A 65,104-nucleotide genomic window follows, 5' to 3' on the forward strand; every position below is an offset into this window, starting at 1 on the left:
TTTCATGAAAGATTCTGAGTCTATCACTGATTTCTTCACAAGAGTTTCTTCTATTGTAAATCAAATTAGATCTCTGGGTGAAAATTTAAGAGAACAAACAGTGATAGAAAAAATTTTGAGAAGTCTGACTACAAAATTTGATATTGTTGCTACTGCTATTGAAGAGTCTAAAGATTTAAGTACCTTGTCTATGAATGAATTAATGGGCTCGCTTTTGGTTCATGAACAAAGAATTAACAGATCTTCAGGTGAAATATTAGAACATGCTTTACAAATGAGGACAGAGCAGAAAAAAGAACAACCAAAAATTCAAGAGAACCGATCTCATGGCAGAGGTCAAAATGGCGGCAGAGGCCGTGGTCGATTCGGCACTCGAGGAAGGGGTCGAGGCCGATCAAATGACAGCCAGAGGAATTTCAATGAAGGTAACAAAGAAACTAGACAATGTTTTCTTTGCAAAAAGGTTGGACACATTGAAAAAGACTGTTGGTACAAAAATAAAAATCCCAATGTTCCTTTCTGCTCTCACTGTAAAAAATATGGTCATCTTGATAAAAATTGCTGGCACAAAAATCAAGCTAATTACCATGAAGAGAGTAGCAGTGAAAAGAAAGATGAGGAAAATATTTTTTTCTTGGCCTCTGCTGATGATTGTTCAAGTTGTGTTTGGTTTTTGGATAGTGGATGCAGTAACCATATGACAGGTGACAGAAAGATATTTCAACAGATTGATACTTCAGTCAGATCCACAGTTCGGATGGGGAATAATAGTGAAGTGGAGGTGCAAGGAAAAGGAACAGTTGCTGTAGACACAAAGAATGGTAAAAAACTTATTCATGATGTGATGTTTATTCCTGGTTTAAAACAAAATCTTATTAGTGTTGGACAACTAATGAGAAAAGGTTATTCTGCTATTTTTGATGATGACAAATGTGAGGTTTATGACAAGAAAACTGGAAAAATGGTAGTTGAAGTAAAAATAACAAAAAATAAAATGTTTCCTTTACAGTTTTCTGAATTATCCTTGCACGCATTAACTGTTACAGCCTCCGATGAATCTTCCTTATGGCATAAAAGATATGGTCATTTGAATTATGGAGGATTAGAACTGATGAGTCAAAAAAACATGGTAGTTGGCTTACCAAAAATTCAAAATGATGGCAGTATTTGTGAATCCTGTGTGTTTGGAAAACATCATAGGAATTCTTTTCAGACAGGGAATTCTTGGAGAGCCCAAGAGCGCCTAGCACTTGTACATGCAGATATTTGTGGGCCTATGCAGACAACCTCACAGGGTGGTAGCAAATATTTTTTACTGTTTACAGATGACTGCACAAGGATGATGTGGGTGCATTTTTTAAAAGCAAAGTCTGACACATTTTCTGTTTTCAAAACTTTCAAAGCTTTTGTGGAAAAGGAGAGTGGATGCTTTATTAAAACTCTACGTACTGATAGAGGGGGTGAATTCACTTCCAAAGAATTCACTATTTTTTGCAGAAATGCAGGTATCCATAGAGAATTAACTGCAAGTTACACTCCCCAACAAAATGGAGTAGCAGAGCGGAAAAATCGAGTTGTGGTTGAGATAGCCAGATGTATGCTAAAAGAAAAGGCTGTACCAAAGGTGTTCTGGGCAGAAGCTGTGGCTACTACAGTTCATTTGCTGAACCGTTTTCCCACCAAAGCAGTACAAGGTAAAACACCTTATGAAGCATGGTATGGAAGAAAGCCTAATGTGAGTTATTTGAAAATATTTGGCTGTGTTGCATATGCTCATGTTCCAACTGAAAAAAGAAGCAAACTAGATGACAAAAGTATTAAATGCATATTTGTGGGGTATAGTAATGAAACAAAAGGTTATCGACTATATGATCCTGTAACTAAAAAATTGATCATTAGTCGTGATGTGATTTTTGATGAAAACAGAACTTGGAATTTTAATGTGGCTGAAATTCCTATAGTTCTAATGGAAGAAGGTAATAAAGTTTTGCCTGATGTCAACACCCCGCCCGCATTGTTTGATGAAAATACCTCACTTACATCTCCTAGTCTGCATAACATACCTAGTGATTCTGATATGCATACAAGTGATTCTGATGATTCAGATGCATATGAAAGATGTGATTCTGACTCACCTCCACCAAAATTTCGAAGGATTTCAGATATTTACCGATCTGTTGATTTTGCATGTTTTATGTTTGAGCCTACTTGTTTTGAAGATGCAGTACAGAAAACAGAATGGGTTCAGGCTATGAAAGAAGAAATGCAAGCCATTGAAAAAAATAAGACGTGGAAGCTAGTTGATCTACCCCCAGAAAAAGAAGCAATTGGACTCAAGTGGATCTACAAGTCCAAGTTCAATGCTGATGGTACACTGCAAAAGCATAAAGCTCGGTTAGTTGCCAAAGATTATGCTCAGATTCCAGGTATTGATTTCTCAGAAATTTTTTCTCCTGTTGCTAGAATTGATACTATCAGAACAGTTTTAGCCCTGGCAGCTCAGAAAAAATGGCAGGTTTTTCAATTTGATGTGAAATCCGCTTTTCTTAATGGAAAATTGCAAGAGGAGGTATATGTAAAACAACCTCAAGGATTTGAAGTAAAAGACCAAGAAGAAAAAGTTTACAAATTGGAGAAAGCTTTGTATGGACTGAAACAAGCTCCAAGGGCTTGGTACAGTAGAATTAATAACTATTTTCTTCAACACAATTTTCAAAAAAGTGCAAGTGAGCCCACTCTATATATAAAGACCCAAGGTATGGAAATTATCATTGTTTGTCTATATGTGGATGATATGATTTATACCGGAAATTCTATGAGTTTGCTTAAAGAGTTTAAAAAATGCATGATGTCAGAATTTGAAATGACAGATTTGGGACTTTTGCATTATTTTTTAGGGATGGAAATTATTCAAGATTCTAATGGAATTTTTCTGTGTCAAGAAAAATATGCCAAAGATTTATTGAAAAGATTTCATATGTCTGCTTGTAAGCCGGTAAACATTCCGATGAATTCCAATGATAAGCTTGTTTTAGATGATGGTGTTGAAAAAACAGATGAAAAGCAATACAGAAGTTTAATTGGAGGATTAATTTATCTGACTCATTCTAGGCCAGATATTATGTTTTCAGTTAGTCTGTTGTCCAGATTCATGCACAATCCAAGCAAGCATCACTATGGAGCAGCAAAAAGAGTTCTTAGATATATCAAAGGGACTCTTAGTTATGGTATTCGCTATGGACAGGTGGATGTTTTTAAATTATATTCTTATACTGATAGTGATTGGGCTGGTTGTGCTGATAGCAGGAAAAGCACTTCTGGATTTGTGCACAGTCTTGGCTCTGGAGTAATATCTTGGGCGACAAAGAAGCAGGAATCTGTTACTCTTTCAAGTTCAGAAGCAGAATACATAGCAGCTACAAGTGCAGCATGTCAAACAATTTGGCTTCGGCGAATTCTAGCAGATCTCCAAGAAAGGCAAGATGGAGCAACCCAAATCTACTGCGACAACAAATCCACCATTGCAATGACAAAAAATCCTGTGTTCCATGGTCGCACCAAGCATATCGAAGTTCGGCACCATTTCATCCGAGAGCTGGTGGACAAAGGAGAAATTCAAATGGAGTACTGCAGCACCAATGATCAATTGGCAGATATTTTCACTAAAGCTCTGGGAAAAAATTTTTTTTGCAACTTTCGAAGACAACTTGGAGTTTCACTAATTTAAATTAAGGGGGTGTGATAAAAAGTAGGGTGTAATTTAAATTTCAAATCCAAGCTGTTACCGGATCTTTTGCTTGAACGGGTAGATAGTTGCGTAGTTACAATCTTTGGCAGAAACTTCTGCCGTGATTTCATCCTTCTAGTTATTTTTTTAAAAGCCTTGTAGACCTTTTTTTTTTTCAATATAAATAGAGGAGGTGACTACAGTCTTAGGTGGCTGAGTACCTTCGAGAGAAAAGTATTGCCATCATTCGTCTCTCTTCTCTTACTCTGTTTCTTCTCTTCCTCTGTCAATCCAAGGTGCTGTGAATCCATTTCTAACAAATAAGAAGGTAGAAGAGTTGCGAAGGACTTAGATGATAATAGTGAGATTCACATAATTTAGATCGATTTTTTTTCTTCTAATTTTAATATTTTTTTTAAAAATAAGATATTTTTAGTAGAAATAAATTTGAAAAAATTAAAATTTTTAATAAAATGGATCTCAACTTTTATATCAACTCTGTCTTCTATCGCTATGCTTGATTTTTCTCAAAACGAGAGATATGCCCAGCAAAATCTTATCCAAAGAAAATATTTTGATTTGTTCATTTCAAACCACATACAGTATAATTTAGGCTGGTTCGCTAAAGACACAGGTCTTTAAAGGATATTATGTCATATAGTAGATTTCGAAAAATTATCTAATTAAAAAAATCATCTCAATATTCTAGAATATTGTATTACTAAGTTATAGCTTCCAAAAGTGTCTGTCTGTGACCTGGAGTGATGTATATGGAGTCTTGGGATTCTTCTGGATTAGCCTTCCTCTCGGGCCGGTCTGAGGCGGTGCCAATAGTGGTGGTGTTTTGGCGGCGAAACGAACGGTAGCGGCCGCATGATGACGGAGTCATCCGACGAGGAGAGGGTGAACATCAGGGTGCTACGGCGAGTGGTGTTGAAGAAAAGATTCTGCATGAGGTTCGTAGTGGAACAAAAAGAAGATTTAATTTTTCTCCCTGGTTTTCTTGCATTGCCGTTCTCCGGCTCCAGTGCACCTTCGTCCCTCTATGTGCCATCGGTGTCCTCCCCAGCCCCCCTCTCCGCCCGACCCTGGGCAGATCTACCAGCGTCCTCCGCCTCTGTGCACCGCCCTCTCCTTGGTTAGCTCTGGAGCATTTCTCTAGAGACGGAGGTGCTGAAAGTGTACTCGTTGACGGAGGGGAAGAGCATGGAGGTGGCAGGGCGGCCGGAGAGGCTAAGGAGATTGGGGGAGGCGATGATGGAGCACCCAGAGATGGAGGTGCAGATCAGCATGGCCACGGTGTTGGAGGCGGCGACGGTAGGGGCAGGTGGTGGTTGCTGGGTGGCGGCAACGATGGTGGGGTGGATAGGGGAGCGGAGCGCGAGGATGCAGAGCGGGTGCTGGCGATCTTGAGGCTACTGTTTTTGACGGACGATGGAGTTTTTTTTTTTTTTAATATGTTATATTTGCCTTTTTCATAATATTTTTCTCTTTGAAGCAGCAGTCAAGCAATCTCCCTCACATGACAATCAAAGGGAAGGGGGAAGCCATAATTGCTGAGGAGCAGATTATTCCCTGCCATGGGCCACTATGTTTTTGATGCAGGAGTCGCATGTCACACCTCAATGACGCCCCTCCCAACACACCAAATCCCATACCTAATCATCCCCACTTTTGTAAAATCAATCAACTTTGATACAAACAACGATAAATAATTCAACCGCTCTCTCCTTGCCTAGTCTCCCCAAAACTCACGGCTAATCATCCCCCAGATCATTCTAAAAAGGAAAACTGATCCACACACGCACACACACACAGAGAGAGAGAGAGAGAGAGAGAGAGAGAGAGAGAGAGCTTTTTCTACCATTCCCAAGGTATAGTTCTCTCTCTCTCGCTCAAAAAAGGAAAAGAAAAGAAATACGGAAGACATGCACAGAAACAAGATAAAATAAGAAAGCATATACCAGCAACGAAATAAGCTATGGAACCAGGCAGCGTTGGTTAAGGAACACGCTTGAGCTCGCAAATTTTGTATGGAAGCATCTGTACCATAGGCTAATCCATGGTCCATAATGCACACTGTGATTTTTTTTAAATGAGAAGAGTGTACCACAAGATTGATTTCTTCGTTTATTTTATTAGTTTGATTGGTTGCTGCGAAGATATAGTTGCTGCTCCTGCTGTTGTTTATTCGGTGGAGTGCATTCTAGGGAAACTTTCATGTGGAGCAGTTGGAAGTCTCTAAAGGAGATGTTTCCCTTCATGGCCCTTTAACTTTATGGCTGCGAGGTACTCCTAAATTTTTTAACATTTTGGCGGCTAACGATTCCCCAAATATCGCCGCCAATCACTCCCATCCCATGAACCAAAGGTGTAGAAATACTCAATATTTTGTAGCCCAAGAACAAGAGCTTATTGCAAAGTACACACTAGAACAGTGTCCAAAGAGCACACCCACAAAGCTTCTCTCTTCTCCTCCCCCACCTTCTGCAGTAGCTATAGCAACGATGTCCCAAAAACACCACTCCCCTCCCTCCTTACTTGAACTACTCTAAGCGGAACAATGTCCAGAGTGATGGCATCCACAAAGAAACAAGGGATATGGGATGCGCTTCAAACAAAGATGAGGGCATGAGGAAGCCCACCAAAACTGTTATCAAACGAGTCTTTAAAGGTTGTATAATGATAAGATCTCACAAGAGAAGCCCTATTTACATACAAATAAAAGAAGAGAATAAAAAGAAGGGAGTGGTGCATACTAAAAAGTACTAGCCATAGCTCCAATAAGTAAGCTAGAGCTTTCTTTTCCTCCTTCCTCTTTGCCTACATCTATATATGTATCCCTGTATCTCCTAATCAGAAGAACAAATCCAGGAGTCAACCATACCTTCACCCCGCGCCGCCACGCCCTCGGACCCGGTCTCCGCATGAAACTCGGACGAGCCCGGCGCCGAGTAGTTCAGCTTGCAGCTGCTGACCCTTTGCTGCGCACCATTGTAGTTCGCTCCAACCGCCGGCCTCACTTGCGCGTGCTCGCCGCCATCCGGCCCCGACGCACGAGCCCAGCCCGAGCGCACGCCCTCCAACCCGATAAGCCCCGGCGGGAGCCCGAGCTCGCCCGAAGCAAACTCCGCCGATGGAATAACGGCCTGCGGCCTCGGGGCGAAGGCCGGCATGGTGGGGAGAGTGTCCTTGTGGGTGAGGAGGGACTGGAAGTTGACAACGGGGCCTTGGCTTTGGAGGTTGAAGAGAGTCTGGCTTTGGCTGCCGAGTCCAAAATCAGGTGAAGGCAGTTGGCGGTTATTATTAGTGGGAGTAGAATTCGAAGTAGTACAAGTAGCAGCAGTGGCTATCGGAATGGAGCTGGTGGCATTGGCATTTGAAATGGTATTGCAAGTAGAAGCAAGAGCATCAATAATAGCAGTGCTGGTAGTAGAAGATGAAGGGTTGAGAGAGGGAAAGGTGGGAGGTTTCTGGGCGAAAGGGCGGAGACGGAGATAAGGTGGGGGGAGGGAGGAGGCGGGGGAGGAGGAGGAGGAATAGAAGAGGTCGAAGCGGGAACGGGAGAAGGGGGAGAGGGGGGAGGAGGCGGCGGCGCTGAAGGGAGGGGAGGGGATGCCGGTGAATTCTTGGACCATGGCGCGGAAGTTGGATGTGTCGGTGGTGAGGACGGTGGTCGGGGCGCGGCGCGAGGCCCGGGAACGCTTCTTGGAGCTCCGCGGCTGGGCGACGGTGGGGGTGGGATTGTCGGGCAGTTGTTGCACCGGAGATTGTGCAATTTGTGGGCCACGAGGGAGGGAGGAGGTGGAGGCGATGGGAGGAGGGAGGGAGGGGAAGTCGGAGGTGGGAGTGAGGGAGGGGCGGAGGGCGCGGGGAGGACAGGGGGAGGAGGAGGAGGAGGCGATGGGGAGGAGGTGGGAGTGGTCGAGGAAGGCGAGGGAGTTGAAGTAGAAGGAGTTGGGGTGGGCGGAGGAGAAAGCGGGAGTGGGGAGGGAGGTGGCGGCGGCAGAGGAGGAGGAGGAGGAGGAGGGTGGGCGGAAGAGGGCGGAGATAGAGTCGGCACGGGAGTCGTACTCCTCATCGCCGCCGCTGGAGGACTGGATGCTGCCGCTGTTTGTGGAGTCCATGAAGGCGGCGGGGGGGAGAGAGAAAGAGAGGAAAAAGGGAGCAGAGAGATAGATTCCTTCGAGGGAGGGAGTAATTAAGAGGGAAATGGAATGATCATTCTAGAAGAGGGGTTTGCAGAAAGTACCATCTCTTTAAAGAGTGGATCTCAGCACATGGTGTTTGGGGGGGAGGAGGAGAGGAAAGGGAGGGGGAGAGAGAGAGAGAGAGAGTCTTCTGGGTTTTTTTTTTTTTTTGTTTTCTGAGTTAGATCTACTCATAGGATCTGGGAGGAGGCATATTGGGTCATTGACGAGGAGAAGGGGTGGAGGTTCCGGGAGCGGAGAAGAGAGAGAATGAGGCTGTGAGGGGAGAGAAAGTGGGAAAGGAGAGAGGAGAGGAGAAGAGGGTTAGGGAAAAGCAGGGGGTGGTTCTTTCTAGCCAAAAAAAGAGGGCGGCTTCAGCTCACGTTTCCACTTAAAAAAGATCTTCCAGAGATTGCAGAGGGGCTGGGTCCGGCGGAGGCTGGCGATGGGTAGCAGCCGGGCACAGAGAGAGAGAGAGAGAGAGAGAGAGAGAGAGAGAGAGAGAGAGAGAGAGAGAGAGAGAGAGCGATGGTTGTATTGTATGGGAGGACGTGTGAACGGGCATGGAGACTTTAAGAAGGGGGTTGAAGGGTAACACCGGGAACGAGGGTTACTGGGTTAAGATAGAAGGGAGGGGACATGGGAAAGTGTTACAGGGTGAGAGTGTTCCTATAGGGAAAAAGTCTGGGGGAAAGATGCACCACTCACCTCTCTCTCTCTCTCTCTCTCTCTCTCTCTCGTGTACTTGTCGGGCTATAGAAAAGGTAACGAAGGAACAAATTTCTTTAACTAACCTTAGAGAATGAGTTTTGGAGTAATGCTAAGGTTGCTTTAATGCTTTATCATAATCTGAATGCCACCGATCCAAAATGGGTTATGATAGTAGACATACACGTTGGTGGACTTGAGCATAATCAAATCAATTAAGCAAATGATCAGATCGTGAGTACGTTTGGTTAGTTATGCCTGTATGAGAGATCATGTTAAGTTTTGGATTGCTATATGAATTCTTTGATTCCATGTTAGGTCGTGGAGCTAAACTTGGGTGTACATAATCTGTTCTAAAAGCTTATAGGATGAGGTAGATTTATTTATAGGATGAGGTAGATTTATTTATATATTTTATATTTTCTTACACTTTTTCTCACATATGGGCTTGATTTCCTCTGCTCTGATACCATGTTAAAATCACCACTTGTCCTAAAAGCTTAAGCTCATAAGATGAAGTAGATTTATTTATATATTTTATATTTTCTTACACCATGATCTCAATTTAGATTGCAGCAAATGCTACAACTAAAATTAATTTCAAAAAAATTATCAACGAAGAAGAAGATTTATTGCCTGTGGCTCTTTGGTTGTGCATTGGTTATGGAGAAAATAACTTGTTTTTCTTAATTAAAATATATTTGATTCATTATAATTATATATTACTTCTTCATATGTTAATGTCGCATCAGATAGTCATGACTAATGTTCTTGTAATGGTCGAGGGACCTTCCATACACTAGAATCATCATTCAATTTCTTTATCTTTTAATGGAGTTAGCTTAATATATATCGGTGGGTCTGTTTGGTGGAACCATTTACACTATTTGGCTCCAACCTATATTCCTTTTGACCTCTTACTAACTTTAAAGCGATCATTGTGTGCTTATCGTTCATACTTTTACCCTATTTTCATAAAGACAAGTGTTTAACCCCTCCCATGAATTTTTCTCTTCTTAGTTTGGAAGGTCAGATTGGTTGAGCTAAGCACAAGCTTGTTGCGACCTATATGCACATACATACACCATCTATTAAATTCATTTCTTGCAAATAACGCAAGTCATCATAGTCAAGTTCATTTCTAGCGCGATCATCAATCTGGATGGCCACCAAACGCTCGGCTTCAAAACGACAAAGTTCATGCATGGAACTAGGCTCCGACACGTTGCCAAGTATTAATGGATGTATATGTCGGACTATTCACTCATGGACTCAAAACCAAACCAACCTAAGCTCTGGGTTTAGATCCTTGTCTGCAGTTTGATCTCCTGGCTGGTTAACTCGGTTGACCAGTCAAGGTGGGACCTACTTGACATATAGTTTTGCATCTCGTCTGGATCGGATATTGGACACACAACACAAGCCTTGCCAATGAGCTAAGTAGCCACCCCCACATAGCCATTCTATCTTGAAACTGTTCCTTTAGGCTGGCTCGTATTACGTGGCAGGCAGTGGATCGCCCATCACTTATTTGGTAGGTGGAGCCCGCTAGCTATCGACCCCAGAGGAGAGAACAACACACATGGCGATTTCTAGGTATGAGAAGGAAAGCTTGAAGTCGCCATCCCATCCATCTGCTACACTGGAGAAATGGACCATCAACAGTAGTTTGGACCTGTCACCCATCCTGAAGGCTTGACCGATACATCACTTAGGACGTTGGCTCTGCACGTATTATTGGTAAAACCGATCACATACCATGAACTTGCGGAAGACTGTCATCTAGAGTTTGGTGGGATCGAATCGTATAAATTTATGTGTCTATATAAGTTCGGTACATAGATTAACAAAAATCTATAAAAATTTATTTGTTTCTTCTATTCTACGAATCTTGTTCTTTTTCCGTATGGCATCATCCATCATTTTGGCAGCATCTACTAATTTAAAACTTTATTTGAAAGTCGTATTTTGACCAAGATGTTTTCGAAATACCTCTAATAATTAACTAGTATTTTTTCTTGCGTAGTTCCTATTTCAATAGAAACTCGATGAGCCGATATATCGAGAGTTACTCGATGCATTGCTTGACGCAAAATAGATGGTAAATTTGCTTCATGTTCTAATATATTAATGTGCTTGAGATGGTAAGTATTTAGAGGTTGACATGAGGATAAGCTTGACGGAGTCAACTCCCACACGTATGGTTTGCTGTCATTACTTATCAACGCTACAATAACTCATGCTGTCCCTCAGATGATTGTCCCAAACCCTAACAAATACAGCTTACTGCTCTTGATGCATCCCTTCATAGGGTAAAATGTATACAAAAAAGTTATATTGCCGAAAGGTAGAAGTGACGGCACCAATCGCTTCATGGTGTCTCCTTCTTTTGAATAAACCACGTTGCATTACATGCAATGATGGGTACTCGATCTCTATCCTTTGCTGACATCTCGCATTAATATATATTCTTGTGTTAAAAATTCAGTTTCGCGTGTTAAAATGCTTCATTTTAATCTTGATGAATGGATGACAGTATGATATCTCCGAGGAGATGATTGGAGACTCTAATATCATATATAAATATAGCAGCTTAACTAGAACATCAACGATGGATGACACTTTGGATGTCAGTCTATAACTAGCTCAACCAAATTTATCTCGAGACTTGATGCATTTAGTATCCAACTATGTAGTGTCACCCGGCCAAGAACAATAAGTAATCCAATTCCTAACGCTGTAATCTTCAAAGATCTCTCAATCTTTATAGAGGACTCCCCATGTCGAACACGAAACATTAAAAGGAGGGCAAGCTTGCATTATGTGAGAGGTATACGTGCAACTGCCACGTACAGCCAATCCCCACCAAACTTCCATGCCTAAAACTTGTCCCTAGTCCTCGTGTCGCCTTCTTTCTCTTCTATACGTTAAAACTCCACTACTACCACACTGATATGGACCATTTTGGAGTCTCTACCAGTTTTGGATGCGTAAGTGGGTAGGGGCAGTCAAAAGAACGTACGTTTATGGTGTCTTTAGAATGATGGAAACTCACCTTCACCGCTAAAGCCTGGCTTCTTTTGTTTTTTTGCTTGTTGTAACTAGTTTTGGGGGCCTTACAAGCTGCAAGTAGTTGTGGCTCATTGTAATTCTGTGTTGCAACTCTAGGTTCAGGCTTAGGTTGGTTCAGGTGGTATAATTATGTGTAACAAAATAGTAAGGTGAAGCGGAGTTAGCTTTTCTTTCAAAAAGAGTAAAATTTCACATGCAGTGCCTTAAAACATCTAGATGGATGATGAAAGTAGGAAAAGTACGGGATCATCATTTACTAAAATTTTCAATGTGTAATAAATTATAATGTTCTTCTTAAAATTTATAACTTATATTTACTTATCAACTAGCATTCGCTCTAACAATTGGTGACTGACATTCACTTGGCGAATGCCTGCAGATGTCCCAAGCAGCGGGTGCTGATCGTCACTGCTATGCTAGCCTCGAATTTAGTTGATCGCCATGATCGAGTTACCTTCAACATAGATATTGTCCACACCCAGAACTAACCTCGCATGGACGATGCCCTCCCATGCAGCTCTGCTCCGATAACAGACTTGTTGAAGGTGGGCCGACCTCCAGCTGCAACAAGTTTGGAGTCATGGTTTCTAATCACAAAGCTTACTCCTCATCTGCTTCCATTCTTGGTAACACTGCCATCAAAGTTGACTTTAAGGAAGCTGGGGGTGGAGGTCCTAGAAGATAAGAACCGTCCTGGTCGCTACACAAGCTGAATGAAAACTCTAAGTATCTCTAGCCGAACCAGGTAAAACCGCAGTGGTGGTACTGGTGACCTCAGTAGCGTGAAGTAATTCTCTGTTCACCAATGTCTTTGGGTGAACTCTTTTATCCTCAAAGATCCAGGCATTTCTATTCATCCAAATGTAATAGGTCACATAGGCACATCTAATGCCCTAATCCACAGTACTGGGCCTTCGCAAGGACCGCTTCAAAAGGCTTAAGAAGTCCTCAGTCGAGAATGTAACCTGCAATGAAACCATAGTGCACCTCCAGATCTGAGCTTCACGAAGGCATCCAAAAAGAACATGACTAATAGATTCCTCCACGTCAAGGCACCCCTCGCATACCGAGGATGCACATCCACCCTCGTGTTGCCTTATTTACTCGTTTGGTTCATGGAAAAAATTTCTCATCACTAAAAGAAATCTTAATCTCTGCTGATCTATGTATAATGTATAACGCTGGGAAGGCAAGTCCAGGAAACTGGTTCACTATATCTATGGATTATAATACTATGGGCCATAGGCTTCTTTCTTTAGTAAGGAATTATTTCAAGGTCAGTGTCTGGCCGAATTGGGCCGATGGGTCTTAAATTTCTTGTTCGACTTGCACCCAATCCAGTCTGATGACAGTTTATGGGCCTGAATAATAGTTTACCCTAAACTTGGATAGGACACCAGATGTGTTGACTGGATCTATCCCAAAATATTTTTACTGATGTAGGCTGAAGTACTCCTAGTTCTAGATTCATGCAAAGACCAAAGAAGCAACACTGAATCACCCTGGACAATCACCAGGGAGCCTACATTGATGGCCAAAAGAATGAATATGTGGATGCACTAGACTCACAAGGGCCCAAGAAAATTAAATGTTTCTAGTACTACGAGGTGTTTCACAAATAGAAATATCTTTGAAAATTTACCAAAAATTGCACAGATATAATTTTGGCGTGTAACCGTCGTAGCCAAGATTGGATAAGCTTTCCCATACAAGTTGAATTGTATCAACTGAAGGTCAAAGAAGAAAATTATGGTGGAAAATAGAACATGTGTTGGTGGAGTTCGAGTCAAAGGTTCTGACATTAGAACCCTACCGCCATAATACATCTAGCAATAGTAAGATCATCATCTTGGGAGCACTAAGATGGCAGTTGGTATGTCATCGATCATATCCAACTGCAAATAGATCATCGTCTGATGGTCGTTAGCATCTGAAAGCACCTTTAAGGTGCCAGATTATTTCTACAAAACTATGTTTTAGTTATTTCTCAAGTCCTAATCAAGTTTTAAGGGTTCTTACAAGTCTTTATCAATGTAAGAGCTTTAGAATACTACAAATACCTCGTATTCTCTCTTCTTTTGCATCATAGTAAATTGAATTGAAGTTTTGAGTTCTCTTCAGAGAATTCTTGATGGTGTGACTTCATTTTGCTGCAGTGTAACTATATGGAAACTTTTATACATTTTAAAAGCTCGTTTTCTTTTGGTGTGGCTCTAGAAAGCCTTATACGAAGCTAGCATGACAATGATGAAGACGTGAGAAACTCGGAATGATGATTGGTGCAACTCTAGTAAGATCAAGGGATTCAGCTGGTGAGACTCCAGTTAATTATCCTACTTTAGTTAGCCTCAAATTCTCTTTCTTCTTTCTCCTAGTTATTCTATATCAACCTTCTAGTTGAATTATCTTTTTTATTTATTTTATATATTTTTCTTGCTTCTAAAATTACTGTAGCAATCAATAAAATTATTATTAGTTAATTTACTGCAATTCTGAGAAACTCCAATTCCTTTCCAAGATAGGTGAGTTCGCGTCTAGATCCTACAAGGTTTGCCCTACCTATACTACATCTCATCTCAGATTGCTTCTTACTCGCAAGTATACATATTCAATCGCTTCCACAATCCAAATTAGATCAACTTTTGCTTCCGGACATGCACCATGATCTCATGTTGCCAGATCTCCAAGTTAATCTACCAAGCATGGTATCACTTCACGTTTAGTTTTGCCTTGGTTCTGGACTTGCGTTGTCACAGATGGTTAAAATTGAAGGTAGGAGACATGGAACGGGAAGCTCCAAGTCTTTTGGTTCCTTGAGAATTGAGATGAATGCGGAGACAGCGGGCGTAATTTTGAATAAGCGCAATGGTTCGCTCTCCCGCCACTGCGGGACCCGCAGAGATGGAAAAAGTGACTTGATTTCCAACCCACTAGCGGGAGCCAATGGCGGAGCGACCGAGGCCCTGACCTCTTTTTGCCTTTGCAATAAGTGGGCTTAAAAAGTCTAATGGCCCATGGGCTAAAATCGTTGCAGCTTCATGTGGTGTCGGCGTTGCCTTCTGTAGTAGATGGAGTAAAACTCTATGGGCTGTGGGCTAAAATCATTTACGGCCCACACAACCAATATGTCTCCTCCTCTGATCCATACCTGGCTCATGGAATCTCTTCCTTTTTTTTCTTTTTTTTTTTTTTTTTTTGGTACAATGGTAGTTCATATCAACTAGCATGAATACTACGCTCAGCATCTAGAGAAAGAAGACGACATAAAGAAAAGGAAATGGAATCGAGCTCAGTCCAAAGAACCTTTTCTAAGTGGTGGGCAACAAAGGAGGCGACCCAATCTGCAGCTCTGTTCGCCTTCCGAAACACATGGGTAACCTCAATCTCTTCCCTTTCGAAGCATGATTTAAGTTCATGAGTCGAGGTAGTTGATGAGTTCTTGGGGGTCGCATGAGAACGTGCCTATTTAGAGCTCTGGATTCATGCAAGGTGCTCCACACGTGTGCCTAGAATCGATGGTCATTAGAAAACTCCAAGCTCTGGTGGCAGCAGAAATTATTGCAAAGTAGTTGATCTAAACCATGCAATGCTTGGGAGTTGGAAGTTACTTTTCGTCAAGCCTGATGCTGCAAGGAAACAAGTATAATTCTTTTTGCCTCCCACAACCGCTACAGTTGAAAGATTGAATACTCCCTTCCAGATACTTTGTCGATATATACAAGCCAATTCCATAAATGCATCTACTTCATCAAAATGCACCTTTTGAAGATATGAACTCTTAATAGGTCAAGAGAAGCAAATCAAAGATGCCAACTAGCCTAGTGGTAAATTATTTTGTTCGTGCTATTGAAGATCTTGGATCAAATTCTGCCTTCACTAAGATTAATTTAGAGAGGTTATCCTCCAAAATTGCCTGCAAACCTCATCCAACATCCAATATAACGAGAAAAAAAAAAAAAGAAGAAGAGATTCTTCAGGATGGTCATTAAAAACATGTATGGAAGTAGGGGATCATGGGAACATAGTATAGAACAACTAGCTTGCTAGGTGCGCATAATATCCATTTGCTTGAGCTAATGAATGGCATGGCTTGGTTTGTTCACCTCATTATCTCAATGAAGCGGCTGGTTTTCTGACCTCCCATTTTATATTTGGAAAAACAAGAATGAATGGCTTGAGGAAATCACCATAGTGGAGATAATTGGAGTTTAGCAATAGATGGAGTCTTAAAATGGTAACTATTTTGTTTCTCTTTTTGTGAGTTAAGGTTACTGTTTTGTTCCCAAGTGCTAGAGGTAGGAAATTAGATCTATCTTGGGGCTCAACAAGCAGGGAATCTGAGTCATAATCGTGGGCGGCTGGTGACCTAATCCAAATATAGAAATTGCTTTGCAAGTTCCAATCTCCGAGCCATCGTCTCTATGTGATGTTGTCTATCCCTATGAGACCTATGTAGATATATTTTTAGTCCCACATCGAGTACGTACTAGATAGATCTTAGTACCTAAATAGGATTAAAAAAATCAAAATAATACATTCTAGCTAGCTTTTTGGATGAAGCCCTGAATTATTATAATTAGTACCAAAGTGAATCCGGCTCATAATCCATGTAAACTTGAAGACACTGCATAAAAATTTCTGTACATGGCCGGGAATCTTTACTGCAATATGGTAGTACTGCAATTAAAGACCACTTCGAGATTTGGGTTTGCCTAATAGGTCCTAATAAGTATCCCATTTTGTCTCTAGAGGACTTTGGGTTGGCATGCAAATGGACTCGCTTGCATATCCCTCTGTAATTGTTGAATTCAAGAAGTTGCAAATTAGTACTAAGAATTTATAATAAAGTTTTAATTACCAAGCAGACATGTATTTAGTCTTACATCGATTATGCAATAGATAGATTTTGTATACTTATACAAGATCATAAAACTCAAATACTATTTTTTGGCTAACTTTTTTGGGTGAAATCTTAGGTCGTTACAAATGGTATCAGATCAGACCCAATTCATGACCTATGTGGACTAAGGGATACTGCATTACGGGTCCATAGGGCCTGATCATGGATTAATCGTGGTATTTGTAAATGGATTTGAATTGATTTGGACTCATAGACTAGCGAAGATATTAGGGCTTAAATGAAAGGAGTATGAGGACCATGCAAATATGTGTTGAGTGACTTTAGTCTTATATCGGCTATGCTCTAGACAGATTTTGGGTATTTATACAGGGATCAATAAACTTAAATAATAGCTTTCAGTTAATATTTTTGGTGAGGTCCTAGGTCATTACAAAGGCAATATATTTTTATTTGCTAATTGGAGTTATGGGTGCTAATAAATTATGTTCAACCAACTTATATATCATATTTTCTTCTTAAATATTAAGTATAAACTTCACAAGAAGGCTGACCGGCATCTCTACATAACTCAGTAATTTTTTTTCGGCAATGGAACTACTCTTGATCACCTTGTTGCAATATGTATTATTTACGGGGCCTCAAGGTCTGTAACCTTATTACCCCAGATCTGTTTTTATGTCATTATGTAATTCTAAACAATAGTATAGCTAAATCTGCTTTTTGAGCTGCAGCTCTTCTGGCTTTTTCCTTCATATAGCCTCCATATTTTCCCCCCGTTTTTTTACTTCTGGTTTGAGTTTATGAGTTCTTAGCAAAAGATCTCTATTGGTTTGTTATGATTAACTTATATTTTAAGTGATCTTCAATTTGGAGTAATAAACTCACAAAGAATAGGGGCATCTTTCCTCTTTACTTATTCTATCCTATAGCCTTCTTGAAAAAAAATCTCCATATTTCTACCCACATTTTGCAGACTGGGAGAAGATGAGAAGGCAATTCACCGTTACAAGGCATCAGGAAATGAAGTAAGCTCCATAGACTTCTCACATGTGCAAGCTCTCCAAACCCATCTGGCCAATTGTAATGAAGCACATCAGCAAATAGATTAGCTGATCCAATCAAGAGGAAAGAAGATTTTTCTCAACTCGAATCTCTCAAAAGAAAACTAAAAAAAATAAAAGAATTGTAAAAGTAGGGCTGAAGTTCTCTTTTCTTTCGTTGATGATTAAAAAACCGAGATACATAGTTTCCATTTATCATTGTAAGAACTATCCTTAGATTATTTGGATCGAATTTCACTTTCTAATTCTAATAGGACATTTTTTCCTAAAATAAACATCAATAGTATAAATATTCTAAAAAAGCTAAAATTTTTGAGAGGGTATAACTCAACTTCGACATAAATTCTGCCTTCTGTTGCTCCATATGATTCTTTTCAGATAGAGAGTAGTGTCCCATCAAAGTCTTATCCTAAAAGAAAACTTTCAGTTTGACCAGCCCGTTTTAAGGCCCAAGCAATAAAATTTGAGCCCGATCATTAGTAGCACACTTTAACATAATCAAGAATTATTTCCTGGTGATATATATCAAAAGGATATTAAAAAAAAAAAAAGCAGACATGACCTTCAAAAGATTTGAAAGCTAAGGCCAAAGCATAAAGCAACCAAATGAAAACTACAACTTTGACCTTATTTATCAGAAAGATAATTGTCACAACCATAGATATCAGCTTTCACTCACTGCATCTAGTTCTCTGGCGTGTGGACCATAATATTGAATTAAAAGGAGAGTAAAGGAGACCCGTCTTGCATCACTTAAGTTGTTGCTGTTCATAGAAGTCGGCATATGTTTCTGAGCAACCTTGTAGATTTGATGATCTCTTTCTAATCATTTGGGTTGTTTACCAGAGATTGCCACAATATATTTTATAAAATTTTATCTCATTTGTCGTATGTGTTTGATTTAAACTTTATTCATTAGTTATAACTGCCAATGAACAAAGGAAATTACAGTCTATGAAAATTATATTGAGGATGAAGAAAGGTTACGTAGCAGTCATGCCAAGCAGCTCAAACTTATTTATTTATTTCCTAACCTTCTTTGGTGGCTAAACCAGATTTCGAAGACACCTCTATCTTCTCGCTGATATTTTTGCTGAAGTATGTACCTAATGCAGCTTGTCACCATCATCAGTTATCACATATTTGTTCTTCAAAGGTTTCAGAATCAGTGTGTTTTCTTTATCCGTTGTACTATGTCTATATTCAAAGCAAACTGCATTTGAGCCTCAAGATGTTCAGATTGATCAATATCAAAGGACCCTCTGTTTATCCTGAGCCTCCCTTGTCCTGCAATTTGCAAAGTGGATTTGATCTTTTGCTGCTAGAGGTTGTTAAATTATCATATTTAGTTCACGAAAAGAGATTCCTTCTCTAACTAAAGAAATGTGGTAGGACCATACTTTTTCTTTCTTTCTTTCTTTTTTTTTGTTGCATGCAGACAGCCTACTAAATAGTTTACAAGCTTTGTCCTATAAATAACAGTTCACTGGTGTTGGTAATGATGATGGTCGTTAGAGAATCTCGGCTAAATTTTTTATCTAAAATTTAAGTAAACGCTCTAATCTATCAAAAAACTGCTGCATAAATGCAATGTTACAGAAACTTTTGCAATGATGACGGTGTGGAAAAGTAATTTATAGGATGTATGATACTGCAAATCGAGCTTCTAATTAGGTGGGGGAGGTGAGGATTTTAGATGTGCTCGGACATTTTGCAGAAAGAATGGGAGAGAAGGAATATAATTAATTTTGAGAAGGTTTATCAGATATATAGTGCATATAAAACCAAACTCATTATGCAAGGACAACAACAAGGTGCCAAAACACTATAACTTCTGGACACAAGAAATTACTACTTCTTCTCTAAACCCTTCTGTTATATCAACTGAAAGTTCCTTATAGTCATCACAGCGATACTCATGCATGAATTTCTTGTATTCAATAGGTGACTACATCATCTTCTGAAAAGAACAAATTTCACTTTGCACAACCAGATTTAACATCTTCTGAAAATACTTGACCTTAGCAGATGTGTTTCTCCACAGCTTTCTGCTGAAATCATTCAAGTTTCCGACGGCTCCATTTCTCAGTAGGTACAATATTAGTGTCAAGAAAATTTATGAAGCCATATTCACACATATATCTGCTGTGGTCATCTTATGACCATTTATGTTTCTTCCTAACCACCCAACCAAGCACTTAAGAACTAATTTCCAGCTATCCTTTACTTTTACTCACCTGAGAGATCAATCCCCATTCTGTAGAAATTGAAGGACACGGTGTTGCATGTGTTTGTTTCTTTTACTCCTTTCTGAATCAACTACAACTAGACAACTCCATATTTAACCCCAGAGGCCAGGCTGATGCCCCATGACACTGAGGTACATAGAATGCTGATTGGGCCTGCACCTATTTTGTTGTTGCACTCTCAACACTGTAATTGGATGAAGGTTACACCTCCCCTTCCTAAAAGAACATATGTTCAAGATGCACCAGGCCAACTTCTTTCCCCACCATGACCTTAATTAATTAGGACTTCTTCCTTCTATACTAATATATGTGCAAAACACAATTAATCCACGCTTAGTGATACCTTCCCAATAACACTCAGTTTACCCCCCTTCCTGGAAACTTCCCCCCATCAAGTAATAAATCTGTGCGTGTGCATGTGTTTGTGTACATACAGTATCAATACACATTGCATATACGTCTATATAAACACACAAATATGATGCATTTCTATGAGATACGCATGAGAGAGAGAGTAATGAAAGAAGCTATACATTCTATAGAATCAATCCTTCCAACAAAGTAAAAGAGGCAACAAGCATAAAGAGACTATACAAGGTTAATATAATATTCACCTCTGTTTTGTGGATCGATTTCCAGAGGGGGGAAAAAAGGAAAAGCATATCAAAATCGGGAAAGAACATAAACACGCACATACAAGAATTTAGGATCACCCAAAACCAAAAACAAGAAGAGGAGAGATTAATATACCACCAGCACCACAAGCATCATGCGAGAAAATTAGCTATCACCACCGCCACCACCCTTCTATTCTCATCCCTTATCTCTTGCAGCTTATCTCTTCCAGCTCCGATTCCTTGCTAAAGGATCCATGCTCCCAACGATCCAAGTCTCCTTTGCAATATCCGTCGAGATCTTGAAGAAGTCAGGAGCATAGCTCATCAGCACCAACCTCTCTTTCTCTTTCTCCTCCTCCTTGATCAACTTTGCAGTCACCTCCTCTTCCTCTAACCTCCCTTTGGCTGGCGCCGATCGACACCTCATGAGCAAGAGAGCGTTTGGAGGTGGCACAGAATTAGGTGGTGCAACCTCCTCGAACGTACCATCTCTCTCTTCTTCTTCCTTTACTTCCACTACTTCTTTCCCATATCCATGATCTTGGTTCTCTTCTAGAACCATAAACCACTTGGAGAATATATTCCTAGAGCCACTGCTGTCCACTTCCTTCTCCTCCTCTTCGTCCTCATCTTCTTCATCGGTTGTGCAATCGACCGAGCCATGGAACGAGCCGAAGCACCTCATATTGAAGCGGAGCCCGCGGAGGGCTCCGAGGAACTGCATGATTTCCTTCTTGAGGCTAAGGGTCTCACGCCAGTTACTCCTCTTCCGATGCTTGCGGAGCCTCTCTATCTCCTCCACAAGGGAGAGCCAGTCCTTGTCACGGCTGCCTCTGGGCCTGGGCCGGGACCTCACCTTGATCTGCCCGGCGCAGGTGACCTTGGGAGACGTCGGCTCGGCGATCTCCGAGCTCATGTGCTTGGTCTTCGTCCTGAAGAGGGGGCTGGCCTGGCCCCGGCAGCGGGACCTCGACTGGCGGCGTTTGCTGGGCTCTGTGGGCCGAGATGGGCTACAGATGGGCTTTGGCATCAGTGTCAGATGACGTCTGGAGCTGGAGGGGAGGCAGACCAGAGGGTCTGCTGCTGCCCCTCCATTATTCCCTCTTCCTCCACCTCCTCCTACTCTTCCTTTCATGTGTCCTCCTCCTCCTCCTCCTCCTCCTCTCTATCTATCTATCTATCTCTCTCGTTCCCTTAGTTTCCCTCTCTTTTGTTTGTGCTGTTTGGATGGCTACTCTGGCTCTGAGGAAAGGTTAGGTTGGTTTAAAATGGAGGAGTATGCCAGCTTTGCTTTCTTCCTTTGGTTCTTATTATAGTCTTTTTCACCACCTTTTCCCTCTCCGTCTCTCCTCCTTTTGCTTTGGGCTGTCGATCACGGGGGAGGGCTCCTTTGTGGGCCCTAGCTTTTTGCATCTTGAAGTAAAGGTGGATCAGAGATCAACTTAAGAGTAGCGGAAGAACTAGAAAGAGAGCTATGCTGAAGAATTGATTTATTTATAACCTCCACTCTTGAGGAATTCTAATATATGTTCTTGAGTTCACTTGGTAATTAGTAGAAGACTGCAAAGAAATCTTACGGCTTGGGGGTCTATGATGATAGGGAATCACCTTTCCTCTCTCTTTTGGAAGTACATATCTAAACAAATAGAGTGCGGCTAGGGTAACCTTGAAGTTAAAGTATGGTAGCCTTATAAACTTAAATGCTAATTTTAGATTTTTGCTAAATTCCATCTTCGTACAAAATACCTGCAATCAGGGGCGGCTCAATGCATTTGGGGGCCTAAGGCGAACTTTCTAAGAGAGGCCTTTTTTCTAAATAATAATAATAATAATAATAAATTTTAATAAGTGCAAAATATTTTAAAAATTTATTTAAAAATAATCCGTCTAGCTTTTTGAGATGCAAAATTGCTAATCAAACTTTTGTACTCAAGATTCATTAAAATACTATTTTCAATCGATAATATAGCTAATCCATTTAATCTTTCTTGTGACATAGTTGACCGCAAATAAGATTTTATCAACTTTAATTTTGAAAAACTTCTTTCAGCAGAAGCAACTGTTACAGGTATTGTTAACAATATTCTGTAAGCAATGCATGCATTTGGAAAAGAATCTGTTTTTTTAATAAAACTTAAAGTATCAATAGGGGTACAAGTTTCTATTTGTAAAATTTCTTTTAAAACGTTTAACTCTGAAAATAGATCAAGACCATCAATATCAGAATATTCACCATGCTTTAAATAGTTTTCAAGATTAAGACAACACCTTTTCAAATTCTCTTCATTCAAAGATTTTAACTTTCTAAAATTAAACAAAAAACCAAAAAAATCTTCATATATGGTGAATTGTTCAAACCTACTTTGAATTGAAGAAATAGCTTGATCTACTACATATAAAAAGTAATCAATTCTAAAAGATTCTTCAGCTGATCTTATTGTCTCATCATCAGTATTTTCATCAAATTGTTTTTTTCTACGGATCACACATTTTTCACGAAATGTAGGTTCTATTTCCATTTCATTTGCAATTTCTTTAGATGAATTCAAAGCATTCATAAATCCATTTTCTCTATAACTTTTTAAATAAGAAAGAAGACCTTTTAATTGATCTATAGCAACATCAATATGCATGTCTTCAGATTGTAAATTCTTACTAACTGAGTTAACAGCAAACAATATATCGTACCAAATATTCATGCCTAATAAGAATTCAAAATTTTCAATCTCATATGTAGCTAAACATATGGCTTCACTCTTTATTTTAGGATCTTCACTAGTTTCCGCTAATTGAATTAAGGCATCTCTTATTTTAGGAGCTTGATGTTTAATTGCTTTGACACTTTCAATACGACTTTCCCAACGTGTTTGTGATAAAGGTTTAAGAGTTAATGTAGATACATTATCTTGTAAAATTTTCCATCGTTTTGTAGAAGAAGAAAATAAGGTATAAATTCGTTGTATTACTCCAAAAAAAGATATAGCCTTAGGACATGAGTTAGCAGTATCACATAATACTAAATTCAAGTTATGACATCCACATGGTGTGTAAAATGCTCTAGAATTTATATCTAATAATCTTTTTTGTACACCTTGATGTTTTCCTTTCATATTAGATCCATTGTCATACCCTTGTCCTCTTATATCATTAACCTCAAGTTTATGTTTTTCTATTATATTTATAAGTTCATTAAAAAGGCCCTTTCCAGAGGTATCATCTACTTCTAAAAATTCTAAAAAATATTCTTCTACTTTTACTGGACTTGTTGAAGTATCTACACATCTTAAAACTAGGGTCATTTGTTCCTGATGGCTTGCATCAGGAGTGCAATCAAGTATTACAGAAAAGTATTTTGCTTCTTTAATCTTTTTAATTATTATAGCTTTAATTTCAGACGCTAATATTTGAATCAATTCATTTTGAATATTATGACCTAAATAATGATTGTGAATTTCACCATGTTGAATGCGTCGAACATGTTCTTGCATTACTGGATCAAATTCTGCAATCGTTTCAATAAAACTTAGAAAATTTCCGTTATTGCTTTGATAGATCTTTTCATTCTTTCCTCGAAATGCTAAATTATTTTTTGCAAGATTTTTTACAACAGCAATAATTCTCAATAAAACTTTTTTTCCAATGATCCTTCTCTTGGTTTATTTGTTCTTGGAGACTTTTATCAATTGTCTTATTTTTTATCAATCTCACTTCTATATCAATCCACCTATTCATGCTAATGATATGCTCATTAGTTGTTTCATGACTTTTAAGCTTGATACCTAGATTTTTCCAATCCCTACTTCCTTCATTGACTAATTGACTCGTGCTAGACTTTGAATCAAATAATTTACAACAAAAACAATATACCCTATCCAAATCCTTTGAATACACTAACCATCTTCTATCATATTTTTCGCCATTAGGTAACTTACGAATATAATGTATAGTAGAAAAGTGTCTATTATTTTCATCCCTAGGAAAATGAAGATCATAATCTCTAATTGGACCTCTTTCTACTAATAGATCTCTCAACTTTGTATCAATATTTTTCCATTGACCAGGATCATATATATTTATAGAAATAGAACTAGTTTCATTAAATTCTATACTATCCTTATTTATCCTATCTTCATCTAATTTCTTATTGTGTTCTTCACTAGATATTGTTTGGTTGTCAATCTCATTTTGTTTCGTTCTTTTTATATCATCTTCTAACTCTATTTCGTTTTGAGTTGAACTTGATGTAGTGTTTTGTTTATTTGTGACAATAAATCTATCTAAAGCACCTTTTTGAGATTGAATGAGTTTTTCGATTTTTCTTTTCTTTTTGAGTTTTTCATGCCCACATTCAAATTTTCTATTAGACATTTGAATCCAAAAATAATATTATCAAACCAAATAATTAAGACAATCACTACAAACAAATCAAAATAGAATAGAGTTGAAAATGATAAAACCCGAAATGCCAATAGAAGCGGTGCCGGACTCGACGACGAACTCCAGTCCCAACAAGCGGTGCCGGACTCGATGACGAACTCAAATCCCAACAAGCAGTGCCGAACTCAATTTTAATGGAGACCTTAGACATGAAAAACTATTATCAATTTTTAAGAATAGACATAAAATTTATTTTCAAGAATCCGACAATAAAAATTTTGATAGCATTGAAATATAAATAGTAAAGTGAAAATGGGTGCCGGGCTGCCGGCACAGTTCCGGCAGCCGGCACATTCTGCCCAAAAAATAAATCCCCTACCGGCAGCCGGCACATTCTGCCCAAAAAAATAAATCCCCTGCCGGCAGCCGGCACATTCTGCCCAACGGCCAGACCCAGACTGCCAGACACCCAGGGGCGGAGCCGCGGAAACAAAGGGGAAAACAAATAACTGAATAAGAAACAGGGGCGGAGCCGCGGAAACAGGGGCGGAGCTGGAGAAGCCAGAAGGAGAAGTGGAGAACTCACCTGACACAGTGACACCTAGTCGAGGTCCTCGAGGACGGACTGCGGAGCCGCGGAGGGCCGAGAACGAGAAGGAGACCTGGAGAAGAGACGCCGGCGTCAAGTCTCAAGAACCGAGTTATCGAGAATAGGGGCGGAGCTGGAGAAGCCAGAAGGAGAACTCACCTGACACCTAGTCGAGGACGGACTGCGGAGCCGCGGAGGGCCGAGAACGAGAAGGAGACCTGGAGAAGAGACGCCGGCGTCAAGTCTCAACTCTCAAGAACCGATTTATCGAGATTCGAGGAACGGGAAGCCGGGAAGGAAGAGGAAGAACTGTTGAGTGACTTGAGGATTAGGGATTTAAGAACTCAAGGATGAAGAAGAAGACGCCGTCCACTTTGGTTATTTGGGATTTAAGAAGCAAGAAGACGGTGGCGTGCCAGGCGGATGGTTGGATGGAGAAGACGGGCTAGTTGGCTACGCTAGGGCTTGGGCAGCTGGAGAAGACGCGCTACGGACGGGGGATGGGCGGATGGCTAAGATGTCTTGTCCCGTTGCCGTTGGCCTGGATGCCGGTTGCGGACCGTTGGTCGCTGGCTCGCTGCCCGCTGGTCGCTGGCTCGCTGCCCGCTGGTCGCTGGAGCCTGGAGGAGGAGCTCGCTGGGCGGAGGCCGGAGGCGGAGGCCTTCCTTTGGTCCGAGGCCCTAGGCGACCGCCTCGATCGCCTAGGGCTCGGGCCGGCACTGCCTGCAATTTGAAAATTGAACTGACTAACCAAGAGAAAAAGGAAGGGAATAGAAAAATGAGATTCTATAACAAATATATGCTTTTGCTAGAAAAAAAAAAAAGTACCAAACAGAAAAGAAATTCAGAAAAAAAAAATGAGGCAATTCAGATACCTATAACATTTTTTTATGAGAAAAAAAAGAGTATTTGCAGCTAGTGTTCTCGAGCATGTACTTAATTAGTCATTCGAAAGAAGTCTGAGACTAGGATGCGAGTCAAGAATTAAAGTATGGATTGTGATATAAAGCAGTGTCGACCATAACCACTTGATGTACAACAGGGAAATGTCATGAGTGGGATGCCCACCAAACATGGGAACATTCAAGGAGAGAGATATATTCATAAGGTATTCGCTTATTTTTCTCAGAATAAGGACAACATAAGCATGATGTTTGCTTGTGAGAGGCGTTGGATTTCATATTAAGCGCCTTGTTTTTCAATGTATGTAGAGGATAGTCATAAAGCTAAGGCACTCATATTTATAATGTTCACCAGAAAAAAAAAAAAGTGTGCAATTATGAAAGGTGTAATGTGCTTGAGAGCATGGAGAGGGTGCCCCTCCCCACTAATATTCCTATGGTCGATTACTAGCAGCTTTGTTGCGGAACCTTTTCAATTGATACTTTTCGGCCCTTCGAAGATGTAAAGGTTTGGAATGACTATTATATTACTTCTCTACTACAACCTTTTGCTTGTATTTTAATTTGTTTTTCGAATTCGGAGACCGAGATGCATCTAGATTGATCAATAACCGTGGATAGGAAATTAAATGCACCCGGAAGAGTGCAATTGGGCCGAACCGACTCATTGGGGCCAACCTAATGGCGAAATTTGGGCAGGTTTGGGTGATCCTCATCTTAACCCTAACTCATCACCACATTGCCTAGTCTATGCTTTCTGACGGCAAATGTGGCAGTTCAATTTTCTTTAATCATTGCTTTTTTTTTTAATTTATGTTCAACTATGGGCCATCAAATGCCAAAATTATTCAGGTCGATATTTTTGACAAGATAGGATGAGGCAGCCTGAAGGTAAAGGCTAGGGACCTATATGAGCTATACATAATTGACACTAATCATAGACGGGATTGTTCATGGGTCTCGAAACTAGAGGCGCATCCTCAAGATGCCTTGTTTCTTTGGAAGGTAGCGTGGGGCCACCTGCCCACCAGAGAAGTGCTGATCAAATAGGAGATAAATTTTCTCCTAAATTGTGATGTTTACCCTCTTGAGAGGTCGGTGGCTCATGTCCTCTTCTAATGCCCATGGGTGTTTCGGGTGTGGGGGCTTCCTTATGCCTCCTTGATCTTTCTTTGGTCGGCAGCACCTGTTGGTATTTTTCTCTCCTCTTGAGAGATTGTACCAGTAGAGCCCCTATTAGAGGCTAGGTCTGGGTTGCTTATTTGGCATTTCATATTTTGCTTGCAAGGAATGGCTCTGTCTTAGAGATGAGCAGTCAGCCACAAAGATTCATTGTCAAAAGAGCCCTCCCTCAGGCAGTAGAAGTCATCCACTCACCTCCCACGCCTCCCCTTGGAGAACCTATGACAGCTCGAGACACCTGAGACCCTATCTTAGCTCCAGTGGTGATCAGGATGATCTTTCATCACTTGAGAGCCCCTACCCCCAAGTTTTCTCAAGATAAACTTCATCGTTGCCGGTGGGAGTCAGATTTATGACACCTTTGTTCCAGAAGCTACTCGGACTTCATCCATTTGGAGGGCGACTTGGCCACCGTGATCGAATGGATCGGTGGGCAAACCACGAACAAACACCTTTTGCTCCTGGACATTTGGCAGCCTGCGAGAAAATGTACCACCCTTAGGATAAGTCGTATTTACAGTGAGATGAATATATAGAAAGCCATGGACTAAGTTGCATCCTTTGTCGTTGATCATTCTGACGAGATGCTATGAACGGATAGTGCGGCGTTGCCACCCTTTCTTTAGAATATTTTATTTTTTGACTTTTGAAAGTATACTCAAACTAGATTTGTGTGATTCATCCATGATAGCCCAACAAAAAAAAAAAAAAGAGAGAGAGAGAGAAAAGAGAAAAGAAAATATCATGCTGGTATATTGCTAATCTATGCATAGTTTTGGCCCCAGTATTGTTTACTTGCTGCACCAAACCTAACCACATCGGACCAAACCTTGTTGACCTGTGCCATCTAAACCGAGTGCTAACTTGTGCCTCGCTAATCTAGACCCATATCACATACCTCTGGTCAAACCTTGGGACAAACTCCACAGAATTCGAATGGGCCTTTCAAGTCCATGAGGGGTGTAGCCTGGGGCCTGCAATTCAGTAGTTTGGCAGCTCAATCCAGCCAAGACTGCTTGCTTGTTTACTTAAAAAAACAACTGCTTACCCACAATTCTACAAACTATCTTTAAGATGTGTTTAAGTGGATGTAGCTTGACATTCCTCCATACCCTTTCTCCATTGTTCAAACATGGTTGGCCGTCCGAGTTAATAATACATGGATGGTCGAAGTGCATGATATATATTAGCAACGTATAATTATTGCCTCCTTCCTAGTACTGACCTAAATAAAATATAGAGCCAAGCGCATGGCTAAGAGATCTGTTTGATATAGAAGCAACAATAATGTGATACCATAATATCTTTATCCCATATAATTAACATTACTAGAGTTAATTTGATGGTATAGGAATGGAAGGTGGAGGTAAAGTTGGGTGTTTTGGACCGTTAAAATGCATGGATGATACTTTCAATCCTATGGAAGCCACTAAAGGTGAAATAAGAGGAAGGGGCCAAGAAAAGGTGGTAACATCTTTAACCACCCGTGCCAACGTCTTCAGGTCCACCAAAAGGGAGAAGAACAGATCAAGTGAAAAGTGGTGGCGACTAAAGGACCGGAGGGGGTTACAAGGTGCCTGTGGACTGGTAGGTAGTACAGCAACTCGTCTTTGCATTCGATGAATCTAATCATTTTGCCTCCATTTTGGATCATATTGATGGAAATTGGCCCCATTGCATTCCCTAGCACAAGAGCATATGGGAAGTCACGGCCAGGCACTATAACAATCCAGACCTTAGGCCAATAACCGATATAGGATTAAATACACACTCGCACGGATCCTCACATGCTCTCACTGTTCAAGCCTCCATGAACCCATGCTGCAATATTTTCTAGTCCATAAATGCTATGGGCCTAGTTCGCTCTGATACCATTTGTAATAATCTAGGGTCATACCCAAAATGAATAACCGGAAGGTATTTTTAGGCTCCGCAGTCCTATATAAGTATCCAAAATCTAATATGAGACTAGATATATGCTCGCACGGATTCTCACAAGCACTATGTTGGGTTTGGAGGGTCATTAGAGTGCCATAGGTTGATCAGGTTTGTGCTTGTAAATTTAGAATCTATTTGTCATTGGGACATAGGTTAGGCCCACTGGGCTTATTGAGTCCATTCCATTATCAGACAGTTACAGAATCAAAGTTATGCTCTCTTTTTTCTTGGGTGATTTAAGTCCTGCAACTTGGCTGGATGCTGATTTCTAACACTCATATGTGATTCTTCTGCCAGTTTTGTTGAAGAATATATTGAGCCCGGAATAGGGCAGAATGGAGGAACTAAAAAAAGGTGTTAAAATGGTCGGATAATGAAGGATGTCTTTACTGCACCATTTTGCCGGAATACAAATTTATGCTATCTTGAAGGCACAGGTGGGTAAGATGTAGAGCTCTGGATATAGAGACGAGCATCTCTCTTTTTATCTCAGAAATATAAATATAAGGCAGGTCCGGTGCAATTCATGGTGCATCGTGGCATATCCAATATAGGTGATGTGGTAGATATCTTGGGCGGCCCAGATCATTCCTGGCTTTAAACATGACCGATCAACTAATCCTCGAACCCTATCCAACCCCATCCAACGGTCCGCATCACCAGAACGACAACCGTCGCACCAACGGCCCAGATCATCCCTCCAATTAGGAAAAAGAACAATTAAGACAGGAATCACCTCTTAGCCATTTATTTTATCAACCGGCCGGTAAGCAATAATTGACATAATTAAAACCATACAGAACCAGCAAAATGGAGGAGCTCGGCCAACAAAAACCCAGCGAAGGTCTCACGCCACGTGCGTCACATGCCGGCCCATCCGATCGGCGATCTTTGCCTCCTCCTCGGCATGGGAGCAGTAGTCGCGGGCGGCGTAGAGCTGATAGGGCGGAGCGTCGTTGGCGATCCATTGCTCGATGGTGAACAGTTGCTGGGCGCACCCCATGTGGGGACCGGTGGTCGTGACCTCCACGTAGTTGCAGTACCACCCGTGGTGGGATCCGGTGCCATCTGAGGTCAGATTTATCCAGCACGGCGGGGTCTCCAGGCACGGTCCCCGGCCGCTGAAGATGTCGAGGTTGCCCTCTCGAAGTAGTTGTGGCCGGCCTCCATGATGCCCCCCCAAGACTTGATGTCCGTGATGGCGAAGCCCGAGCCGTCGAATCCGGCAAGGGCGAGGCCGATCGCCGCGTTCGTGCCCCCCTTCCAGATGGAACCTGTTCTGATGTACACCGTATACACGCACTGGTTCTCATCATTTTCGCCGCTCACGGGCTGTTAACAAAGAGAAAAGAAAGTGTCAGGAGGGTGGGATAGCAAATGGATGGGAAAGGTTCGTTTGTTGCTAGTTGGATGGCCTTATTTGCCACGCATCACTTTAAAAAAAATTTGAAGAGCCAAGCGGATATTTTTTATTCTGCTTCTGATTTTGTTAGTTGTACTCATACATTATATCATGTCAGTACTTAAAAAAATAAAAAAAATAAAAAAAGAAAAGGGGCTTACTTTTATGGTGATGGGAGTGGTGGAATGGGAGATTATGGCTAAGGAGGAGATGAGGAGGAAGAGAAGGATGGCTCCCTCGTTCGCCATAGGGATCATCTTTGTAACTGGCTTTGGAGAGATGGGTGATGCGATGAAGCCGGGGGGATTAGGGGTGAGAATATATATAGAAAAGGAGGAGATGGAGTCAGTCTGCAGGTATTTAATGTACGATCATACAATTGCTTGTTTTTATTAATAAGGATTTTGAGCAGGAGAGCAGCTGCATAAACGTTCAACCCGTTTGATCAGATTCAACCCCCTTAAAATTTTTAATAAAATAATCAAATTCAGAACTGAATTTCTAACTCATTTTAATAAATTATCTGCATTTGGATTTAGAAATTTTTGATTTATCTTGTATTCGACCCAATCCATACTTAGTTCGACTTGATTCAATTGCCATCCCTAATTTTAGAAGGTTGGTTCTCCACTCCTCCTAAGGGTGAATATTTTAGGCTATCTTCCATCCAAGTATAGTAAGGAGTATTATTTACTTCCATCTACCAAGGCTTAGATATAAAAAGTTAACCTGGTGTTAATTGGCCATATTAGAATGAGATGATGCATGCATCTATATAATACCATCATAATCTCAAAATTATGTCATATAAGGCTAGCTGTTAAAATATTCATGTATACCTGTTTTTCAATTTCTTTATTAATGGTAGAGCTTTAATGCTTTTCCTTTTTTGGGTAAAGTATTTTTATTTGAACAGAGCCACACGTATCAGCAGTTAGAGCCATCCATGCTTCCTTTCTTTTGCATCTTAGATATCAAATACCAAGTATTTTTTAACCAGTACAACACATAATTCCAATGCAGAGTCCACATGGCCATAAGTGAGGTTTTGCATTTTGTCAACATTATATTTTAAAACACATTTTATCAAAGTTATTAGTTAAAGAAGAAGCAATGCGATCATCATACTAATCTTTTGTCTATACTTTTAACATAAATGATCTAATTTTATCAATGAGATGTTATATTCAAAAGAAAAAATAAAAGCAGATATGACGTGCACAAATATATGAATGTTTAAAAAAATTGATACATAATTTTCAAAACATCATATTCACCAGAATACATTATATGGCTAGGTGATACGCACTCAACGACTTCCTAATACATACTACAAGCTTCTTTAATACACAGCCAGCAGTGATCTAATACATATCTCCAGATAGATCAATACACAGTTTCTAAAATATACTTTTTACCAATATACACCATATAGCTAGATGATACACAACAAGCAAATTAATCATCTAGTAAGCCAATACACATCTTCAGATAAATCAATACACAGTTTCCAAAATATAGTGTTCATCACGCCGAGAAAGAAAGAGAATGTCGTGTGCAAGTAGATGCAAAGAGCCTAAAAAATAGAGAGATTTGAAGGAAAAGAAAGAAACTCGGAAAGCAGAAGAAAGATTTCACAGACAAGAGAGACAGCTTGACGAACAAGAGGATGGATAGAGAGGTTTGACGAGGAAGAAAGAGAATGCGGTGTGCAATTTTCTTTCCATCTTTGGGCTTTTTTTTTCAAATCATGAGACTAACAACTTTGTTAGAAGGTGGAGTTCCTCATTTTTGGTTTTTCTTTTAAATACGAATCAGGAGAAACATGGTAAAATACAAAGCCCACCCTATATTTTCTTCTCTAGTGCCTCCTCCATAGGATTTCCGTTCTTTATTCTAGCAAGACAGATATTAGGAATACTTTTGTCATGTAAAATCTCTTCTTTTTGTCATGAATGTTGAGCTCCACTGTCCACACAGGAATCCAACGCCTGAGATAGTGAGATGCCTTCTGATTTGAGTGGGACAGTACTCCCCCCATCACCAACTGTTGAATTCAGGTATGCGTCCGGGTTCAGCTCGCTAAGTGACGATCTCTTGTGCAACAGGTATCATCTGGGTGCTATCTGTCCCATGGTCGGCAATGGAGTAGGTCCTTTTGAATTGCCATTAAGAAGATTACAGGAGACTGGAGAGGATGCAGCTGCTTGACTCCAGGAGATGGTTCTAGAGGAAATAAAATTGTAAAAAAAAAAAAACAAAAGAAAGAAAGAAATAAAGGAGTGACACCCACTATGGATTGACCTCAGGATTAATTACAGATGGAGGATCCCAGCATTTTTAAATTGCTCTATATGACAAGATAAATAGTAAAGATCATATTCATAAAACTAACATGCATTTCAAACAACTCAAAAATGCAATATAAGTTAGTGTAATATCATGCAGAATATTTTCTAGTTACTAAGATCTACAAGTTTATGTGGCCAAATGGAGACTTAATTATTTATTGGTTCTTCACTGAATGACTAAAATTTGAAAAAGATGAGATAGCCATTATATCCTAATTGTATTTGTAACTGTTCATGCTTTCTATATGTAAAATTGAGGGTTCTGTTTGAGAACCCTGCCTCAAAAACCAAGGAATGAAGCAGTACCCTTCGTCAATCAGTTGCACCTAATATACCAGTTAGAGCCCAAAAACAATGTGCACAGAATTTGGAATACAACAAGCATACAACTATAATTTTCTTTGTGGATGTGGTAGTATATTACCTCGAGGACCCTGCCGCTTCAGTGGGAAGCTGGAATGCTTGTATTGAGTATCAATTTGATGTGACTGAAATCATCTTGCCCATGTAATCCGTAAGTTGCAACAATGTTTCACGTAATTTATTCAAGTTCATTTCATGCTGAACTTGCTTGCATGGCCACACATTTATGCCTTTCGAGATAAGTTGCTTGGCTACCAGCAACATCATAGCAGTTGCATCATTCCAATAATTCAACCCAGTGAGGTAGCTGTGTGTAGTAATAAACAGAGCAAAAATATTAGTTGTTCGTAAATAGTCTCATTATACCACATATTTCATTCATAACTTAAATATTAATCCAATGCAAAAAGCGTCAGTGGTGGCTACTACCTGAACTTAAAGATTTTGTAGCCCAACCCAGTAAACTTTCATCAAGGACCTCTGCACCTTGATGAGGTCCTCATAGGAAAGTGACAGTAAATGGAGCAGAGATTAGCAGCGGCCATCATCAGCACAGTTCTGCGCCATAACTTTATGTCAGTCTGATGGTCAAAGCATATGCTAACAGTTTATAAGAGCACAAGATTAGCAGCGAACCAGATTTTGTTGCAAGCACTTTATACATCAAAATTTTAAAATATTTACTCATCACATGAATCCAGAATCATTCTTTTAAGGTTGATCACCTTTCCATCCGGAAATATGATATCAGAAATTACAAAGTCAACCTCTGAAATGACAATGTCAACCAGCTCAGGTTTATTACAATCAGCATAGTTTTCTCCTATTATTAGAAAAATTGTAGGCCTTCTTTTGGTGAATATTTCCAGCTGATTGGCTGGAATTTATACAAGGATAAGAAAAACAAGCCTTACGGAGGACCACTGGTGAAGCTCGTACTTGGTCAATGATATTTTCTTAGAAAATAACCTAGGTTGTGACAATGTAGCATCTTCCTTGCTTTTGGAACTAGAACTACCTGTAAATGAGAATCAGCAAAATGGGAAAGGGCTTGAATTGAATCCAGTGTTCTGACAAATTGTAGTAGTGGGCAGGGGCGTAAATCAGCTGAACTTAAGCAAGCTTAGTTTAGCAATAAATATAGCCAGATTGAGTTCAGCTCATTTAATTTCGGGCCAGCTCAAGCTCTGACTCTCTAAGACTTGATAATCACCTCACTTAAGTAAGTGGCTCCAGGACTCCAGCATGGGGTTGATCACATGGTCTGAAGCCCAGGGCATGTCTCCATCCAGCTGCTTGGTGTCCAGAGCAATAGGAGAGAGAAAAGAGTGAGGGAGACATGGATCATCAAAGGAAGTAAACTCATGGAGATTGAGACTATGGAGAAAAGGAAGAATGGAAAACAGGATTGTCACACCTGTTGGCTCTTCAAAGGAGTTGCAGTGCCCTAATTGGGGCTCAAGAGATCAGATCTCCTGCCACCCATTGTCAGATTTTTGAGAGATTAGATGAAGAGAGACTGAAATTATTGGAAATGGGAGAGGGTTAGAGGGAAGAAATGCTGGCAGCTAGGCTTTTTCTTTTGAGAATGCAGCTTCGCTTTTGTCACTGTTCATCCATCTCATTGTCAAGCCTGAACCCTTTGATCTTATATCTAAGCGCTATCAAATAAGCTAGCAAATTAACATTGCAGCATCCAATGACTGCCATAAGATCTAGCCATCCGATAAGGTAAAATATTCATATAACCCATACTAGATGATAGGACAAGATTTGGCGGCGAGTTCCTGCCTTTAACATTAACGAAATGCAAAATTTTAAACAACTATTTATTGATTTAAAAGCAATGCATATCTTTGTCGTACCTGAATTGGAAAGCTAAAAAGTAAAAGAAGAAGAGATGCACACACATGCATATATAATAATAATAAAAGAATAGAAGTTCAAATAGCATATTTATCACCAAAAACTTATGCAATATATTTGAGACCTTTAGCATATATCTGTTGGACAATATTAATGAAGGAAATCAAAACTTCAATACAGTTTTGCTCTACTAATGGCAAGGCTGATTTAGTCATTTTTCAAATACAAACTGCAAAATGGTTCCACAGATAAATGCTGAATAACTTCAAATTGTTTCCCAATTATAAATGCCAAAATAATTATTTCTGAACTTCCTATCCAAAATCTGTCTAAAGTCATAGTATCCAACTTTACGTTGAAGACTAAAATATGCTGACTTGCAAAGTAATAAAGTCTATGTAATTAGTCAAATCCATTGCATAATATATAATGGACTCTAGAAGGATCCCATATGTTAAAAGCATATGACCAAAGCAAATCATCTGACTGTGATAGCAGAGGTGATTGATTATTCTCTGGATTCTGACAAACTATGTAGGCATTGTTGGCATCATGGAACTTCTTTGCAGAATTATATCTATGCTATGGTAGAAGGCACAAGTTGGGGTCAATGGGTTCGCTATTTTCTCTAATGATGAAAAATAATTAAATAACATGCTGAAACATTACTATATTTAAATTTTTTTTAATGGATATAATTTCAACAAACACTCCCCAATTCTTTTAAATCCAATAACTATAATCCATCCCCCGCCCTCCTGCCGCCGCCCAATCCCACAATTGTTTATTCTCTCCTTTCATGAAATCTAACAAGATCCTGCCACTCCTTCCCTGCTAGAAAAACAAAAGACTCACATAGTAGTATCTTTTCCCTAAAAAATAGATGATTTATATACTTGACAACACCATTAGATGTTATAGCATTGCATTTGTATCCACATCATGGTCTTGAACCATGAAAACAGATATACTCGACAATATCCATAGGTGTTCCAAGTTGTGCGTCTGAGCCATTATCACATATCTTAACCAATCAAACCAACAAAAGTGCAATTCCTAAGTTTCTATTATAATTTACTCAATATACAATTATCACCTGTATATCAGGACAAGCATAGTTCTAACCATGTCTGGAGTTATTTCTTATTGATGGGTTACAGCATGCGCTTTGGGCATAGCATGCAAACAAATTTAGAACAGCAGGGTACAATCCTCAACAGATATGCATGCATATTATAACACAAATTAAATCTAATGGCACATAGCACCACTCTTATTTTAGTAATATAAAGTATGCAGAAGCAAAGTGGGCCAAACTACTGAGGGATACACTTTTTGATCTATTTAATGTTCAAGTGCTAATGAATCAACTTTAAAATGCAAAGAAGTCATGGTAGCAATGCAACATCAAACAAAATAGCCTAAAATTAATGATTTGCATTTTAGGACATAGAGCTAAAAATGAAAAGTGCAAATTCAAAACCTGAGCCTGAGTTTTGGTAGCATTGGATAGAGAAAAAGACTGTCCTCAATCATTGCCCAAGAATGTGCCAGCTGAACCTTCATTTACGAATTCTAAAAGACACTTATTCAAACACCAAATTACAGATGACAGTGTCCTATGATTCTCCATTAGATCTAATTCTAGCCATCAAAAGAACCAAGTTCATCCTTTCACCCACCATTTGGCAGGAGTCCATCCTTGACCATCTCAGTCAGGGCATTGAACACGGCCTCCATGTTGCCATCCTGGTGATTAACTTCAACAAGTACCTTTGAAGTTTCGGCATCTGTAAGCATACAACTTCCCAATAGTTTCTGAATAACATGATTCATCTCCTCATCCATCCCCTCCTCAGAAAGACCTTTAATTAGTGAAATAGTGCTTATTGCATTAGGAACCAAACCAGCCAGCATCATTTCCTTATATAAGTCAAGTGCCTTCTGCACATTTCCTCCTCTACAGTGTCCATGAATCAAGACACTATAAACAACCTCATTAGGCTTCCACTTCCTCTCTAGTATTGATTCAAATACCTTATCGGCTTCATTCATCAAACCTTTCATACAAAAACCCTTTAAAAGGGAGACCACACTCTTGAATTCTCCCTTGTCACAACAATCCATCAGCACATCATATGCAATATTATCTGGAATAGACTCCTCATAATACAGCCTAAAAAGCAGCCTTTTTGCTTCCTTTGTACGAGCTATTTTTCTAAGGCCATTTATGAGCACATTATAGGTCACGACATCAGGAAGGATCCCTTTCTTTGTCATCTCATCATGAAGAAGAAGAGCTTTCTTTATATCTCCTTCTTTGCAATGGGCATCAATCAGTGTTGTGTACGTGAACTCATCAGGATGTAAACCCAAACTCAACATCTTCTCAACAAGCTCATGAGCATTGTCCAGTCTCCTTACCTCACAGAGACCCCTAATGAGCGAAGAGTATGTAATGGCATCAGGCAGCACACCCTTTGCAACCATCTCTCGATTCAACTGAAATGCCATCTCCAACTCCCCATTCTTGCAGTACCCACTTAGTAACGTACTATAAGTGACTACATCAGGCACCAACCCATTTCCCTCCATTTCTCGAATGATCTCCAAGGCTTCATCCATTCTTCCCAAAGTACAATATCCATTAATAAGAGCATTATAACTCACGACAGATGGCAAAATCCCACTTTCTTGCATCTCCTTCATGAGCAAGAGAGCATCATCCAAGAACCCCTTTTTAGCAAAACCATCAATCAAAGTTGTGAAAGTAATCTCATTAAGCTGAAGCCCTCTCTCCCTCATCTGTTTAGCAAACTCCATTGCTCTTGCCAAGTTGCCCGCCTTACACATCGCACTAATTAGAGAAGTATATGTCACGACGTTAGGTGCCACCCCTTTTTGAGCCATCTCGGCATGCAAGACGAGAGCTTTATGAACATCCCCTTTCCGGCAATACCCATTCACCAATGTGTTATAAGTAATAGCATCAGGAGAAAATCCCTCTCGCGCCATTTCATCGACCACCTTGCCCGTCTCCTTCACGCGGCCCTCCCGGCACAACCCATTGATAATCGTGTTATAAGTAACCGCATTTGGCTGCACTCCCTTTTCGTGCATTGTTTTCAGCAGCCCAAACGCATCGTCGGCCTTCCCCGACTTGCAGTGGCCATCAATGAGAGTATTGTACGTGACGACATTTGGCGAACACCCGGCGTGCTCCATCTCGGCGAGCAGAACTAGCCCCCGATCCAATTCGCTCCAAGAGCAAAACCCACGGATCAAAATGTTATAGGAGTAAACATTAAAGGATACCCCTGACCGCGTGATGTCGGCGAGGAACTCTTCGATGGTATTGCGTGGGGTCCGGCTGAAGCGGAACATGGCGTCAAGGATGGAGTTGTAGGAGAGGGTGGCGGGGGCAAAGCCGGCGCCTTTCGTGAGGGAGAGGGCGGACAGAGCATCGGGAACGCGGCCCAGAGAGGCGTAAGACTTGATGAGGAGGTCGAAGGCGGCGGAAGGGGAGGGTGAGGTGCGGAGGAAGGGGATGGCGGCGGCGACGGAGTGGACAACGGGGGGTGGGGGGAAGCGGGAGGCAAGGCGGCGGGCGAGGGACAGGGCGGAGGGCAAGAGGCGGAAGCGGGAGAGGAGAAGGAGGGCAAGGGATTGGGGGTGGAGGGATCCGGAGAAGAAGGGGAGAGGGGAGGCCCAGCGTAGGAAGGCGAGGGTGAGGGAGCGGTTGGGCTGGGCGAGGAGGAGGGCCTCGGCGGCGGCCTCCGGTGTGAAGGCAGCAGCGAGGGCATCGAGGCGGCGGCGGTACTTAAGGAGCGCGAGGGCTTTCTCGGCGAGGAGGCGGTGGTGGGCGGCAGCGGCGGAGGAGGACGGCGGGCGGGTGAGAGGCCGCATGGTGACATTAGAAGGGGACACCACCCACTCCCTCCGATGTAAACGTCGCTCCCCAACAGGGCCCAAAAATACGGACGTCCTCGTATGTTTTCTATGCGGCTTTTCTTCCGCATAGATATTTTATGAGGACACGTCACATATGAAAAATGTGAATTATATCTTAAATCTTGTCCATCCAACCTATTGAATATAAGCATAATGGAGGAATATGAAGTAAATTCTCCTCTTCACATGTAGGAAATGCTTTCAACCTAATATTGGGAATAACATGAAATTACACAAGTTAGATAATTGATCTTTATTAAAAGGCTGAAAAATGGTAATGGTTCCTTCAGTTTCGGGTTAAGGGCATAAAAATTTAGTTTCAAAAAAGCCTCAATGCCTCAACATTAGTATGATTTTCGAAATTTAGTTTGCAATACTGTATTTCATTTGTTAATTAAAGAAAAGAAAGAGTTTCAATGGGCATGGAAATCCACAGACTCTTAAAGAAAACTCAATGAAACTATAGTCGCATCAATTGAACTATAGTAGCATTAACTTTTAATGGCATGGATGGCCACAGACTTGTAAAGAAAACTCAATTAAACAATAGTAGCATTAAATTTCAATGGGCACGGAAATCTACAGACTTTAAAGAAAACTCAATAAAACTATAGCAGCATTATTGAGTGCATATATCAATCTTATAGAATCTTGAAGTTACTAGGTAAAAGAAATTAGGACGACAAGGTCGTGTAATAGGGTGATTTCAACAAGATGCAAAGGGAAATTTAAGCAAACAGCCCCTCCCCCACCAACTAGAAAAAAGGAAAAAGAAAAGGAAAGCGCAAAGGGAAACATCCATGCACGAATACAAACTTTTGTCCCATGACAACAAATATAGATGATAGATATTTGCAATCTGGTATACAAGTCCATAGTTAAGGGAATTCACCACTGCCATCATGAAAGGATTCTTTTAGACAAATGAATTGTCAACATTCATTTAGAAAAACATACCAATATATATATCCACAGGTGGAAATATAGATATCCAATGCACTACATGACTTAGATAATCTTAAAATGATCATGCAAGGTATATAAGCACTTATGGTGACAAATTCTAATGGACCAGGCGGTGTTGTGGACCACTAGGCCACATTTTAAAGCCCAGGCCAACATGACAATCTCCAAAAGATGGACCTAGAAATCTGGACTGGGAAATGGGCCAAGAGGGGGCCCAAACCCATCCATCTACTGTGTTATTTGTGGGGATCCCTTAAATGGGAGAAGCCTGGCCCAGATGTCCATGCTGCTATCACACCATGAGGCCTTTCGCACCACATGAATATTTACAGAATAAACTCCACCTCATAAGCTAAGGACACCCAATTAACAATGGCACATTGCCTCATGGGCATAAATGGGTATTCTGAGACATATTTAGGTTCCATCAGAAATACAAATCTGGTCAATAAATTCTTAAGGTTTTCTAATCTGCTTTCATTGAATCCTAACCGGATAACCTGTAAAATATACTTAAGGTCATTTTAGTTTACTCTTGATATAAATCAATATTAGATTTATAGTTCAGCTTAGATCAATAAAAAGGAAATTCGATTTTCAGTTTCAGAGTATATATCAACTTGTTTTTTTGTTTTTTCTAATTCTCTATTTTTGGTGTCCTTGCAGTGACCGATACTAATAAAAAATAGATGAATATTTATGTCATTTCCATGTTGAGATGCATGTTTATCTTTAAGAAATCTGGCTGACAATAAATTGGGACATTCGAACCTTCAGAGGATGTCCAAAATAAGTGATGCTTCAATAGATACCAGTCATAAATATAGAAATTGTTGCAGACCCACAAGTATCCCATGTTACTAGACAGCATAATGTCATTTAGATTTGGTGCAAGATCACCTTTTAGTTGTTTGTCTTTTAATCATAGTTGTGAAAGCAACATGTTACTGGACTGCATCTTTGTTATCACCTTGAGTTCAGATTATATTATAAATAACAACATTAAAGTTTGTGAAAAGCTAAGATATTGACAAACCAACAACACCATAATTTCCACCACCTAATTAAAAGATGCTACTTAACACAAGACATCTGAACTGCTTCCATGTGCTATTTAATTTAGTTGACAGGCACTCATCATTTGGATCGATATATCATTGATCTTCAGTTAACCTTGGAAAATCGGTAATTATATTGTTATTCATATAATTCATCCAATAAATGTAAGTGATATGGAATTCTTCTCCCTATGAAATTGGTTTTTCGCAAAGCCAAGTTTCCTCAAGTGCAAACCCTTAAAAGCTGATTATATCCCTGGTGCTATGAGTCTTCAATTTAAAGCATAAGGAAGAATTGTAGCGGGAGCATTAAATCACAAATTGGAAGCAAACACTTGAAATTTTGGCTCAAAAGGGAAGAATATACTTCTGCTGTTTTGAAGCTTCGAGTCTTAAACCTTTCTTTCAATGCAAATGATGTTCTCAGGCTCAAGCAAATCCGGCCTTCCAATGTTAAAGCATCATCATTTTTATCGGGAGCTGATAGAAGCAAGGTTTGAGCACTACTCGTTGATAAAATTCTATTTGGTAAAACCATAGCTTTAAAACTAATACTGATCTTTAAACTTCGGAGTCGTGAAATAACCAAAGCAGCCGAACTATGTTTATTATCACATTCACGAAAAAGTTTGTAGTAGTTAAATGACTGTTTCATGACTTCACCCCGGAAAATTCGAAGCACACTCTTTCAGGTGATATTGATCAGTGTAAAACCCTGGTTTTGTCATGCTTCAGATTCTACCACATCCCCATTTTTACAGTCTAGTCGATATGGTTGCATCAAAATGGATTCCATCTTCTCCTCTGGTTTACCAACAGTACAGTAAGTTCTCAACTCTAAACTTCTATGATACCATTAACGATCATATTTAGTCATAACTTAGCGGGCAAAGGGTTCCAAAATGACCTTTCATTCGCCTTTTCGAGCCTGTCATGGAGGAAGGAGAGCACCATCGTTCTCCCCCATCGGCTTTTATTCAGTTCCCATGGCAGAAGGGGGCGCCTCAGGGCACGTGTAGCCCCCTTGTGACAAGAACATGGAAGAACAAGGATGATCCCATTAACCAACACTGTAGAAAAGCTCAACCCAATCAGTGCTTCCCCCACTCCAGCCCTCACCAGATCCCCCTTTGTGCGGGGGGCCCGGTCCTGTAGCCATAGAAATGAGAGAATTCTGTAGAAAAGCTCAACCCAATCAGTGCTTCCCCCACTCCAGCCCTCACTACTAGATCCCCTTTGTGCGGGGGGCCCGGTCCTGTAGCCATAGAGACGAGAGAATTTTATCTGGCATGCTGACTCCACTCAACACGTGGACAGGAGTCCACTCTCTGCCAACTCTTTGCCATAATTACTATATGGTTGTCATTGTAGTTCTTGCACCCGACTCATCTTTTGGATTCAGTTCAGAACTGGCATGTGGATGATTGTATACCTGAAGGGCGACATGCATGAACTATGAAGGCTGGCTAATATTATACCGAAGATTCGAACGTAGCCGTATCTAAATCTTCTCGAAAGCACCTCCTTCCTTGGATTCCTCCTTCATTGCTCATTTATATAACTATCCGAATCTGCAGTTGCTTTTTGGTTAGCAATGCGTTTGATGAGTTGTTGGTTGCTTTCTTTTCCATCAATGTGATGGACACTTTGATGGATTGATGATTAGTAGAGGTTCTAGTGGGTGGTTGCCTTGGAAGAACCTCTCCCCACCAATAATGGGGGCCTCCCATGGCTTAGTTTATTTGAGCTTTGGCACCAATGATGAGTCAAATGGAGTGGGCACCATCTTTAACCATGTCAGAATTGCCTGGAGGCATGTTCCTTGTCCCCATTCGGAGACCAGGTGTGCTCAAAAGCATCAGGGCTGAAGTGGAATCCAACTCCTCTCCAACCATAGATTCTTTTGCACCTAGTGGGTGCCTCCTCTTTCATGCCCTACCTAAAAGTATCTCCCAAGCCCCCACCCATTATTACCAAAACAAAAAGAAATTCAACAGATGGTGCTGAGATTCCACTCCCTCTTTCTAGGTGGGGCTGACTGAGATCCAAGGTGGCCAAAGGTGTGGGAAATGAACCTATGTTTTAGTGAAATGGTGCTTATGTAATCCTCTCTCCCTAAGGACAATAATTCAAGCTTACAGATCCTCTCTTTGGTGTGCTATCACGTTCGTGTGCCCTCTGCGGTTGCCCATGTCCCTTGGTTCAAGATCAATGTCTTCCTCCACGACTTTTGGCGTAAAATATCCCATATATTAATGTTTTCTCCTGCACCCTATAATGGTTGCAGTCCGTATTCTATACGAGAGGACTTTTTCTAACTCATTTGAGTTGGGGATCTCAAGGGAATCTCAATAATATAAGAGCAGCTCTTGATGATTTCTTTCATCCTGGCCTGGGCAGCACAGGATGAATGGGGTTTGTGTGGACGAGAGGGAGCAAAGAAGACAGCATTATTGACTCAAAGCTCCATCAATTTAATGCATCAATAGTACAGTGGCATCTAATGAATCCTGAAATAGTACGTGGATGCAACTTATTATATTGCGACTTCATGTAGGTGGTACTAAATCTCTTTTCTTTCAACCTGAGATTTGAAAGCACAAAACATGACCAGAATCTTGGGGCAAGGCTAGGATGCAGCCATCATGCACAAAGCCAGGTTTCCCTGCACGAAACTGCTCTATTATGTGGCGCCTAAAGAATAGACTTTTAAAACATGGCATCAGAAGCAACCATGACAGCTTACAATGCACAAGGACTTGGCACCTCATCACCAAGACTGAAGAGTCTCTCTGATTCCTTAATTGGTTAAAAGGAACATTGAATCCTTCAGAGCGGCCCAATTCTTTGGAGCTAAATGAAGTTGTGTGAGGGTCAAACCGAGATAGCTAGCTAGTTGGATACTAGCTGGACACCCAAGAAAGGACATGAGACCTCTCTGGCGTTGTCACATTTATCCACCAGGGTCCCAACCTGCCTGGCGGCTCTATCTCAATCCTGTTGTGATTGCTTTATGGGAAGGATGTTGTGGCTGCAGGTAGACTTGATAGAGATGATAAGGTATTCCATTTAGAACGCTGCGGTTGGTGGGCGTTTTCGACTTCGAAGCATCGTTGATTGAGATTGAAAATGGCCATGCCGATCTGATCGAATTCATAAGGTAGAACGACGAAGTCCTCATCCGTCTTCATATAATTAGTGCACGATTACAAGGCTACGTAAGCTGCTAAGCTTAAAGAGCAAATGAGATGATTGTATCAAATTTGGAAAGCCTTAATTCAGTAGGGGATACTTTTCTGATAATGGTGCATTCTCTTGGTTTTGAAGAGCAGCAGCATATGATTGTTGATTGACGGAAAAGGCTCATCTGTATGATTGGGGCATATGCCATTTTTTGAGCTAACTCCTGATTTTCTTCATCATAAAGGTGAAAGAATGAAAATTATGGGACCACTTGAAAAGTTATTTATCTATGACAAGTGACTATTCCCTACTTCTATACCTACCTAGAATGCGTTGGCCGAATATTTGAACCCTTTAAATCAATAGAGTCTAAACTTGAATCGTTAACACTAGTACATCATGATCAGCACGAACAGTCAGCCAACAAGTAGATGCGGGAAGCAAACAATGTCAGATTTTGAGACCTATGTCATTCAGATATTACGGATGCATGATCGAAATAAGTTCGAGTTCAAGGACAATCTACAATGGAATCCTGGCTGATTTAGCCATTGCTGTGCACAGGGCCTGTAAAGCAAAAGCTAAGGTTGGTTAGGAATTTGAGTTTCCTTGTCTTCCTTTTATCTGTCATTTAGCTGAATAATCTAATATGGCACGCGTCAAATCATTTACTCACTCTTTAACTTGTCTGAACTTAAATTGCCATTTGACGAGTCAGATGAGGATCCATGGAACATCTAAAAGCAAGCCATCAAACCACCATCTCAACCAAAGTCGATGCTTCATTTGTTGATAGATTTAGATATGGAAAGTTTAAGCCGAAACAGGCATGCCAAAATCGATCCCTGGACCACTAGAAAGTGTTTGGAGTTCGATACCTACATTGAACTCAAAATAGGTGTCCTCATATTAAGATACATGGCTCCATAAAATAACTTTTCTTCCCAAAGACCAAAAAGTACATCTAACTAAACAATGAACATAATACCGGTGATAACATGCATCTGCATGGGATTAGCGATAACGTGCATTTAAATATAAAGGCTGATGTACTTATATAGTTATATGTCACTCAGCCAGTAAGTTTGATTAAAGAAGACAGAGAGACCTGTCTGTTTGCAGTGAAAATAAATCGAATGAATACTGCTTAACCAACTTCATGTATGTTCTCAAGAATCATATCATTCGTAATCGTACGGACTCCTTAAACTTTTGTGGAAATGATAGTGTGACTCCAGATCCCATTTCCATTCAGATCTCAAGTAAAGATCATCCAAAAGCCAGAGATGGGGTAACACTCCACAAATGTTATAGAAGGAAAATAATCGCTATTTCTTCTTTTCCCATTGTACATCGAACTAATTACAAGGTTTTAGCTTCTTGTGTAAGGGCAGGAAAGCTAATTTTTCATTGCTTCCAACTTCCAAGCCCACGAAAAGACCCAAAAAAGAGGGGAAAGAAAGAGTAGGCTAAAGTACAAAAGGTTACATTTTGCGGATTTTTTTCTTCTTCCTGAACAAGGGAATATGTAGCTCCCCAATTTCATAGAATCCCACAAGTCCAAGTTTTTTTTTCACAGGAGTGGTGGGACACCTTCTTATCCTATTTACACCATTGGCCCAGGTTTCAAAGAGAGGCGCTTCCACTCCACTAGGCGAAGTAAAAAGTCCATGACCTATAAAAGCATTCAAGGAATCAATCATATTAGCAACTTGACACCGAACACAAACACATGAGAAAACTACTTGAGTGTAGCCATCTAAGTCGTCCTAGAGGTGAAAGAATGGAAAGCAGCGGCCATCAGCACTTGCCTCAGAGGGCTCTCGGAGAGAGTAAGAGGCATTTGTCTCCTTCGGAAGCTTGGAAACAAGGATACCAAAGCCTTGTCCCCTATCACGCAAGACCTAGTACACGAGTGCAAAACATATATCATGCTGTTAGTAACACTAGCTAAGGAACTTAAACAAGCAAAGACAGTGCCATCTACAAAAATTTATAGTATCAAATGAATGTTATCCTCTTTAAACAAGAATTATATGAGATACCTTGAAAGCGTCTTCATCGGTGCGATCATCTCCGATGTACACAGGCAACACGTCATTGCAGTCGGCAAATCCTAGAGAGAAACAAGATTATTAAAATAGGTGGCTCCAATCAAAGGCCAAGGAACTGAGGAAGAGCAACAAAATTGGTGGGTTTTGCTTAATATATAGTATGATCGACAAACCAAACTAATGAAAGGGATGTGACGTAATGTGTGTGTGTGTGTTTAGCGGTTTTCAGCTTACCAAGAGACTCCAACAAGAACTCCAAGGCCTTCCCTTTATCCCATTTAATAGTTGGTTTAATCTCCAAGACCTAATGGTCAAGAAGCCGCAAAATCTAAGTCACACTCATGTTATAAAGAACAATAAAAGAGTATGCTCTACAAAGAAATGGCGGCCAATAGAGTTGAACCAGACCAAGGTCACACCTTTCTTCCATGGGTGAGCCGCAATCTGGGGTACTCCTTGAGCACAGACATCACCTCCTCAGCCAATCCACTCCAACTCTGCATAAAGTTAATTTAAAAGTATTATGGATTAATTAATTAAAGAAGATATATTTTTTTACCAAATATGGCAAAAGAATAGGAGGGGGGGCTCAAATATTATATGACTTGTGACCTTTTCATCTACACATCTGAAGTGGACAGACACACAGAACTTGTTATTCTCCACCTTGGCACCAGGGACGGATTTGGTTTTCTCCAACAAAGCCTTATAAACCTAAAAGACATAATAATACATAAAGATCCTTTCATCCAGATATAAATCATAGACTGCTGCTGCTCCAGGCTAGGCTTGCTACAGAGACTTAGAAGGAGAAACCAACCTCATCTATCATGGGCAGGAATTCACTAGCTGGTTGAAACAGAACTGCCTTGGCCTGAACCGCACAAAATGAGACAGAAATAGATCAAAATATGAGAAAAACTCTGAGAAAGGGATGTGACGGACTCGCTATTTCTGATTTTATGAGAAGGAAGGAGAGTGCCAACCTTAGCTTTTTTATATCTGGGGCCCCTGGCGGGGCCTTTGATGTCCATGCCATGGCTGCCAGCGTAGTACAACTCTGCTAGCCCCACGAAGCTATACACCTTAAAAAAAAAGAAAAGAAAAGAGTTAGAAAAAGAGGAAGATAGAAGAAAAGGCCAAGCTTTTGGATGGCGGGGGGGATGGGAATGTACCTTGTCTCGGCACCGCCCGCTGACGATAGCGGTGGGGAAGAACCTCGCGGCGTCCCTCACAGCAGCTCTCATCTAATTCCCACGAGCAAACACAGATCAAAATCACATCTTTAACCATACAATGGAATCAACTGGTGGATTGGACCACGAAAACAGAGGAAAACAGAGCAACTCACCGCGTCGGACATGAAGGCGGAGTCCGGATCGTCGACGATGGGAGAGAGCGTCCCATCGTAGTCCAAGAACATCACAATCTGCTTCCCTTTAGAAGCGCTAATGATTTGTTCAAATTTGCTCAGAGCCGAAGGATGCCGCATCTGATCACCAAAAGGATAACCCAATCCACCATGGTTAGCGCACATCAAAATCGAATCTTTGATTGAAGAAAAAAAAAAGAGAAGCAAGGAGAATATAACTCACAATCCAGGTGGCGTATTCGTCCTGGGCGCCGACGGAGGGGGCGGCCACGAGGGCGGCGGCCGCCTTGGAGTGGGTGGGGGAGGAGGCCTTCATGGACTCCACCCACGTATTGGTCCTCCTCCCGCCGAGGTCTAGCTGGGAGGGATACTTCTTCCTGAGCGCAAACCCGCCTCCTCCCCTTATCGGCGGTGGGTAGGGGAATAGCGGCGGCGGGTTGGCCACGGCCGCCACCGATATGGCCATGGCCTCCGGCATCACCACATTCTGCTTCGTCATGACGAGCCCTCCGAGCTCGAGACACTCTAGTGGCGGACGGCGAGGAGGAATCGGTGGAGAAAACGGGGGAAAAGACACGATTTTTCGCGTCGAGAGGCGGAGGTTCGGCGCGCGGGGGGGCGGGGGTTCAGGAGGTTAGAGCGGTTGGGGAGCTGGCGAGGGAGAAGGGGAAGCGATCGAAGGGGGGGATTTATAACGGATGGAACCCACAAGGAGACGAAGATCGTGGACTCGGCGGTGGCCCACGCGAGAGGCCGCACGCCACTGGCCCTCACGTGGGCCCCAGGGGGTTTCAGGCGATGAATGGACCCATCCGCCGTCCTCTTCATCGTGGGTCCTCGCCAACCGCCAGCTGGCCCTGCTGCACGTGCCAAGCCTCGTGGGCCCCACGTGAGAGTTCCCATCCCTTAACCGCGTAGCCACCCACGGATTCGTCGCAATAATTTTTCCCAAAAAAAAAAAAAAATCACTAACTAATAGCCGATATTGGGTTCGGTTTGGTTCTGCGCTCTCCCCCCTTTACCCAACCGAATTATTTTATTTTATCGGCACTTTTTTGGGCTTCTTCTAGTGAAAGTATATGACGTGGTCCTGGGTCGCTGAGTTTGACGCCCCTGGGAAGCTCTGGAAACAAGCAGCTCCAAGCGGAAGCACAAAATCAGCTGCCCTTTTTTTTCACTAGTTTATTTTATATATATTAACATAATTGACATCATTTTATAATATGTTTTTTATTAACATTATTCCATATCAATCTATATTATTTTTTATTAATATTATTTTATTAGAATAATTTTAAGAGTTACATAACAACTTGTATCAATTAGTAATATTTTTTATTATTAGTGTGATTCTATATTAGCTTATATTATTTTTTTATTGAGTTTGCATAAAGTATATAAAACTTTAAAATGTACCAAATATGATGAAAAAGAAAAAAAAAATTTCCTATGATAATATTATAACAATATAGCTTTATAAACAAATATGGTTTGGTTGTTGAATAACTAGCTAGATAGCGGAGTTCTTTAACTCATGGATGAAAACTTATATGGGATGATGGTGGGATCGATCGATTTCTTTAATCAACAAATTGAGTACACGTGTATGGACATTAATCCATGAACAGTTAGCAGATCAGTTATTGCAAGAATTAAAGAGGATCTAGACTCAAATAATCAACTGTCAAGTTTCTAGAATGCTTGAGGAGTCGGTTTCTTATCAATTTTTTATATCTATAGAGTTACTTTAGCTCATAAATAGGTTGTATGACCGTGACTAACCCGATATAAATTATTTATATTTCGTAATTTTTAATCTGTCCATCTCTCTGACTTTACAAACCTCTAGAGCCCAGATACACAAGCAGAATTCCTAAACAATCTCATGAAATTTGACTGTTCAAGTAGAAAAAGTTACCTATGCTTGTTGTTACTTATGTCGCTGGTGTCCGATTGTTTAGTTTAAATCAAAAAAAATTAAGCATGTATTTAATTTAAGTGCTGTGATAGTAAATTTAACTACAGATTTAACACACCATCAAGGTTGAGCTTGAATTCAGGCAACTAGTCGAAAAAAAGTAAGCGATCATGAGCAAGAATAATTATAGCTTAATGCATGAATCACTAAACTAGGCTTCAAAGAATCACTTGCTAAGCTTCCAACGAGGTAGAACTCCATAAATGAACGAGTCCATTGCAGGTGAGCTTTCCGCACAAAGCCTAAAGCTTGAGCGTTGTATTCGCGTGCAATGAACTGAAAGCAATGTCGAGGACCCCCCCCCCCTGTGAATCTAAAAACACACGTAAGCTAACGTTTTTTCAACTGACAAGTTCCACCGTACGTATGGACGTTGATGTGATGAAGCATAACCCATATGTCAACCAGTAAGAGGGTGAGGATTTTGACATTTTTAGAGGTGAGTAAGTGAGGCATTTCTTTTCATATAAATATTTAACTTCCTAGGAATCAGAGACCCCAAGGTCACAATCCACCATTGCAATCCCTACATATGGATGTTGATATATATATAACTCACGTCCCTTAATGAGTAGCTAAAGTCATATGAGAGCTCCTCTTAGAAAAAGAAAAAATCGCGTTAATTATGCGTTAAAAACGTAGTGGTCCAACTTCCAAAAGAAAGCAAAAATTAGAGGGGCAGCCATGACTGTACAACATGCTCACAGTGCAGTGGCTTGGACTTTTGATGATGTTGCTCATCAGTGGCAGCCCTCCATAAGAATTCTATCTCTTCTTGAAAAGGACTGAATGAAGCCATATAGATGTTGTTGAAATGCATATCTTGTGTGTCCTATTTTTCACAAGAGTGATCAAATTACCACTTATCCTCAACGAGAGACCGAAGCATTAATGTATCATCTAAATGAAGCTATTTGTAAATTAAAGAGTAATACTACGGGGCCTAAATTTAATTTTTTTTGGAAGAAAAAAAGAAAGAAAAGCTTTTTCACTACTCCTACTCGTGACAGATGTTTGGTTTAGTTGTAGGACACGGTGTGCTTGTGATAAAAAGAACATGGTAGGCCACCTCTTTTTTTCTTTTGAGTCGAGGTCGGTCTTTGTAACATTTTTCTAAAATAAATTGCTGTAAAGGGGTTGTCCGCAAAGGCCAAAACCAACTTCTCAGCTTCTGTACTTTCGTGTCTCGCTGAAAAGGCCTTGGGCGGTGCAAAGAACCCGGACTAAAAAACTCCATTCTTCTGACGCGTGTTCTCTTGGTCTCTAGCTCCAGAAAGACCCCAATGGAGCCACCTGTCTAAACGTTTGGACCTTTGGGTTTCCCGAGCTATCACCCAAGCTCTTGGCAATCTCCTGACACGTCGTTCTGACTTGGTTCTGAACCTACCCCATTTCCGGCGCTCTTCTCTCATTTTACTACTATCCCTTTAGGAAACACCACGAGCTTCTCTAAGTACCAACTCCAAGTCATTGTGCTCCGTTTCTACTTTCCAGTGTTGTTATGACTTGGAGTTGGTGTGGTCTTTTAACGTAAAGAGAGGGAGACGGGACAAGTCAGCTTTATGCACCTCCTCTTTTTCATCTCCTCTACAAGCCCCAGTGAATGGAAAGAAAAGGCTGCGATCTGCTCCACTTCCTCTGTGATGGCCTCTTGCTTTTGCTTTCAATGCCATCAATCTATATCTAGCTCTGGCTATCTGTCTATTTGCAGTGGCGGACTTGTGGATGAATATAGATCTGGCTGGATATCTGTCTATATGCAGTGGAACGTGCCAATGACTTGATTTCGCATGGTTAGGTATCTCAAGATCTTGGCAAATGAAGTGTGTGTATATAAGCATAGAATTTGTGTGGGCAATTAAAAAAATGTGCCTGGAGTGGTTGATAATATAATAATCCATTCTTGAAAATGGTACGCTGTCGAAGAAAAGTCAGTAGTCATTGACTTAGAAGAGAACCATGATGAATAACAAAGTGTCTACATTAAGCATTTGTCTAAGTACGACTCACTTACACATGATACACGTAGCGACTTCATGCTGCTATTTTAAACTTATTAAACTTATTTCTATGCATGCTTAACATGACTCGAGCGTATGGCACGTGTCTAAGTACAAGCAAACAGTCAACTGCTACTTTTTCCCCCCGCCCGACAATCAACAGAACATGTGTCGTAGGCTGGAACAGTGCATGCAAGTGTCATAGTTTCAAATGATTGTAGTGCAATGCGTGCAGTAATATCTTATATATACTAAGCTTTCCGACATCTGCTCGTAAATTAGCGCCAAACTGCAACTTGAGAAAGAAGCAAACTCTCAAAGTGGGATGCATGTAATTCTTAACTAATTCCGAATCAACGACGCAGGCTTGTCACTTATGTAGTTATGTTCATGGCCATGCTAATTGTCAACAAGTTTGATCCCGTCTTCTACTTTAGACTACAAGCTCTTGGGCACGGATTCTCCTCGAAAAACATGAAGGGCATCGTTCGAGAAACAGCGCATGAGATTCTAAGAATATATTTCTATAATTCTTTGTCACCACCTTAGTCAATCACATGTCTCAGTTTTCTATATTTACAGTTTTTTCACCTAATCTTTAATCTAAAACAAGATTATTATTATTATTTGTTTGTCAAAACCGATTGTCCGACGTCGGCCATGGAAGATGAGTGAAAAGCAAGCGTTATCGCTAAACCCGTTGATTACGACTCGGTTGATGAGCCGCGGCCTTTAAAGTCGACGCTACTGCTTCCGCTAGTCCTGCGGATCATTGTAGCACCTAATTCCCGTCCCGCTTTTCGTCACGCCATTGGTTGCATGTATTCACCAAGCAATCTTACCGTTCCGCGGGGTCAACGGAACGGGACAGGGTGGCAAGAAGCGTCTTCCCAGTTTCCCAGGTGGGGGGTGACCGTGGGGCGACGTGGTGCGATATCATTGGGTTTGTCGGCCTCGACCGATTAGTGGGTCTGTTCGGACTTGTGTCAAATTCTTGACCGTTGGATCAAGAGAGAGTGGAACCTCAGCCGTTGAGGGATAGTGGAGGATGTGGGTCCCACGGTGGTCCAGCTTTCGGGTGGCCATTGGGTGCAAGAATGTAATGGGGCCCACAAGATGTCGGATTTGGGAGGGATCACGGTCTGGGTGCGGCCCGGTCTCAGCTATCTAAGTGGAGGTCGGCCACAACCGATTTAACTGCCGGAATGATGGCTGATGGTTCGCAATCATCCGAGTCATGATTTGCTTCCTTTTTCTTTGTTTTTTTTGGTGGCCCAAGACTAGAGACGTGTTGGGTTGTCCTTTAAGGGTTTTTTTTTTTTTTTTGTTAACTTGTCCTTTAGTTCATGACTAAGATGGAGAGGAGTGGTCAATTTTTCCTGACAACCAGAACCAAGAGTATTCGGTGACAGAATTAAGGCAATCAGACAGAAGGGAAAAATATATACCATTCCACCCCTCAAATGTAACCCATTTATGCAAAATTTACAATCAAATTCCTTATCTTAGACAATTGTGCTTTAGAAATCCAAAAGACCTTGTAATATTGACAGAATCTCTCCAGAAGAACCTAATAAATTAGCAAACAAATAAGAAAATATAACCATAGTAGGAGAACGTACCATCATTTTAGAAGGGAAAAATGAAATTTGAAAACATATTTCAATTAATGCAAAGTAAAAGTGAAAATAATGGCTGATATTTGCATTATAACAATTCATTGTAACATGAAATAATGAGAAATAAAAAAAATAATGAACATCATTTTTTTATTTTATAACCATTATAAATGTCGTAATGTCGTTATCTAAAATTAGGATTTTCCACATGAATACCCTCTTAAATATCAAATTTTGCATGAACACCCTTCCATAATTGATATTTGCATGCATACTCTCATAAAATATTTGTTTTGCTATTCTACTATTTTTTATCCTTATTTTTGCATATATATCCGCGCCATCTAATGCCGTTAAAAAATTAACAGTTTCAAATTAAAATAACTAAAATATTCTTAATGGATAGATACGCAAAAAGAAATATTAATAAGACGATCATGATGGAGGACAAAAAAGTAATTTTAAATTTTTTGTTTTAAATTAAAATAATATAGTTTTTATTAATGGTGTTAGAAAAATCGTTATATTGAAATTATTTGTGCAAATATAGTATTTTATTAGGCTATATAAATAAATATAAATTTAAAAAGTCTTCATGCAAATTTGAATTTTTAGAAGGATATTTATGAAAGGAAAAAAACTCTTAAAACCCTTAAAACTATCTTGTATTCCGGTTTCAAAGTTCATTAAAAATGAATTAGTCTTTTTTATGACAGCTAGAGTTAAAATGGACTCGAGTTGACTGAGAGCAAGTTTGTGTCGGCCATAGTCAAAGGAGATCTGGTCGATTAAGCAAAGACACGATAGACCTAAAGGAAACCAAGTCGCTTTACCAAGAACACTAGGCCCATCTTTCTTGACCGTCAATCATTGAGCTGCAACCACAACTAATTTGGCCTCACCATCACCCTCTAGTGCTCTTCTTCATTCAAACAATCTGTGGCCCAAGAAAAATAAAACAAACAAACAAATAGAAAGAAAGGAAAAAAATAAGGTTCCATCTTCCCCTCTTCCACTCTTTTCCTAGATTTTTTTAAAAAAAATTTATTTCCATTACTTGTTGTATAAAATATAATTTCTTTGGAGACTGACCTTGTGGTAGAATAAAATTAAAAATCACTCTTCTTAGTTTCTCTAGAGCCTTGTAGCACTTATTTTCTTCTTTCGTTTTATTGCTCCGAGGTTCTTCCGTCCTATCATCAACAAACTCCGCACGTAAAAAAGCATCAATCCACTTTTATCATGGATGATAAATTCTTGGAATCCTTTGCTTATTGATGCCAAAAATCAGGATACCTGATTCACTTTAACATACTTTGAGAATTTAAGCAGCAAGTTGCCAAGTTGAGAAGAAAGATTGGAAATCCGCTTTTGCTTTGGATTTGTTATTAGTTAAAATCGCGAAGTTGACAAGAACTAATTAAAGAGCAGCTTTGCTGTAGTGGTTACTTTTAGATAAGTGTTTGCTTAGTGGTAACAAGGAGCCTTTTTGTAAGCCTTATACAAATAATATTTGATGAAATTCATGTGTTTATTGAGAGAAATCGTGCGTATTTATTAAATTGTATAATTATGAGTTGTTTGTTGGATCAAAAAAAGGACACAAATGATCAATGCTAAACTAACACCAGTCCTACGTAAACAATTAATGCAGAAATACCAAGATCAACACTCTTGCTTATCAAGGGTCCCCCACAAAAAGCATGTTAGTGCATGGCCTTTCACAATAAGCATAATTGATTGGGCTCTATACCTCATTTTTTAACATTGTTTTTGAGGGATGGCATCAATTCAGCATTGTTTAAAGTTGTTTGGGGAGCCTTTGTCAATCAACCACGAAGAAAGCTTTTTTTTTTTTTTTCAAAAAAAAAACCTTTATAAATGTCAACAAAATATGTCATTGCCAAATATAGCTTCAGAATTTATAGGTTGTATATCATTCCACGCCATGTTGTAGCCTGCATTGATCAAATCCAAGCAGGCCTTATATCTTGACTCCACTCTGTTACATAAATGACGACCAACTAACCTAAATGGACTACATCTAACCAAAGCTTAATTTAGTTTCAAAGGTCATCAGAGGTACCTAAGATAGACCTTGGTCGAGCCTAAAGCTTGTTGGACGGACATGAACCCTTGGTTGGTTCCTACGAAGAGAACACTAGTTTCAGGCTACGCTGTTTCCAAGGGGTGGGAAAGTAACCATATTATCAGAGAGCACACAAAATGACGAAGAGGAGAGAAGTTTTATACCTGCAATGTTCCAAAGAAGATTTCATATAATATACAGCACAAATAACAAATAAATGACTGGATATGCACGCATACAGGAGAAGCTAGAAAGTGAAAGCATGTGGGATTGAGACGAAGACATCTAAAGCAAACTTTTAATTAAATCATACTATAAAATGAAATTACTTTAGATGCACTTTACATGGGCAAGCAAAATGATGGGTGATACAATGAAACGTACCGAAGCTTTGTCTGTTCATCCTAGCCCTCATCCTTGGACGTGGACCCACGTACTTTGGGTCCATCTAATCTGAACCAACTCCTTTAGAGGCATGGCCCCACCTCAAATCTAGCCTAAGCTAGCCAACTCCCTGCTCTCTTAAAATAAGGAAAAAATGGTGCACCTAAAACTAGGCTCCACACAAGCTAAGGCTTATCTAGCTAGATCTAATCCCTTGCGTCAAATCAGGTTTCTTGGCTGCATCAGGCCAACTCCGCTTTTCCTTTATTATCTTATGCGCATGCGGGGATCTGGAGACAACTTAATAAAACATGCGTTATTCTTTTCTGGTTCTCCATTGTTGTTATCTCCGTGTCCTCATTTTATTATTGTTGGATAGGTTAGAGAAAGGATGAAACCTTTTTCCAACTGAATAACAGTTGGCCGTGGGAAATTATTTGGTCGGCAAGACGTTTGTCCACATGGCAAGCCAAGAGGGGTCAAACATCACAATGTCCGATAATGCTGGCATCTCTCCCTTCCTTCTTTCACAAAGAGACGAATCCAGCGAAGAAATCCAATAGGGTGGCATGAAGTGGGATATGACTCAATCCCTGAAGCTACTCGATATCTATATGGACAACCATTAGGCGAACATATGCCTCTAGGGGGATCGCCACGCATGGCATGAAAGCTAATGTTGAAATTATCGATGAATGCGATAAGGAGATAGACTCAGTAGTCTGGTGGCAAAATCATGGCCTTCTCAAGAGGTTGGTTCGGAAGCATAGCCCGCTGTGGTGGACAAAGGTCGTGCCAATTTGGAAGCTTATACCAGCATAAAATGAAACCACCTTCATCATTCTAAACAATCTCCAATTCCTGCATTCTTTCACCTAGACTGTGAGATTGACCAATATTATCCCTTGAGGCATTCCGATGTGAGAGGTGTTAAGCTTCATCCATATATCTTAGCTAGCTATATCATGTAGATTAGGCAAACTAGAAGTGCAACTTGTTATTCCTTGACCCTAAAAGGAATAGGGGAGCCACTGAGCAACTTTTATGGAATGGATACATAAAATTGTGCCTATAGGCTGGCAAGTGTGGTTCAGACAAAGTTGCCCGATTTTTTTCAGTCAAGTTGGATGCAAGTTGAGCAACAATAGTTAGCTAGCTAGCTAGCTAGCTGGTTGGTTAATTAACTCCATATATCACTTAACCATTTTTTTTTTAACTTAATATGACCCATTGCCAATCAGAAAGGTGGCAACTAAAGATGAAGCCTGACATAAAAGTAACTAATATATCTTAAATAGTGCAACTTGGTTTCTCATTTTTAACAATTCATACTTGCGGATATGTTTTTCATGCATCTGGCATTTCTTATGAAACTTGTTAGGCTATCTTTATTTTGTTTTTCTGAAGTTAATTAGAACATGATGTAAAATATCTATATAATATTTTCAAAGAATTATAACCAAATTTATGGTTATATATTTGAGAAATTATACATAAATCATTGTCAATCAATTCCTTGGTTATCTATTCTATGATTTTCTATTCAATATCCAATTCCCCCTTTTTGTAATTTCTTTTTCATAGCTGTTTTATTTGAGATTTTTTTTTCTTCTCTGTTTTTTCTAATATCAATTGAAAATTTAAGTTGTAAAGGGATGTCAATATTTATCTCCCTTGAGGCATGGTCAATATTTGATAGATATCAACCTTAGATGTTGCTACAAGAGTTACCATCGAACCTTTCTTGCCACACCTCTTAGTAAATGATGCAAACTGGGGAGCCTAGTAGGAGTTACCCGGTGGAAGACTTGAAGCAAACTATGCAGTAAAGGTAAATCCAAACCTACAAATTTACAAACTTCAGAGTTACCAAACGGAAGATTAAAGCATGCCCTGTTTCCAAGATGAGGAGCGATGTGGTGGATTCTTTGTAGTGCAAAACATGTAACACCGAGAATCCTAGGTCCTACAAATGCAGGGCTCTTTGCACCACAAATAAAATAGCTGGAATACATGCAACTTCAATTAAGAAAACCTATTTACAGCACCTTTGTCACTTAACAAAGTTATTAATGACTCGGAATAGCAAACCCTAAGTGGCCAATAAAGGCTAGACAAGTCAGCAAGACTTAGCTCAAATACAAGTTTGAAACTGAATCGAAGTTTTAAGAACATTACTCTTTCAACTTCTTTCTTGCTAGTTTTAATTTTCATGGATGTAGGTAATGCATGTAAGCACTTGAGATAGGAATATCCCCAGGACCGAACAGGCCGAAAGCTCGGGTGCGGAAAGAGACACTAGATTGCTAGAGAAAGGCAGTCAGGGTAAACTTAGCCCTTTCCACCATGGCCTCTCCTTGTGGTAGCCCATAGATAGTATCCTCTCACCTCCTAAGGTTCCCCTTCATCCTGACAGCGAATTTTCAACCCTCTCGAATGACACATATATGCTGGTTCTTCCACCCAAAAGCTATTCTGTTCAAACCTCAAACCTCATCTTCTTGTAATATTTTCATACTCTATGCGCGCTGTTGCCTTTTTTCATTTCTTTTTCCTCGTGGTTGGTTGGGATCTTATGCCATGATCGAAGGCGTAATGACGAATGAGAGCACGGGGGTCGGCTGCACTTTATGCCATATTCTATGTGAGAAATGGTGATTTTCTGAGATATCCATGGGCAGTTGGGCCATGAAAAGCTTCGCCAGTACTGCGAGCCTCCTGATCGATCATGAACCTTCCGGTGACTCCCGGAATCACTTGAGAATATATGGCATTGTGTGTGTCTGTGAGAGAGAGAGAGAGAGAGAGATAGGTAACATGTGGCCTTTGCGAACAACTACAGCCATTAGTTATGGATTGCATGGTGGGAGGGAAAAAGAAGCAGTATATTGTTTGCTTAATGCTTAGGTTTAGAAGCTTAATGGCCATGTTGCAATTAGGTGCCAAAGACCAGGATCCAATTATTCTCTCGCACGATGGTGGCTTCACTTCTAGAAAAGACATTTATATTGACTATCTACTTCTCATTGTGTTGATTCTCGGACCAAGGGTTCATACGCCACCACGATTGCATGAATCTGTGTGCATGGGAAGCCTTTTTTAAGTTCGAAAGTAAGGGTTCTCCCACGCATGAGCATATAGAATCTAAGTTCTTCGTCAACTTTAGGTCGGCATGCAAGCATATTGCTTACTCCAAATACTGGAAACTTTATGTTACGACTAGCAGATATTTTGGATGGAAAAGTATCAAGCTTGTTCACAATATCAGGTTGCATTTGTACCTGGAACCTGCTTGATTAATTAGGCTTCCTTTATCTTATATTTGCTCTAGTATATATGCCTAATTATATATATGCATATGTGCCAACTGCACTAGCAACCTTATATTTTAGTGTGTGAAAGTTGAGTCAAGTCTTTATTATTATTATTATTATTATTTATTTATTTATTTATTTATTTATTATTATTATTATTATTATTATTGCTGAAACAGAAGTATCCTACATAACGTATACGGATACCGCTAAAAAAGTCAAAAAACAGTACATCATGGAGCGCACTGGGCAACTCCACCTCTCCCACCCAAAGGTGATCTCCGGAGTAGTTGGCTATAAAAGACATCGCCCAATCTGCAGCCCCATTTGCCTCTCTAAACACATAATTCGTCTGGATAACCATACCATTACAATCTATAGCCCGGATGTCTTTCAGTAGTGGATGATGATCACACACACCACCTGACCCCTGCTGAGTCAAGTCTTTGATATCACGTTTGATGCATGTGGAATGAGTTATAAAGGAGTTCATAATTGCCATGATGATGTCAAACATAAAAAGGTTAATGCAGAGTCGACCTCCATAGACCATCTTCATGCGGTGTGACCCCTGTCGGATAAAATGCAGGCGATGGAATTACATACAAATATTGAGAAAGTGGAGGCTCAGCGCCAGACAAACAAATCGATCCAATGTTTCAACTTAATGCTAGTATATATATATATATATATATATATATATGCACTTATGTCATAAAGCAACCCAGCACGATTATTTGATGATTCCTGTTACTAATAGACAAATGTACGTACTGCATGCATATAGATATGTTGACCAATGTGTTCATGAGTCAGCAGGTTTGCATAATAACCGCATGCATGGTGACCTTTTCAACCTTCCAACACAACACTTCTTGTGTGCTTTTGTATAATAAAACACAACATTAGTGAATTAAAAAAAATAATAAAAAAATGTTACGTAGGGTTCTAAGTGGAAGCTTAGTGTTTTGTTCTATTTGTATACAACTTGTTGACTTTATTCATTTGATTTTCATTGAAATATTTTGCATGTTATGTTTATTTATATAAAGTTGCACATGTGAGTGATATAATCTGCAACACCAAAAAGCATCTTACTTGATAAAAGGTTTTCACAGCCAATGTTCAGCTGGACTTGGCCCACTTGTTAATTAATAAGCTAGGATTTCTTAATATTATACTATCTTATTATTAATTTTATACACAATAAATCAACCATCACTTGCAAATGTTGTTTTGGATTAACTTGCTATGAAAGCGGGTCATGCTCTCGATATTTGAATCTAATAATGCATGTGGGGCAGCAAGATAAAACTATATGATATGATACCTTCTTCACCAATCAACAACTGCATAATGCTTGCCTGTTTTTAGGCTTGCATGCATTTCACTGCTTACATTCCAATCCAACGTTTCACACATGTTTGAGTACACAAAATCTAACTCTTCCTCAAATGGAAGTCCATTGCAAGATTATTACTTTAGTCTTATCTATTGAGGGGACATTTATTACTTTGGCCTAAACTTTGGAACATTCAATATTTCTAGTGGACATAATGAATAAGAATCCTTTTTTTTCCCTGGTTTATTGACTTTCTATAACACTGCACATATGAGAAATAGCCATAAAAATTTATAGCATCTTAATCAAGAAAGGGTCCACATTATGGCATGTTATTGGGCCTCGGTTCTAGGTTGCTGGGCTTGGCTTTCTCCGTGTGATATTTATATCTCGGGATTTATATGCATCTACTGGCCTGTGTACACTACCCATTGATGGTGACAAATCTCTCGGGTTCTTAAGTTATGAAAGTGGATCAAAACCAAACATAGTTTGATACTTCTTATTGTAAACCAAAATTGCTCGTCATGCATCTAGGTGGCTTAATTATCGAATTCATAAGCTACTACCTTTACAGGACTCTATGTGCTTTTAAGTTTTCCTATGCAATACTTTTTACACAACTATATGACACCATATCTCTACCTCAAGTTTAGATTGAAATGCGAACTTACCGATTTCCAAATGGAAAATACAAGAATGCCCGGCCTCATTGCAAATATTTCTCCGAACAAATAACTTGCCAAATGCCATGAAAGGATTCATGTTTCAATCCTTAACCCCTTGTGAATCACACCAATCATCTTGCCCCATGCCACACAGCATGCCAACAGTGCAATCAAAAACTTTTGGTATGAGGTTTGATCCCCTACATAAAATTACTCTCATCCAACATATAAAATATATGAAAAAACTATTAATAATTTTTCAGTTAGAAGAAAAGTGTTATCATTAAAAGATTTCATGCATCAAGTCCAAAGTTCCCGAAATTGGAGCCAGGACCATGCCAGCTAGGTACCGAGTCGATACAGTATCATATCAATACACTTCACCAAGGTGCATGGAGCACTGCCGCCCAAAAATCCTTCCATTCTTCTCATTCTTGTTCCTTGAGAACTCCTATGATGAATTTGTTTTTCCCGATAATGACTGAGTAATGCTGTCAGGACAAAACTTGTAACCAAAAGAAAATTATCCTGCACCAATGGCACAGGATTGGTGCAATTCAGAAGATCAGCGTGATTAAGGGGTTGTTGTGTGTAGCTGCAGTAGCCTTCTCTCTCTCTCTCTCTCTCTCTCTCTCTCTCTCTCTCTCTCTCTCTCTCCAGGCCCAGTTCTTAAGACCTAACCATCTTAGCTGAGCTAAACATCAATGGACAATGTCTCGCCAGCACTTCCAGATTCAATATTTAGTTCAGGCCTTAATGCATTTGTTTCCCAGGTTCAATGGGCCATGGGCTGCCATGCCGCAGGTTTCCACTATGGGTCGTCTCATACTATTTAACATATTTGTGTACTTGCCACGTCGAGATTGAGCAAATGACCTAATGCTCTTAGGAATGAATAATATTTATGAATTTGCAGTGGGTAAAATTATGAAGTTGGGGAGAGAAAACATAACTTGCTGCATTGATGTTTTATCAAACTGGTGAGCGCAACAGTTGTGACTTCACCTGGAGGCGACAGGGACATTTGGGGCTTCTCTATGACTCCTGCAGCGTTTAGGTACGCGATGATACTGATGGTATTCTGGGAGCCCCCACCCCCTGATTTCTTCAAGGTAAATTTTGATGATAGCATCACAGAGGGCGGTAACAGATGCGATGTGGTTTTGTGATCAGAGACCACGACTCCAAGCTGATTGCGACTGGCGGTCGGCATACCTTGGATGAGTCTGTCCCAGTGGCAGAGTTGCAAGCAGCATGGGAGGGCATCGTTCAGGCCAGAGTGCACCTGGGTACTCGGCGGGTCCTACTTAAGGGAGATTCGACTACAGTGATTGGCTGGATTTGAAGCGGACGTGTCAGGCTAGATTTGCACCCTCTTGTCTATGATATTTGTCATCTTATGGGGGAGCTGGACTCCTTCCGAGCCACGCATGTCTTTTGGGAGGCGAACAGTGCGGTGGATTGGGTCGCCTCATTCACAGCACACCACTCTGGGCAGTCATATGGAGGGTTTTAGAGCGAGTGCCAGCGGCACTAGAGCGTGTTTTGCTTTGTGATTATTCTGGGCGTACTTACGGTTTGTAATGAGATGTCGGTACACCAAAAAAAAAAAACTGGCTTGGCTTGGTCCGATGAAAGCAAATTGTTTTTTTTTTCTCCAATTGAGATCCATGAGCTATTCAAGATCTAGTTTTCTAAGTATTGCTTGCTGGTCCAAACTCCAAAACCAGCTTGGATTAAGCTTATCTTGGTCTCGCTCCCTCGATTCCTTATATGGATATTTTTGGGTTTAAGAGTTTAGAATTATCTTTTACTATGTGGAATGATGTAAAATAATAGTTGTTGTGGTTGAAATCTGGCCTGAGGGTGACCACGCCGGAAGAGGACGAGAAGCTGCTGGCCGGGATGGAGAAGGGGAGCTACTTCCCGCGCTCTTGGGGGCCTGCACAAAGTCTTCGTCGGGATCTCGGCGAAAGCCCTTCGATGGCTAAGTTAGCAGAGTTTTTGGAGAGTCTTTTATGCTAGGGAAGAAGAAAAAAAAAAGTCTCTAAGTGTTGTTGGTGTGGCCTATTTATGGTCCCCCAAGGGCGACTAGGTGGCTACCGTATAGATCGTCCTCATCATGGGAGGGAATGGTCTTGGGTAGGTGTGGTAGGGTATGGCTCCTGGCAGGTGTAGCATGGTATGATCCTTGGCAGGTGTGGCAGGATATGGCTTTTGGCCGGTGTGGCAGGGTATGACCCTTGGCAGGTATAGCAGGGTATGGCCTTTGGCCGGTGTGGCAAGGTATGGCTCTTGGTATGTACTTGGCGAGGTTGGCTCGGCTCTTAGTGGGGTCCGAGATCGGCCGAGCCTCTAGCTGAGATCAGTTCGGTCTTCAGTAGGACCCGAGGTCGGCTCTGGCCAAGGTCGCCTCTTGCTGAGGTCAGCTCGGTCTTAGGTAAGACCCGAGGTCGCCTCTAGCCGAGGTCAACCCAGCTCCTAGCGGTGCCAAGGTCAGCCAGGCTCTTGGCGGGGCCGAGGTCTGCCTGGCTCTTGTCGAGGTTATTGCTAGCGGTCGAGGGAGTCCGTTCGGCCTACTCGATTCTGAGGTTTGCTTGGCGAGAGTTGGATGACTCCGTGCCGGAATAGGACGATCCATTTTGCCTCCCATCAACAGTCAAAGCACCATCCCGTTTTTAACAATCAAAGCCCATGGCTACAACCTGTTTTTCTCTTTTTTTTGGTGAAACATCCTGTTTTTAACTTTCATTCTCCAAGTTCTGTGAGTAACCAAAAAAAAAAAGTTTGGAAACCAACCCTCTTTAGTTGCAAGCAAGCCTGGTTGAGCCAAAGTTTGGGACGATTGGGTGACTCAAATGTATGAGCACGCTGTTCGAGCTGGGATGGAGGTAGAGTCCAGCTCCGCTGCAACAGTCCAAGGCCATGTAATGTTTTGCGTGGCATCGTCTATAACCTAAGCTTTAGAAACTCAGATATCGAATTCAAGAAGTCACTCAGGTGTTTTGTTGTACCGTCATTGCTCCCTCTGAATCAACATTGTGAATTATGCCATGAAATGGAGCAAGGTGATTGGTCCAAGACAGCTGAGTGACTTTTTTAAGCAATTTTTCTGGCTTACCATAGCATTGCCCATAACCTAATGAGCCTGACCTTCCTATTGCCCCCACAAAACAAAGAGCCTGATCTTCCCCTATGTTTTTTTTTTTTATTTTTTTTTTTTTGTATACATACTCTCGTGAATATTAAAATTCATGTGAATATCCTTCCAAATTGATATTTATATGTATACCCTTACAAAATATTTCTTCTGCGTGTTTTGTAATTTTGTGTCGAAATATATTAATTTTGGTATAAAGAGCTAAATGCGATTTTGGTTAATAACATCTGCCGAATCGTTAAATCAAGGTATTTATGCAAAAATAGTATTTTGTCAGGGTATGCATACAAATATTAATTTGGGAATGCATTTATGAAAATTCTAATATTTAGAAAGGCATTCAGGCAAAAACCTAAGAATATTTTTTTGCATGTATACCCTTTTAAATATATAAAATATTATAAATAGCCTCAAAAAATTAGTATTTGCATGTATATTCTTATAAATATTTTTTTTACATATTTATCTGTTAAGGATATTTCAGTTATTTTAATTTTAAACTATTAATTTT

At 40.4% G+C, this 65,104-nt stretch overlaps 4 protein-coding genes and 1 pseudogene across 7 annotated transcripts; all 5 read right to left on the minus strand.

Moving 5' to 3' along the window:
* Positions 1-6,101: 6,101 nt before the first annotated feature.
* Positions 6,102-8,629, minus strand: LOC103699546 (uncharacterized). Its single transcript, XM_017841098.5, has one exon. It carries the CDS (start codon positions 7,852-7,854, stop codon positions 6,580-6,582), a length of 1,275 nt encoding a protein of 424 aa, XP_017696587.3. The 5' UTR covers positions 7,855-8,629; the 3' UTR covers positions 6,102-6,579.
* Positions 8,630-20,383: 11,754 nt separating this feature from the next.
* LOC103707897 (uncharacterized) lies at positions 20,384-21,999 on the minus strand. Its single transcript, XM_008792598.6, has one exon. It carries the CDS (start codon positions 21,618-21,620, stop codon positions 20,703-20,705), a length of 918 nt encoding a protein of 305 aa, XP_008790820.3. The 5' UTR covers positions 21,621-21,999; the 3' UTR covers positions 20,384-20,702.
* An 8,148-nt stretch (positions 22,000-30,147) lies between these two features.
* LOC103707895 (PLAT domain-containing protein 1-like) lies at positions 30,148-31,968 on the minus strand (annotated as a pseudogene). Its single transcript, XR_015973572.2, has 2 exons — positions 31,037-31,968; positions 30,148-30,805 (listed from the first exon to the last, which is right to left on the minus strand). The product of XR_015973572.2 is annotated as a PLAT domain-containing protein 1-like (transcript).
* A 136-nt stretch (positions 31,969-32,104) lies between these two features.
* On the minus strand, positions 32,105-39,396 carry EMB2745 (Tetratricopeptide repeat (TPR)-like superfamily protein). 3 transcript variants are annotated; one of them, XM_008792709.4, is made up of 4 exons: positions 36,939-39,396; positions 34,019-34,147; positions 33,651-33,896; positions 32,105-33,101 (listed from the first exon to the last, which is right to left on the minus strand). In XM_008792709.4, the coding sequence occupies exon 1, from the start codon at positions 39,359-39,361 to the stop codon at positions 37,130-37,132; it is 2,232 nt and encodes a 743-aa protein (XP_008790931.3). In that variant the 5' UTR covers positions 39,362-39,396; the 3' UTR covers positions 32,105-33,101; positions 33,651-33,896; positions 34,019-34,147; positions 36,939-37,129. The 3 variants fall into 3 exon arrangements, with proteins under 3 accessions (XP_008790931.3, XP_088567721.1, XP_026660744.3); XM_088711595.1 differs by having other exon boundaries at positions 34,019-34,881; positions 35,007-39,396; XM_026804943.3 differs by having other exon boundaries at positions 37,138-39,388.
* Positions 39,397-45,921: 6,525 nt separating this feature from the next.
* On the minus strand, positions 45,922-48,695 carry LOC103707894 (putative trehalose-phosphate phosphatase 6). The gene is made up of 11 exons (XM_008792596.4): positions 48,263-48,695; positions 48,019-48,159; positions 47,843-47,914; positions 47,654-47,752; positions 47,488-47,541; positions 47,280-47,381; positions 47,087-47,164; positions 46,902-46,971; positions 46,659-46,729; positions 46,425-46,517; positions 45,922-46,288 (listed from the first exon to the last, which is right to left on the minus strand). Exons 1-11 carry the CDS (start codon positions 48,536-48,538, stop codon positions 46,220-46,222), a joined length of 1,125 nt encoding a protein of 374 aa, XP_008790818.1. The 5' UTR covers positions 48,539-48,695; the 3' UTR covers positions 45,922-46,219.
* Positions 48,696-65,104: the final 16,409 nt, after the last annotated feature.

Source organism: Phoenix dactylifera, chromosome 15 (genome assembly GCF_051530095.1).
Source record: "Phoenix dactylifera cultivar Ajwa chromosome 15, Ajwa_hap1_PhDact_Kaust_v1.1, whole genome shotgun sequence".
Taxonomy (NCBI): Eukaryota; Viridiplantae; Streptophyta; class Magnoliopsida; order Arecales; family Arecaceae; genus Phoenix; species Phoenix dactylifera.

Excerpts from the sequence above, each read along its gene's own strand:
- EMB2745 (XM_026804943.3), bottom strand. The coding sequence starts at position 39,361 with ATGCGGCCTCTCACCCGCCCGCCGTCCTCCTCCGCCGCTGCCGCCCAC.
- LOC103707894 (XM_008792596.4), bottom strand. The coding sequence starts at position 48,538 with ATGACGAAGCAGAATGTGGTGATGCCGGAGGCCATGGCCATATCGGTG. Across the intron at positions 46,730-46,901 it reads GTTCTTGTTGGAGTCTCTTG|GATTTGCCGACTGCAATGAC; the intron begins GTAAGCTGAAAA and ends GTTTCTCTCTAG. Across the intron at positions 46,518-46,658 it reads CCGATGAAGACGCTTTCAAG|GTCTTGCGTGATAGGGGACA; the intron begins GTATCTCATATA and ends CTCGTGTACTAG.
- LOC103707897 (XM_008792598.6), bottom strand. The coding sequence starts at position 21,620 with ATGAAAGGAAGAGTAGGAGGAGGTGGAGGAAGAGGGAATAATGGAGGG.
- LOC103699546 (XM_017841098.5), bottom strand. The coding sequence starts at position 7,854 with ATGGACTCCACAAACAGCGGCAGCATCCAGTCCTCCAGCGGCGGCGAT.